The sequence below is a fragment of the Protopterus annectens genome, chromosome 5.part1 (genome assembly GCF_019279795.1).
Source record: "Protopterus annectens isolate FY-2018-M chromosome 5.part1, PAN1.0, whole genome shotgun sequence".
In the NCBI taxonomy this organism is placed as follows: domain Eukaryota; kingdom Metazoa; phylum Chordata; order Ceratodontiformes; family Protopteridae; genus Protopterus; species Protopterus annectens.
This window is the reverse complement of record NC_056736.1, coordinates 386,431,103-386,503,191: the sequence shown is the minus strand read 5'-3', so window position 1 is coordinate 386,503,191 and position 72,089 is coordinate 386,431,103.

Here is a 72,089-nt window from a genome sequence, read left to right as displayed (position 1 = left end):
AAGGAGGCACCTCTACATACCAGTACAATACAACACAATACAATACATTACAATACAATACAATACAATATGCTATTGCCCCTGGGACTACAGCAGCATACTGTTCTGCTACCCTGACCATTGTGACACATGTGCTGTGATGGTACCTGCTGCTGTCAAACAGTTATACAGGGTGACTCATATGGCATATTACCTATCTGACTAACATTCAGCAGGGGTATGTGTGACATGTACTCATGGGGAGTCTTGCTTCAGCTGTGTGGTTTATTGCAGGGTATGTCTTATCTGTTGGTAGGAACCTGTACCTCCACCATGTGCTCTCTATTGCAGTGTCATGGACGACACACAGCAGTCATTTAGGTTGTGGATGGTGTGAGGTGTTACTATGGGTGTTGGACATCTGTCATGGGTGTGACTTAAGTATGTAAATCCAGGAGTTGTAACCTCTATGTGGGTAGTATGTGTGTACTCTGTGGTGTTGTCAGTCACTGTGCATTGGTAATGTGTTTGAGTGCATTGTCACAGTGTTGTACATGTCACTGTGTCCTTCTCCATATCTGTAGCTGTCATGTGAGGTACATACCGTGGCAGCCATTATGTGGTGTGGAGTGGTACACTGACCTACATGTCCATAGCTGACACACCATGTCTGCTGACACATACCATGTGCAGGTATTCCAGGAATAGTGTGCCACTGTGAATATCATTGGGGGGACTATTGTACACATTTATGACCCTGTTCACCCCTGACACATGCAGTGGTGGGCAGCCAATCACATATCTGGTCGTTACTGGTGTAGGTGATTTGAAATGGGGTATCATGCCATAGACACTTTGTGGAGACCCATGCATGGGATAAAGCATTTAGAAGCTGCTTCTGTCCATTAGTAGTATGGGGGCAGTCCTGGGGTAATACATCTTCTCCAGTTTCTCTCAATATATCCACGAGTTGCTATATATATATATTTATGTGGATGGGAGTCTGTTCAGAACAGCAGTATCCTCTGCAAGATAAACCTGTCCCTCCAAACTTGACACTGGTGCTCACTCCATGCCTTTGTCACCAGGCACCTGTTGCAATACATCTGTACACATGTGCCTCACTCAGAATATATATATATATATACATCTCTCTCTCTCTCTCTCTCTTTATATATATATATATATATATATATGTATATAGATATATCTATATGTATGTATACATATACACATATTTATATTGATGTACATATATTGCTATAGATATGGAGAGGGTGTGTGTGTGTGACAGAGAGGGGGTGAGTGTGACAGAGGGGTGGGACAGGGGGAGTGTGAGATCGTCATATACAGTCATACCTGTAGATAGTCAGATCTGTCTGTCTATGTATATTTATCTACATATATCTATATCTGTATGTGTGTATTACATATATATGTTTGTACATATTCTATCTATCTACATCTGTCTATGTATTCCTACATCTCTCCCTATGTATGTATACATATATGCATATTATATATATATTTTTATATATATATATATATATATATATATATATATATATATATATATATGCATACATACATATATTGACATACATACGTATCCATATGATAGATAGGTATATCAACATGTTTGTTTACAAAACTGCATACACACACTAACATTCTGCTAAACATACATAACTGTGAAACCTACTTTGTACATTGCACTACAACCTACATTCAACTTACATTGATATGTGCACATAGATGCTCTCACATATATATGTATGTACAGCCTTCACTGATAGTTGCTGTATGTCACCTGCCCTTTGCACATCTTCATAAATATATGGATACAGACCAATGACACATATGGAGGGTTCACAGTATGTAGACTTTTATAGTATTACTTTACATTACCTGTGTTTGTCACAGCTGCTTGTGTTGCCATCTGGTTTTGTGTCCTGCTGCTCCACTTGCCAGTTATCTGCTTTCAAGTGGTTGTTGCTGACCGGTTTTGTTTGTGTATGTTTATTTTTTTTCTCTGTCTCTCTCTCTCTCTCTCTCTCTGTCTCTCCCTACCTCCACAGGGCAATGAAAGTATTGCATGTGTGGACTGGGAGTACAGCATGCTTTGTAGGTATCTGCATATGTCCATGTCATGGCCTCTGCACCAATTGTTAGCCAGCATTTGCTAATTGCATGCAGCCAGTTGTGTACTGATTGCAGTTCTCACTGTGATTTCAGGACAGTGCTATAAAGAGGTATGTGAGATAGGCGTAGCCCTTTCAGATTTTAAGGGCAGGGACCATGCTGGTATGCTGTGGACACTGTTCTGTGAGTGTAAAGGTTAGTATCTCTCTCATATTTCCGGCTGTGTTGTAGATTAACATTTCTCCATTCATTTCTCCAGTTTCCTGTACTAAGTGTGTATGTACACTGACACCTAAGACTACTACTACTGTTAATGTGGGTGTGTGTGCTTTCCTGTGGGACATGTGGTGTAACTGGTGTATAGCAGTGGCTCTTGCACTTTGTTGCTATGGCTTCAATATTTGCCCTTTACATTCACTACTTGTATGCCTGTTAGGTGTCTTGACTGTAGTGTGTTGCTGTGGCTTTCCTATTTTCCATGTACATTCACACCTTGGAATGCTTGCTATATCTGCTAGGGTGTTACTGCATGCAGTGTGGTCTGGCCATGGTGTGGGCCTTGACATCTATTAGGGTATTTGAGTATGTTGCTGAGCAGGCCGCAGAGACTCTCAGGTGCATCTTTTATCTGCCTCATGGACTGGTACATATCAGTGGGGTACACCCATTAAATTGTCTGGTATTCTGCAGTTGTGACTGTGGGATAGCATGAGCATATGTATTACTACACTATTTCTGTCGTGCAAGTGGTGCATACTTTCAGGACTTCATAGTTACCATTGCATGTGTTGTAACACCTTTCTGCCTACTGTTTGTACATTTCACATGGAGTCTGTGGGGCATCCCTGTAACTCAGTCACTGTTGCTATGTCTAGGCCTTTAACTATTCAAATATGGCAGTGTCAGACCTCTCAAGTGTACAGATATTTGCAGGTTGTCCACATTTCTGCCTAATATTTTGGTCAATATCTCATGAACAGCTCTTTCTGGCAAATCACTTTGGGCTCAAGTCAGACTATAGTGACAAACATTTAAGTTTCAGACTTCATACCCTTCCAAACATCCAACAAAATGCAGAACATGTTACTCTCTGAGCTGTCTAAGTTTGTTATAACATTATTTGGAATGTGTCCCTGTTTTTGGCCCTTTGCCCCACATATTTTATTACCTGGTCTGGATGTGTTCCTGTAAGAGGTTGTGGGGTATGGGCAGTGATTATCCTGCTGTGAGTATGTGTGTGGCTTGCAATGTGCTACAGTGACATTATTACCTACTAGCTACCAACTAGCATGACTGTTTCTGTTCGCACACTACTATTATAGAAATCCACTAGATTTGACAGTAAATATACATGACATGCTTTGTGTACTACACATCCTATATTCCCTTTACATTCATTCCTACTATTACATGATATATTTATTGTAGCACAATGTTCTTATATAACAGTCATGGCTTAGTGGTAAGTCATACAGACTACTGTTTCCAAGGTCCTGGGTTTGGGACTAACAGTGGGATTTTATTTTGCTTTTGAACAGACTACAGGACCTGTCATTCAGAGTGACTAAGGCACTTTTAAGCAGTTGTAACCGGGTTAGCGCTGGTTTGTGCGGAACTCCCGCATGCGCAATGGCATTCAGCTCCGCACACACCTGCTTACAACCGCTTAAAAGTGCTTACTCTTGCCCTTAAGCTATTTTCTTTGAAAGAAATGAAAATGGGGAGACAGGAAAGTGGTGAAAAAGGGGTCACAAAGAGGGTAAGACAGTAGGGAAATAAGCTTGGGTTTTGCAGGAGGGATGTAGGTAAGGCCCATAGCTGCCCATTTCTTCATCAGCAACAGCTGTGCATATGTTTGTAATTTGGTGTGACATTTGAAACCTTCCACCCCTGAGAGAGGTGTAAGGACAACAATAATACTTGTTGTGCAGCCAGTTGTAATTGACATTTTCCATGTCAGGCAGACATGTGTGCGAAATGGGCAGCTATGTATGGGGCGTAATTTTTTTGTGGGTACAGAGTGCCCTTTTTTTTCAGGTGAGAGTGGTATGTCAGGTAAAGGAAGTCGGTATAGCTGGGGAGGTAGGTTGGGTAGGTCAACAGACAAGACAAACAAGACGCATACAGGGGCGGTGTATGACACGTGTGGGGGGGTTACACAATTGACGGGGATGGATGTTTGGATATCTAGAGCCCATGAGCCCACAGATGGCAACAGTGGAACTGATATCCCCACCCATGGGCAGTTGCCACTGTGCCTTCACTGCCCAGGATTGGGCTGTGCTGGAGGCTGTGTAGGCCGAGCAGCAGGCATGCCCATTAGTTGTGCCACCTGTGCCTCAAGCTGGTGTAGGGGCCCAAAAACAGCTTCCTGGATCTCCCTACGCACCACAGTCTGGACACTACGGAGGGTGAGTGGTGGTTCTCCTCCGGCCACACTTGCAGAGGGGGGGGGGTGAGCCCCATCCCCTGCAGCGCTTCCACCCGCAGGTGGCACAGGGCCACCGGAGGAGGGTCCGGACTGGGCACTACTGCCAGGTGCACTCGCCAGCTGAGGTGGGAGAGGTGGGTCCGCTGGAACCCGCCTTCCCTGTCATCCTATGTTTTGTATTATGTCATGACAGTTTGGGTTAGTGGGAGAGGTGGGTCCGCTGGAACCCGCCTTCCCTGTCATCCTATGTTTTGTATTATGTCATGACAGTTTGGGTTAGTAACATACAATACCATTCACAATTAGTTGTAACAGCATGCATTAGTATTCCCATTAACCAAACACCCAGATATTCAAACCATTGAACAGCAAGCATAACACATGCATAATTTGAACAGCAATACACAGTCCAACAACATGCAGGGTTGATTGATGGCAACAGGCCATCAGGTTTGGATGTATGAACAGGGCAGATGCATCAACGTACATGCAAATATGTATGACCCAACAGGACAAATGTCCAGGGGTGTTAATTGTGATTGCACATACCAATTTCATGTGGAATGGATTATATGTGGTTATAGGGTAGGGTGAAGAAAATTTAATTAACACCTTCAAATACCAATAAATATGCTGTACATTTCTAATAGCTGCAGATATATACACACTACAGTTATACCTACAGTTTCCTATGTGATAACTAGTTCAAGTTGGTGATAGGACTGTTACTGCTACATCAATATACATTTTCATTTTTATTCATACACGCTCATATCTGGCTCTGTTCAGCTACATCATCTTGCTACATTTGCTTTATATAGCTATAGACAACTGTGGATGTTTGGTATTTCAGACAACCGTACTATCTGCATATTGCAGACTGAGAGCAACATATCCAGATTTTGGGATACACATTCCAGCTGCAGGAACATTTTGAACACATTTTGCAGTTTGGTTCTGCTTGTCACATTCATTTCATTCTGTACTGACTGCAGTATACTTTATTCAGGAGTTATTACTACTTTATTGGTGGATTCATAACTCTTTCTCACACTCTCTCACTTGTTTTATTTTTACAATTCAGGATGGTACTTACTTCTAGGCTTTATTGACATGTTTTACCTGTAGTTATTACAATCCTTTCCAACAGTCTCACTTCTGTCATGTTTCAGTATTTGAACAGGGATATATTTCACACGTGTGTTTTGCTCATCTTCTGCAGCTGTACTTTTCAGCCTGCTGCAGGTTGTGTACTATTATATTACAGATGGGACATCTGTATTTCAGACTTATTTCAGACATTTTCATTTTTCTGTTTGGATTACAGACTGCAACACACTTTTGTAATCAAGCAATACTTGCAAACCCTCTTACACTGTTACTTGCACATTTTATTACTTAGTGACTACACTGCACTCTTTTGCTAACTGTCATACTTTTATATTTATTTACAGTTACAGGGAGAGGATTACTGACCTGCCTGGTGGCGCAACCGCACCAGCCTATCGCCATAGGCTCTACGATTCGCAGAACGGACACCTGTAGCTGTAATATAAATAAAGTAATATTGGAATACACATCTCCATAATATCAGCTAGGTTAATTTCTTACATAAATAATTAGATGTAACTTACTCAGTAGTGGGGCGTTGGGCATTTGCCGGGCCTCCTGGATCCAACGGTTCAGTTGGTCCTGCTTCCATCTCTTCAGGTCCGCATGGTGGTGACGGACCTGCTCACCAGTCCTTGGTATCCCTGTGGCACTGGTAAGATCATGAGCCAACCGGTCCCATGCCACAGCCCTATATGCTCCCCACAGGACCTGGCCCTGCATGAGTTGGGCCTCATGATTGTGGACAAGGAGCCAAACCATATATTTGGACTCCTCAATGCCCCACCTCTGTGCTCGAAAGCAACCACCCTCACCTACACCTGACATTCTGACTGCAAGTCAGTTCTACAATTGGTTATGCTGTGTATTCCCGCCTATGGGGCTTATATATGCCGTTTTTCCCACACTTATCTGTGATTGGCCATTTTGGAATTGTATCAGCTTCACAAAACCTGCTTTGTCATGCTCCTCTTTCTATTCATTCCTATATATTTGCTATTACTGCATGTCTAAATACAGCTGTCATGGCTTAGTGGTTCAGTACCTTGACTATGGTGCATGGTATCCTGGGTTTGAACCTGGCCACTGCTTTTTATATTTTATGACTGTCTACACAGGCTAGGAGGTGAGCCTGTGTAAAGGCAGCTTTGTTACAGCTTGCTCAACGTTGTCCGTCAGTTAGCTTGGCGCGGTGTGCAGCTCCGCGCAAACGGGTTACGCTGGTTTACGCTTCATTTGGCTGTCAGCACGCATCTTACACTCAGCTCAGCTAGGGGCACACAGTTTCAGCGTGTTAAACCACTGCTCACCTACGGGCACTCATTTTGCTCCTGTTGAACCACTGCTCACCTACGGGCACTCATTTTGCACCTGTTAAATCACTGCTCACCTTCGGGCACTCATTTTACACCTGTTAAACCACTGCTCACCTACGGGCAGATGCACTCAACTTGTTAAACTGTAGCTCAGCTATAGGCACATCTGGCATTTATTATTATTTTGTTATCTCACATTTCTTCAAAATAAATGGCCCATTTCATTACATTTTACATAAAATATAATTTTATATGTGTACATATATGTCAGGGACTGGTTTAGTGCTTATTTCACTAAAAATAAAAATGTATGTTGTGGGGGCTCGAACCATGACGGCCTGTTCTTCAGCCGACGTCTCTACCACTACACTATTGCTTTTTGGCTTACTTTGCATATTTAGTTCTTATATGCTTTTCCACTGACTTCTAACTGTGGCTAAGCTACGGGCACGCCAGCGCAAATGAGCGCACTCATGGGCAAACATCTTTACAATTTAAAAAAAATATAACATGTTCATTTATATATTTTATGTTCATACTCTGTGGGGGCATGTGTTGTGTTGTGTTTATTCACATTTCCATGGACTCTGTCGTGGGGGTTTACTTTCGGGACTTTTACTCTTCTGGGGGCGTGTCCGTTTGCAGGGCTCGGCCTACGGACACGCCCCCCTACTGTCTTCCACGGACCGTGTAAGCCTTAGGTGTGATTCAGCATGCCCTCATGCATATGCATGACATGCTGACGTCACACCATTTAACTGCAGCCTCCGTGTAAGCCTTGTAACTCTTACACGGAGGCTTCGTGAATCCTGCTCACTGTTTAACCATAATAAATAATATAGTTGACAGGCATGATTATGATTGTTTTGGGAACATTTGCCACAGGTGCTCAGACAGACATTCTATTTCTATATGAAAATAAATTAAAGTGTATACATAAAAGAATAGTTGACAATTTTTGAGATTTTTGATATGATTGCAGATACTCAGTAAATAATTATCAACAACTAAGCCACATTTCCTGATGAGTTGTAGTGTATTTTCTGTTCCCTTTTACAGCATTCATTTGTTGTGACATATCTACAGTATATTGCATGTGTAGTCTGTTCAGGTAAGAAAACATTTATTGAAGGTAGTTAGAATGGTCATGTCTGTAATGCAAGGAGGGAGCATATTCCAGGTATAGTCAACTGAGTTCCTGAACAGGGAATATTCACTGGAATGGGTACCCATAGTTTCTTTAATGACACCCTGCATTCCAGGTCACTGTGGTCTAGAATGGGTGTGTAGATGTGAGAAACAAAAAGATGGGGAGTATAATTTGGGGAGCAGAAAGTTAAGAGCATGATTTAAGGAATTCCATTCCTGTGGAAAAGAAAATATGTGCTTTATTAGGGGCATGGAAGTGGGATGGAGTGAGGCGGGGAAGATGAGAATGAGTAGCCATTGTTGGCTCACCCACGTTAAGGGGAAAGAAACGGTTCTGTCTCACCACTTGGTGTGACACCTATCGGGAGTACTCAGTATTGCACCTACAAAACTCAAACCTGAAGACTATATGTTGCCTAGAGGTCAGGGATTAACCTATGTCTGGAGGCATGCATGGTCTCCATGGTCAACAGCACTAATGGAACTGTAGTGAGACACCGTGGGGATTAGAAGCTCCAAGGGGAGGGAAGTCCACTGGGTCCAAGAGACTGACCTATTCCTTACTACTCAGCTCTTGCCTCTCCTAGGATAAGAATGGAATGTTTTGAACTCCAGCTAGGGAATGACTGGCCATAAGGCTGTCACCATGGTTGGAGAGTGTCTGGTTCTTGCCCCTGTGAGGAATGAATGGGCAAATTAAGTAAAGGAAGGGGACACATTGGGTAACAACTAATGAATGGAGGAAAAAGGAAAGATTTAACGAGCAATAGCTGAGCTTGTATGTCACTGATGACCAGTTTAAGTATTTGCTTAGGTTGATATTCCAAGTTGTAGATGATGAGTTACAGAAGAAGTTGATTGCTTTATATTAGATACAGGCCAGTTCACTTAATGCCCCAGATGGCTCTTATTAAAAAATGCAGTGAAATAATAATAATAATAAAAATGATAAAAAAATAAGAGAGAGATGTTTAGTTTGGTAAAGGGTGGCCACAGTGGTGCAGTGGTTAGCAATGTCACCTCACAGCAAGAGGCTTTCTGGTTCAATTCTCAGCTGGGATGCCTTCTGTGTGGAGTCTGCATGTCCTCCCTGTGGTCATGTAGGTTTCCTCCTACATTCCAAAGACATGCAGTAGGTTGATTGGATACACTAAATTGGCCATAGGTGAGAGTGTGTGCATGAGTGAGTGGTGTGAGTGAACTACTATGGCAGGGCTAGCCACTTGGCAGTGTAAACCTTGGCTCAAGATGATTGTCACTGTGGAAGTGATACCTCATCCCCGTGTGCAAAATAGGAACAGGGGTTGAGGATGTATGGATAGGTCTAGTTTGGTAAAGGAGAAACTCAGGAAGTAAATAACCCTGTACAGAGTAAATAGAAGCTGATTGCCTTTTATTGTTAGGGTAATCTATTCATCAAGAGAGAAAGCCTGATGTAGTAATATCCCTAAGTATACAATTGCTGAAGTACAGAGAATATCTTTATCACTGATGTTTTAAATGACAGAGTGGGGGGAGTAGGGCTTTTGTTAATAGCTACTGCGAAAGTAGAATTGTTCCACTTTTAAGTTTTAAAAATGAGTCATTGAGTCATTTTTTTCTTGTGCTTGATGTTTCCTGTGAACTGTTGACTATTTTCCATCAGAACATAAAGTGGTTGTGTCATCTGCTGAGTTAAAAAATTGAGGTCACAGGAGTTGTCAGATAAGAAGCTAGCATAAAGTGGAAAGACACATGCCCAAGGACAGAGCCTTGGGGTACCCTTTGTCAGTTTTACATTTAAAGGAGACCTCACATACCTAGCTAATCCTGAAAATTTTCAGATTACTAGCTTTCAAGCCAACTGACAGTTTAATGCAAGTCAATTGTGTGTATTACACCATAGTGGCTTATAGTGTTAAAGGACTTAAAGTGATCTAAAAACGCAGAATATTCCTGACACTACTTGTCCATTGTTTAATTATTCTAATACAGGTAATAGTGAAACTATTGCTGCAAAGCCATTGCATAAGTATTGTTGGGAGAGGCTTAGGATATTTTAGACATCAGCAAATGTAGGTTATCAGCTGATGCTGAATATTATAGTCAAGGACTTCTGCCATGAAGTTCATGATGGTGAGAGATATGTAGACGCTAGGTTCTAATGATATGCCTCCTTTGTAAAAAGGCGTGATTGGTGAGACCATCCATAATATAGGAACCAGATCCTTCTTAATACTCCTGCTTAGTATGATGGTCAAATAAATGGCAAACAAGAATGTTGACAGTTTTAAAAAGTTGGGAGATAAGCCATCTGATCTCAGTGAGCCATGTCCTTTCATTTTGTTTGTGACTAAGTCCAGCTAGCCCACTTCCTTTCCAAATACCACATTCAGAAAAATCCAGCCTCAGTAGACTGGCAGTTTCCAATCATTTCTCCTGCCAGCTTGATTGATATGGGCATCTTGAGGCAATAGACCTCGCTGCTTTGCTAGAGATGGTCTGCACCTTTCCCCCCTAGGTTTTGGATACTGGCAATGGCCCTTGCCTCCTCCATAGTGCCTTTTTTAGGCAATGTCAAAACAACAAATTTTCCAACATAACAAAATCTAATCAAGACAAGCTCAGGGCCATGCTGCTTAATGATAGGAGTTTAAACATGAAATTTCACTCCCTGGAAAGACTTCTCACCTTGGAAGATGCTGATGTCTGTGCAGTTGCTGAGACATGGTTCAAGGCCGCTGACAGCACCCCAGCCTTGCAAGGCTACGATGCCTTCCACATGTTGAGACCTCAAAATTAGCATGAAGGAACCAAAGATTGAGGGATATCCATTTTCATTAAAACCAAATACACTTCGAGACTGGTCAAACAGCATGACTCTCTTAAACTACTCCCTGTCCAATGAACTATTGGGAAAGTACCCTACTACATCATTGCCAGCTATAGATCCCCCAACATGAACCAGGATAAGCACATCACCTACCTCACTTTACTGGAGTCCCTCACCATACAGCCCAGCACCTTAGTCATGGGAGATTTCAACTGGAGCATAACACTCAACACAGGTGTGAGTTCTCAGCACCCTATTGTTTACTATTCTAACCCATGACTGCACAGCAAGCTTCAGTACAAATCATGTCATCAAGTTAGCTGATGACACCACAGTCATGGGTCTCATCAGGAGAGAGGATTAGAGTGCATACAGAGAAGAGATTAACACACTGATTGCCTGGTGTGCAAGAAACAACCTTGACCTGAATGTAAGTAAAACAAAAGAGATCATCTTAGACTACAAGAAGCAGTTTGTGGACATCATTTGGAAATGTTCACAGGGGTATATATGTGTCCATATAAGCTACTGTGTAATGTCATAGAAGAGCCTACGTGTATGACTATTTATGTAGTATGCCACTAACTAATGGTGCATACCTGTTTCTTTGGCAGTCATACAGGTCATTGGATGATACCACATAACATGTTTCTTGCATACTAATCCATGTTAACCATTAGTGTTCATGTTCTCCTAGGATACTGTATATCCTATGACACACACAGTACTATTGTTTCAAACTGTAGTCACAAAATGTAGGTCGCTCATGCAGACAAACTCTGAGTCAGAACTAAACCATACAAGATGGTAAAAACAAAAACAAGCTCAAGAAGAAAGAAAATAATGCTTTTATTAAAACAATAACAGATAGAAGACTTCACACAAAGTGCTTTCTTGGGTGTGAGCCAGAATATGTCTCTAAAAACTTCTTAAAATAAGAATGAGTAGGTCACATAAGCATTAAAATTATCCACACAGATTGATGACATAATCATATCATTAATTGTCTCACTTTCAGAGCTGGCTTTGTATTAGTGGACCTATTCAAATTATAGGCTTCATCTATTTTCAGTAAATTAATCCATTTATGCTTACAGTGAATATATTCATGCTCTCCCCCTTTTACTTGGATATGTTTATACAAGGCTTTTTTTATGCACCTTCCTTCTAATGTCAGACAGATGTTCACTAATATGCTCTTTAAATGGTCTACTATTGAAACCGTGAAAATGCATCTGTCGATTGACCTTAATGTTGAACCAATATCTTGAAAATTGCAAGAGAGAACAGGCAGGAGACTTGAAAGTGTATACATTGACTCCCGTAGTTTGATTTATTCGACACAGTAGGAGGTGATGTCAGTCACCCAAGTTATGCACCGTAATGTACCGGACACTCTGGAGTCAATGGTACATCAGTTTTACCATTTTTCAGAGGGAAAGCCCCCCTACACCCCCACACCTCTGCAAATTATATATACCAACCCGAGATCGCACTACAATGAGAAACTGCTAATTCCCTGTTCCTTATTGAACCACAGTCTCCACTCGAAATTCTAAACTCAAATACTCAAACTACATTACCCATGCGATGTAGTGCAGTCGATGCATTTGGGTTCGCAAACTGTTTCTTGAAAACTGCAAGTCGACATTGTCACTCTCGACTGCAGTTTGCAAATCTAATTATAAACCCTTTAAACTACATAAAAGGTTGAATATGTTATATGTATGCCAAATACATTATTCTTAAAATCATAACTAGCAAATACTTTCAGTACAAATATTTTATTAGTGACTGGACGTACAAAATAATTACTTCTGTACAAATATTTACATTCCTAACCATGTACTGTGTATCTTCTTTGGCTAAACATATTATTCTTGAATACCTTTTGTTCCTTTTATAATTAAGCCTAGGCAGTTCTAATATCACTTTTTTAAGTGACTCATGACAACAAAGAATGCACCAGTATTTTTATATGATGTTGTGTGGTGGTCATGCCTGCCTATAATAAGTTAAAGTTAGCTTACTCGGCTTTCTATGCTGTATTGCAGTCTGCTGCAAAGTGTGATCCCTTGAAAATATAGATTTGATAGTGCTAGCATAATTTGTTATAACTGCAGCTTTGTTATTTTCCAGTAATTCTTTATTGCATCCTCTTGAATTAAAATCATTTATCACCTTGTTTGCTGTAGCATAGACTAGATCCAGGCCTGCTGAATCTAGCTTTGTTTGTATAACTTGAGCACTAATCCAGGCATTCTTTAAAGTATTCAATTGTATTTATTACTGCTTGGTAGTAACTTGATTAAAGTGTAGCTATCATTCTAAGTCTTTTGGATTAAGCACTTGGGCTTCAGACCAGTTGTTTTACATTAGGAAGGTTTGTGGCCTGCACTGTGGTGGCAGGACAGGTAGCTTACATCCTTCTAAGTTGGGAACTGCTGATTGAGGGCTCAGTGTCTATTATTCTAAAAGTGTATTAGTTCTGGTTTAAGCACTTGGGCTTCAGGCCAGTTATTTTACATTAAGAAGGTTCGTGGTCTGCACTCTTGTGGGAGGAGAGGCTGGAGTCTGCCCTTCTGAGCTGGGAATTTCTGGTTAAAGGCTTATAGTGCCTGCATATTTGAACTGTTTCTTACTGAAATTGGTATACCTTGTTTGCTGTAGCATAGACTAGATCCAGGCCTGCTGAATCTAGATTTGTTTGTATGCTTGTTTGTTTGCTTGTTATTTCCCTGAAATGCTAATTCCACCTAAAACGCGGCTTTTCAGCGCTTCTATGGATCCCTAGTGATATCTGCATTGCTTACTGTACTTATTTCTTTGTTTCACTTGAATGAAAGTTACTGTTTGTCGTTTTTGCATTTAAGTTACCTGTAGCACATTGCATTTAAGTTACCTGGCACTTGCTCACTAAAGCAATTGTATAGAACAGCGCTAAAAAATTAAAAGCACTACACCCTCACAAACTCCCCTTGAGTACCTTGTTCCCCATTGGCCCTTTTTTTTCAATTATAAAGGAATTCCCAGTACTATTCCAGCATGTCCAAATGTCAGTTGTCAATCTCCTCTCCGGTCCAGCTGGTGAATCTGGGAATCTTGAGGCAATGTTACAACTGCCTCATGTACACAGACAACCCTCTCCTCCTCCCAACAAATTCCAACACATGTAAAAGATGCAACCATATAGCCAAACTGGAGGCTAAGCTCTCAACTAAGTACTGGCAGAATCCAGTCAGGAGGAAAAGGAAACCACACTCACTACAATTCCAGTCTCACATAGACCTACCACAACAGCAAACCAAACACATAAACACACAAAAACATACTCGGAGGCTTTAAATAAAAATCTGCCTAAGCAGCAGAGACCTCCAAAGCAGACACCCAAGCAACCGCTACCCCAAAACAAAACACGTGCAACACATAGCTCACAAAGCCAGTGTGCCAACAGTCACAGCCCTTAAGGCTAAACAACACACCTGATACACTTGTAATAGGTGACTCTATCATCAGGCACACTGACGCCCCGCTCACCAGGCTGAACAAGGAGAAGGTCATGGTGAGCTGCCTGTCTGGCACTAGGATCCGCCACATAACACAAGCACTCAGGTCACCCAAGGCAAGTACAAATATGACTCAGTCATTGTCCATGCTGGTGTGAATGACCTGAGATGTACCTCCCTGACTACATGAAAAGAGACATAGCGAGCTCTCTGAGCATGTAGCCCAGGCCGGTATGACCCTGACCTTGAGTAGCATCTTACCTTCACCAAGAATGATGCCACAATATGAAGACAAGATGATCAATTTCAACAATTGGCTTAAGTATTGGTGTCATTCAAAGGGATCCAATGCCTGGCAGCCCGGGATGACATGCTCGACAAGCCACGAAGTTTCACTAGGGACGGCTTGCACCTATCACCCCTGGGCTTTCGGATATTGGCAAAGGCTCTTGCTAACCCTATAGTGCCTTTTTAGGCAAGGCTCAAAAAGACAAACCCACCTCCATAGGTATCACAAGGATAAGAAACTAAGAGTAATGCTACTCAATGCCAGAAGTCTAAACCTCAAGATGCATGCACTTGAAACTCTCCTTAGCATGGAGAACATCGACATCTGTGCAGTAACAGAAACCTGGTTCAAGGCTCCCGAGAGCACCCCAGCACTACCAGGTTATACCTCATACCATGCTTTTCGGCCCCAAAACTTGGACTCCAACCATAAAAGGAGGGAGTATCAATATTCGCCAAAGATACCCACACCTCCAGGTTGGTGGCACAGCACTAAGCATCAGAGACTATCCATGTGCAACTAACAGTGGGTAAAACTAAATGCAACAAAAAATATATTATTATTCCCTTTGGCAAAATGGAATTCCATACAAATTACAATATTGACAGCACTCCCCTGAGTTCCAACCCAGTGGTATGAGACTTGGGAACACAGGTTGATGGCAATCTGAACTTTGACTACCAAGTTTCCACAGTGGTAAGGAAAGCCTTCTATGTAGCTCACCACATAAGCAAGGGCACAGCATCCAGGTTAAGAGATGTTATAACTCCACTGTACTTGACTTTCATCAGACCACTAATAGAGTATAATGCATCCTTTTGCATGTACCTCACCAGACACCTGCAGCAGTTGGAGAGACCTCAGAGGTTTCCTCACTAAGAAAATACAGGGACTCTACATGACCTACATGGACAGGCTGAAAGCCTTGTCACTTTACTCTTTATCTTATAGGCTGCTGAGAGGTGACTTGTGCCTGACCTATAGGGCAAGATTCAACCCTGCCCTAATGGAAATTCTGCACATCTGCAAGTCAAATGGCTCAAGAGTCACTTGCTCTAGGGATCTCAACCTAGCTTGTGACATTAACAAATCATGCTAGAGAGACATATAAGTCTCCCAGAGGCTGACGTTTCTCTGGAATAGACTCCCTATTCACATAAAAAACAATTCCTCACTAACCCTATTCAGATGCAATCTAGGTAATTGGATGGGGACCAGAAATTCACCTGTGGGGTGGCACTCATGTCCCTTATGGACAGGGGTAGCCAGTGTTGATCACAGACACACTCTGTTCATAAATTTGTTCTGTGAAGTACCAAAAAAATAACAAATTGGGATACTTGGGAATAACGTGGCTAGAACGGTAAAGGCTCCAGGGCCACTAGCCTAGTAAGCTCCTATGAACCGATGAACCTTTATTTGCAAGACATTTCGTAGTGCAAAGATGCCCACTTAAAGTTTATGTGTGTCTAGGTGGCTTACAGTGAGTGTGAACTGTGATGTGTGGGATAATTTTTCAAGAAGGAGTTCCTGAATTGCTCTGCATTTCCTTGTCACTGCCTAATGAGCTTGGAGTTGAGCTAGAGCTATCACCTGGGTGAAGTAGTTTGTTGACATCATTTGGAAATGTTCACAGGGGTATATATGTGTCCATATAAGCTACTGTGTAATGTCATAGAAGAGCCTACGTGTATGACTATTTATGTAGTATGCCACTAACTAATTGTGCATACCTGTTTCTTTGGCAGTCATACAGGTCATTGGATGATACCACATAACATGTTTCTTGCATATTAATCCATGTTAACCATTAGTGTTCATGTTCTCCTAGGATACTGTATATCCTATGACACACACAGTACTATTGTTTCAAACTGTAGTCACAAAATGTAGGTAGCTCATGCATACAAACTCTGAGTCAGAACAAAACCATACAAGATGGTAAAAACAAAAACAAGCTCAAGAAGAAAGAAAATAATGCTTTTATTAAAACAATAACAGATAGAAGACTTCACACAAGGTGCTTTCTTGGGTGTGAGCCAGAATATGTCTCTAAAAACTTCTTAAAAAAAAATGAGTAGGTCACATAAGCATTAAAATTATCCACACAGATTGATGACATAATCATATCGTTAATGGTCTCACTTTCAGAGCTGGCTTTGTATTAGTGGACCTATTCAAATTATAGGCTTCATCTACTTTCAGTAAATTAATCCATTTATGCTCACAGTGAATATATTCATGCTCTCCCCCTTTTACTTGGATATGTTTATACAAGGCTTTTTTTATGCACCTTCCTTCTAATGTCAGACAGATGTTCACTAATATGCTCTTTAAATGGTTTACTATTGAAACCTTGAAAATGCATCTGTCGATTGACCTTAATGTTGAACCAATATCTTGAAAATTGCAAGAGAGAACAGGCAGGAGACTTGAAAGTGTATACATTGACTCCCGTAGTTTGATTTATTCGACACAGTAGGAGGTGATGTCAGTCACCCAAGCTATGCACCGTAATGTACCGTGACACTTTGGAGTCAATGGTACATCAGTTTTACCATTTTTCAGAGGGGAAAGCCCCCCCCTACACCCCCCACACCCTCTGCAAATTATATATACCAATTCCGAGATCGCACTACAATGAGAAACTGGGTTAATTCCCTGTTCCTTATTGAACCACAGTCTCCACTCGAAATTCTAAACTCAAATACTCAAACTACATTACCCATGCGATGTAGTGCAGTCGATGCATTTGGGTTCGCAAAACTGCCTCTTGGAAAACTGCAAGTCGACATTGTCACTCTCGATCGACTGCAGTTTGCAAATCTAATTATAAACCCTTTAAACTACATAAAAGGTTGAATATTTTATATGTATGCCAAATACATTATTCTTAAAATCATAACTAGCAAATACTTTCAGTACGAATATTTTATTAGTGACTGGACGTACAAAATAATTACTTCTGTACAAATATTTACATTCCTAACCATGTACTGTGTATCTTCTTTGGCTAAACATATTATTCTTGAATACCTTTTGTTCCTTTTATAATTAAGCCTAGGCAGTTCTAATATCACTTTTTTAAGTGACTCATGACAACAAAGAATGCACCAGTATTTTTATATGTTGTTTTGTGGTGGTCATGCCTGCCTATAATAAGTTAAAGTTAGCTTACTCGGCTTTCTATGCTGTATTGCAGTCTGCTGCAAAGTGTGATCCCGTGAAAATATAGATTTGATAGTGCTAGCATAATTTTTTATAACTGCAGCTTTGTTATTTTCCAGTAATTCTTTATTGCATCCTCTTGAATTAAAATCATTTATCACCTTGTTTGCTGTAGCATAGACTAGATCCAGACCTGCTGAATCTAGCTTTGTTTGTATAACTTGAGCACTAATCCAGGCATTCTTTAAAGTATTCAATTGTATTTATTACTGCTTGGTAGTAACTTGATTAAAGTGTAGCTATCATTCTAAGTCTTTTGGATTAAGCACTTGGGCTTCAGACCAGTTGTTTTACATTAGGAAGGTTTGTGGCCTGCACTGTGGTGGCAGGACAGGTAGCTTACATCCTTCTAAGTTGGGAACTGCTGATTGAGGGCTCAGTGTCTATTATTCTAAAAGTGTATTAGTTCTGGTTTAAGCACTTGGGCTTCAGGCCAGTTATTTTACATTAAGAAGGTTCGTGGTCTGCACTCTTGTGGGAGGAGAGGCTGGAGTCTGCCCTTCTGAGCTGGGAATTTCTGGTTAAAGGCTTATAGTGCCTGCATATTTGAACTGTTTCTTACTGAAATTGGTATACCTTGTTTGCTGTAGCATAGACTAGATCCAGGCCTGCTGAATCTAGATTTGTTTGTATGCTTGTTTGTTTGCTTGTTACTTCCCTGAAAAGCTAATTCCACCTAAATGCGGCTTTTCAGTGCTTCTGTGGATCCCTAGTGATATCTGCATTGCTTACTGTACTTATTTCCTTGTTTCACTAGAATGAAAGTTACTGTTTGTCGTTTTGCATTTAAGTTACCTGTAGCACATTGCATTTAAGTTACCTGGCACTTGCTCACTAAAGCAATTATATAGTCAGCTAAAAATTAAAAACACTACACCCTCACAAACTCCCATTGAGTACCTTGTTCCCCATTGACCCTTTTTTTTCAATTATAAAGGAATTCCCAATACTATTCCAGCATGTCCAAATGTCAGTTGTCAATCTCCTCTCCGGTCCAGCTGGTGAATCTGGGAATCTTGAGGCAATGTTACAACTGCCTCATGTACACAGACAACCCTCTCCTCCTCCCAACAAATTCCAACACATGTGAAAGATGCAACCATATAGCCAAACTGGAGGCTAAGCTCTCTCAACTCAGTACTGGCATAACCAGTCAGGAGGAAAAGGAAACCACACTCACTACAATTCCAGTCTCACATAGACCTACCACAACAGCAAACCAAACACATAAACACACAAAAACATACTCGCAAGCTATAAATAAAAATCTGCCTAAGCAGCAGAGACCTCCAAAGCAGACACCCAAGCAACCACTACCCCAAAACAAAACACATGCAACACATAGCTCACAAAGCCAGTGTGCCGAACAGTCACAGCCCTTAAGGCTAAACAACACACCTGATACACTTGTAATAGGTGACTCTATCATCAGGCACACTGACGTCCCGCTCACCAGGCTGAACAAGGAGAAGGTCATGGTGAGCTGCCTGTCTGGCACTAGGATCCACCACATAACACAAGCACTCAGGTCACTCCAAGGCAAGTACAAATATGACTCAGTCATTGTCCATGCTGGTGTGAATGACATGAGATGTACCTCCCTGGACTACATGAAAAGAGACATAGCGGAGCTCTCTGAGCATGTAGCCCAGGCCGGTATGACCCTGACCTTGAGTAGCATCTTACCTTCACCAAGAATGATGCCACAATATGAAGACAAGATGATCAATTTCAACAATTGGCTTAAGTATTGGTGTCATTCAAAGGGGATCCAATGCCTGGCAGCCTGGGATGACATGCTCGACAAGCCACGATGTTTCACTAGGGACGGCTTGCACCTATCACCCCTGGGCTTTTGGATATTGGCAAAGGCTCTTGCTAACCCCATAGTGCCTTTTTTAGGCAAGGCTCAAAAGACAAACCCACCTCCATAGGTATCACAAGGGATAAGAAACTAAGAGTAATGCTACTCAATGCCAGAAGTCTAAACCTCAAGATGCATGCACTTGAAACTCTCCTTAGCATGGAGAACATCGACATCTGTGCAGTAACAGAAACCTGGTTCAAGGCTCCCGAGAGCACCCCAGCACTACCAGGTTATACCTCATACCATGTTTTTCAGCCCCAAAACTTGGACCCAACCATAAAAGGAGGGGGAGTATCAATATTCGTCAAAGATACCCACACCTCCAGGTTGGTGGCACAGCACGAAGCATCAGAGACTATCCATGTGCAACTAACAGTGGGTAAAACTGCCTTCCAGTTTATAGCCTGCTACAGACCACCCTCCCAAACACAGGAACTCCACTCGGCCTTCCTGAGAACACTGGAAAATATGAAGGTCTCTCCAAACACCATTATATTGGTCGACTTCAACTACCCAAACATAGACTGGGAGCATTACTCTAGCTCCAACACCCTAGCCCAAAGGTTCCTAGAATTTATAAACTCAAATGCTATGGAACAACTTGTTACCACTCCCACAAGAGTGGAAAACATACTGGACCTGATCATCACCAACATGGGACTCTATGTTCCAGACCAGATGTGTATCCCTCACTGGTAAGATCAGACCATAAACTAATCTCACTGGATATTCACATCCCAACCCCAACCCCTGCCCAGAAAACCACAGTGAAGACCTTCTCTAAAGCAAATTCACACTCCTCAAAACCGAGGTGGAATCCTTCAAAGCTCCTGGACCTGTGGAAAATACGGCCCAGACTGCAGAATCCTCTATAAATGCATTCTATGAACACCTTCAGGAATGCATGGATCATGCGATCCCAAATAAAACCAAGACCCAATCCTCCAAAGGCAGATGTCCTGTCTGGTGGACCCCAGCTATAAACAAACTATACAATAGAAGGAGGAAGCTACTAAATGATAGAGCAAAATCCCAAAAAGGGAAGGCATCACTGATCAGTATTAGCAAAAAACTACGGGCACTCATAAAATCATCTAAGGCCAGCTTTGAGAGAAAAATTGCACAGGACACTAAGGATAATCACAAGGCTTTCTTTAGTTATGTTAGGAACCTGGGTGGGAATTCCCAGATATGCTCAGAATTAGTCCAAAATGACAAAAAATACACCGAACCCACAGACATTGCCAACATCCTAGCTGACAGGTTCAGTGCAAACTTCTCCCCCCCCACCAAAAGGGCAAATATCTATCCCAGCAGAGTGCTGCCCCCCTGACATCTCAGATGCTCAGGTAAGAGCCACCCTCTCCAAAGCAAAAAACACAGCATCAATGGGACCAGATGGTGTACCGGGCTGCATCCTACATGAACTCTAAGAAGAGCTAAACCCAAACATAAAACTACTGTTCAATCTCAGCCTTACTACAGGATATGTACCCAAAGAGTGGTGTACAGCAATGGTGGTCCCTCTCCACAAAGGTGGTGCCTCAACGGATCCCAGAAACTATCGCCCCATAAGCCTGACTAGCTTGGTCTGCAAAGCTATGGAAAGGATCATCATGGACCTTATAAATAAAGATATTGGGGACCTACAGACACTGGATCCTACCCAGTTCGGCTTTGTTAAGGGCAGATCCTGCCTCTTAAACCTGGCTGATTTCTTTGAAACAGTCACCAAGGCCATTGACGAGGGGAAGGTGGTCCACACAGCCTACCTGGACCTCGCAAAAGCCTTCGATACAATACCCCACTCGGGCATTATAGATAAGCTCACCAGCTTAGATATAAACCCCTATGTCACTAGATGGGTTGCAAACTGGCTCAAGGACAGAACCCACATGGTTAGAATTGCTGGAGCCATGTCAGACTCCAAACCAGTTACAAGTGGTGTCCCACAAGGCTCAGTCCTGGGACCTCTCTTGTTCGGTATATATTTCTCAGAGATACAGGCCAACACGGAAGGACTGTGGCTGACCAAGTTCGCAGATGACTGCAAACTGGGTGGCATAATCGACTCTCTAGCTGACACAAGCATCCTCCAAAAGGGCCTCATAGAAACAGACAACTAGTGCCAGAGCCATGGCCTCAAGCTAAACATCAAAAAGTGTATAGTCATCCCCTTTGGCAAAAACAAAGTGCCTACAAATTACCACATAAGTGGTAATCCATTAAGTATGGAAGAAGTAATTAGGGACCTGGGGACCCAAGTTGATAGTAATCTCTCATTTGACAACCACGTGGCCAAAGTGGTTAGAAAAACATTTTATATAGCCCACCTAATCATGAAGGGATTCACATCTAGATCAGCGGAGGTCATCGTGCCTCTTTACTCATCCCTCATCAGGCCCATAATTGAGTACAATGCCCCTTTTGGGATGTACCTTATCAGACACCTGCAGCAACTGGAAAGACCCCAAAAGTACCTCATCAAGAGGATCAAAGGGCTCAAACAGCTGCCATATGCTGCCCAGTTAAAGAAACTCCAGCTCTACTCAGTGGCATACCGCCTGCTCAGAGGCGATCTGTGCCTGACGTATAAAGCCATGTCCAACCCGGAATTAATGGACATGCTGCACCTCAGAAAATCCAAATCCCATCGAGCTACGCGCTCGAGAGACTTGAACCTCAGCACTGAAATAAATAGGACATGCTGGAGGGACAGATTCATAACCCAGAGGCTCCCTTCACTCTGGAATAAAATCCCAGTCCAGGTTAGGCAGAGTCCCTCATTGACTCTCTTCAAGAGGAATCTTAATGAGTGGATGGGGGTTCGTAGGTTTATCCTAGGTATCACTTCTGTGTCACTGTTAGACAGAGGCACAGTATACTAACCTCAAAAAAGGGCATAGCAAAATTAATTTAAAATGGGTGGCAAAAGCCAAACACACTTTGGCTAGGTTTATAAATGCCCTAAGGCAGATAGCCTAGTATGAACCTATGAACCTATGAACCTATCAAACCATCCTCTTGCTCTTCTAACACTTCCATATTCGTGCTGATCTTAGATAAGCAAAACATTTGCCTCTTGACCATATTATTAATCATAAATGTTGGGTGCATATTCATTATGAGTAAATAAGCGTTCCTTTTAATTTTTAGATGTATGTTCTACTTTACGAGGATGCGCTTTGTGCGAACACTTGTACTTTTTATTGCTTTAATTTATTTTTTCCCCTTTAGCTGATTATTGCTTACGATTGTATCCATGCTGTACATGTGTGTCTAGTAGTCCATCAGGCACTGCAGTCATACATGTGTTTGTTGGGTATATGCATGTACAGTAGTTGTAGATTACTCATACCTTTTGTGAGGTGCATGTCTATAGCAAAGATGTGTGAATGCTGTTGTATAATTACATTCACAGGACTGTATTGTACCTGCATCTGGTATATGTTTATTTGCTGTTTGGGCAGTTTTTCCATCTCTTTCAACTTTCTGGTTTAAAAGCCCGCATTTGCACTTGTTTCCTGCCTTTCCTGCAACTAGTCTAGTCCAGGTACAGATTTGCTGTATCCAGGACTATTTGTAAGTTTCTGAGCCCCCCCAAACCTTTCTGTGTTGAAGGGAAGCCTCCTAACTTGTCAGTGGGAGTGGTAAGCACTGGGTAGCCTATCTACCACAAGAGGAGTGGTTTCTGGCTCAGAAATTGTAGTTTATTGGCCGTTTGCGCAATTTTTCCATCTCTTTCAACTTTCTTGTTTAAATGCCCATGTTTGCACTTTTCCCGTCTTTCCTGTAACTAGTCTAGTCCAAATACAGATTTTCTGTATCCAGTACTGTTTGTAAGCTCTGAGTGATGCCAAAGTCTGGTCTTCAATTTTTCCCTTAGATCTGTTAATTCTCTCCTCTCCTGCCCCTTTACTAGCTTATTAGTTTAGCACTCTACCAGACTTCTTGTAGCAATTATTGTAGCATACAAAAGTGGTACCAGCACTAAACATTTTACAAAGAAACAGCTCCAGTACTTATTATTAATGCCCACCCCTCCAGGCATGTCTAAAGGTCAGGTCCCTGTGATTTCTCCTATTAACCTGGTGAACTTGGGCATCCTGAGGCAATGTAGCAACTGCCTCATGTACACTGACAACCCTCTCCTCTTACCTCCCAACACTCAGACTTGCAAGAGATGCACTTATATTTCCAAATTTCAAGCCATGCACTCTCCAACCAAGACCGGAATAGCTGGTCAAGAGGAGAAGATCAACACTTGCACCACACCACATGGAACACATAGCCTTCTAGAACACACACCAGCACTGTCTTCACTTAAAAACACAAACCACACCCACCTTCACTGAGACTCTCAATAAAAATCTACCCAAACAGCAGAGACCTCCAAGGCAGAAACGCACTCGACCACCACAATTCAATACTAATCATGAGACACATAACTCTCCTAAACAGTGTGCCACTCAAGCAAAGCCCCTAAGGCAAAATAGCATGCCCAACACACTAGTCATAGGTGACTCGATAATGAGGCACACTGATGTCCCACTCACTAGGTTGAATAAGGAGAAAGTAACAGTTAGCTGCCTGTCAGGCGCCAAGATCCGCCACATAACGCATGCACTCAGGTCCCTCAACAACAGGTAGAAATATGACTTTGTTATTGTACATGTGGGTGTGAATGGCCTAAGACGTACCTCCCTGGACTACATGAAAAGAGACATGGAGGAGCTCTCGGATTATGTAGCCCAGGTGGGTATGACCCTAGCCCTGAGCAGCATCCTACCATCACCCAGAATGATACCACAGTACAAGCAGAAAAGGATTTATTTCAACAATTGGCTAAGTTTCTGGTGTCATTCTAAGGGGATCCAGTATCTGTCTGCCTGGGATGACATGATTGACAGACCTCGATGCTTTGCCAGAAATGGCCTGCATCTGTCACCCCTAGGCTTCTGGATAGTGGCCAAGGCTCTTGCCACCCCTGTAGTGCCTTTTTTAGGAGGTGCTCCATAGACCAAATTACCACAATAACAGCTACAAACAAATGCAGTCTGAAGGTCATGCTGCTCAACGCTAGAAATCTAAATCTCAAAATATACTTACTCGAAGCACTCCTTAAAATGGAGAATATCGACATTTGTGCTGTAACAGAGACCTGGTTCAAGGCAGCAGAAAGCACTCATGCACCACCAGGCTATAACTCATTCCACACCTTTAAGCCCCAGAACTTGGACTGAAGCTCCAAAGGTGGTGGTGTTTCCATATTCATAAAAGATGCATACACTGCCAGACTGGTAGCCCAACATAACGCATCTGAGATACTTCAGGTGCAGCTAACATTGGGTAAGACAGAGATTCAGGTCGTAGTCTGCTATAGGTCTCCAACCATGTCCCAAGACTCACACTCCATGTTCCTAAGCACTCTGGAGAATATTAGGGTACAACCTAACACTTACATACTGGGTGACTTCATCTACCCCTCCATTAACTGGGAAAACTACTCATGTACCAATACACTTGCCCAACACTTTCTGGAATTTATTAATTCCAATGCTCTGGACCAGCTCCTTCTTACCCCACTAGAGATAGCAACATCCTTGACCTGGTCATTACTAACATGGGCAACCATTGCTCTACACCACTAGTCAACCCCTCCCTGGTTAGATCCGACCACAAACTAATCACCTTGGAAATCCACATCTCTCCCACACCCCCTCTCCCACAAAGGTAACCACCATGAAAAACTTCTCCAAAGCTAACTTTGGGCTCCTAAAAACAGAGGTGGCTAACTTCACAGCACCCATGCCAATGAAGAATAGTTGCATGACTGCCAAATCATGCACCAATGCACTGTACGAACATGTACACAAATGCATAGATCTTGCCATACCCAATAGAACCAAGACGCTCTCCTGAAAAAAAAAGGAAGCAAATCGGTGGTCCCCTGCCATAAACAAACTCTACAAGAGAAGGAGAAAACTGATGTGGAATAAGGTGAAGTCCCAGGACTGGGAAAACTCCCTTATCAGCCTCAACAAAAGGTTGAGAACCCTCATCAAAACCTCTAAAGCTAGCTATGAAAACAGAATTGCAGCAGATAGTAAAGACAACCACAAGGCCTTCTATAGTTATGTAAAAAATCTCCACGGCAATACCCAGATTTTCTCTGAGCTACTGTCAATGATACCTCCTATACTGAGCCAGCAGATATTGCCAATATACTGGCTGACAGATTCAGTGCCAACTTTACCCCTCTACCCCCCCCTCCAAAGGACCAATCACAATACCAGTAGATTGCCAGGCACCCAGTATTACTGTTGCACAGGTTAAAACAGCACTGTCCAAGGCCAAGAATACAGCTTCTATGGGACTTGACAATATCCCCAGCTGTGTTCTACATGAACTACAGAGTGAACTGGCACCTCACCTGTGTGCCCTGTTCAGTCACAGCCTTACCTCAGGCTTTGCCCCTACTGAATGGCCAATGTTACAGTCATCCCTCTGCACAAGGGAGGAGCAACTACAGACCCCAGGAGCTATTACCCCATTAGCATGATGAGTCTGATATGCAAAGCTATGGAACGTATCATCATGGACCTAATAAACAAGGATATATGGAATCTCCAAACTCTGGATCCTACACAGTTTGATTTTTTGAAGGGTAGATCATGCCTGCTCAACTTGGTCGACGTATTTGGGTCAGTCACCAAAGCTGTGGATGAAGGCAAGGTAGTTCATACAGCCTACCTTGATCTGGCCAAGGCCTTTGATACCATTCCCCACTCAGGAATCATAGAAAAACTCACTAAGCTAGGCATCAACCCCTATATCACTAGGTGGGTTGCAAACTGGCTCACAGATAGAACCCACAGTGTGAAAGTAGCTGACTCCAAGTCAGACTGTCAACCAGTCACTAATGGAGTCCCACAGGGTTCGGTCCTGGGTCCTCTCCTGTTTGGTATCTACATCTCTGATGTCTAGGACAACATGAAGGGACTCTGGCTGACAAAGTTCACAGACGATTGGAAGTTGGGTGCTATTATTAACTCCCCAAGTGATGTTGACATCCTACAGAAAGGCCTCAATGAGAGACCAAGCCTTAAGCTCAATGCCAAAAAATGTGTCGTCATCCCTCTTGGGAAAAACCCAGTTCCCTTGAATTACAATATCGATGATAGTCCACTGAACACAGAAGGTATTATAAGAGATCTAGGAACACAGGTTGACAGTAAATTCTCTTTTGCCCACCACATTGCCACTGTGGTCAGAAAGTCCTTCTATGTGGCACATCTCATTACTAAGGGCTTTGCATCCAGGAATAAAGAGGTCATTGTCTTCCCTCATTAGTCCAATCATCGAGTACAATGCCCCATTTGGCATGTACCTCACTAGACACCTGCAACAACTGGACAGGCCACAAAAGTACCTCACAAAGAGGATCCTAGGCCTTAAGCACTTGTCCTATATAGACAGACACAAAAAAACTTCAACTAGTCTCTGTCGCATATTGCCTGCTTAGAGGTGATCTCTGTTTGACTTACAAAGCCATATCTGACCCAGCTCTGTTAGAAATGCTACATCTAAAGAAATCTCAATCCCTCCACACCACATGCTCCAGAGACCTTAACCTCATTACCACAATCAACAGAATGTGCTGGAGGGACAGGTTCATAGCCCAGAAACTGCCCATGCTATGGAATAGACTTCCCATGCATGTCAAGCAGAGCACCTCACTGGCCTTCTTCAAGAGAAATCTTGATGAGTGGATGGAAAATAGAAAATTTGTCCTGGGGATCACTCCAGTGGTTCTACTCAACAGAAGCACTAAGAACTAAGGTCGAGTGGAACGATGCCAGGTTAATCCTATGGTCTAGGCTTGTAAAGGCTCCAAGGCTATTAGCCTAGTATATACATATGCACCTATGTTGCACCTGTATTGTTTTTTTCAGAACAAAAGGAGTAAAAGGTAGACATGAGTTGACATGAAACTGCCCAGCACCAAAAGGTTAGTGCGGGTATGGTAAGAAATAGAATAGCCAGTGGAGGATGCAATGTGGTCTCTTCTGCAAGTTACTGACACTTTACAACAGCAAGTTCAGCATGAAGGAGATATAGCCAATGTGAATTAGAAAATGCAAGCCAACAAACTAAAGAAAACAAAACCATAGCATGCCCGCAGGAGATCATAAACTTGAGCTGAACAGTCCAAAATGTTAAAAACAGAATCTTTTAATAAGCCAAATAGTTAAAAAATAAACCAAAGATAAATGCTTTCATCTTAGAATTATAGCAAAACTTCATCAGATGCCGGTACAGGTACAATATGTGATTTAAATAACCCACCTCTGTTAGTCACATGAACAAAAACACACCCCCTAACAACAAATAAAAAACACTCCCTTGTAAAAACTATCCACGTAAGGCTGCAAACTTAAAAAGACTCTAGATGGAATTATTTTCATATATATATGTACATCTTTATGACATCCATACAAAAAAACTTAGCAATGCTTTGGCAAGACATGTAAATGATTTCCCTGAGCACTCTTAAATTTGTTGTCTTGGAGCAACAATCTCAAATCCCAAGAGGTGGACCTTGGCATCATTTTCTCGAGAAAGGGGAGTATACTGGCCATTAGCTGGTAAAGTGGAACACTGGCCAGCCTTAAATAAAAATACTTCCATCTCAAGTCTTTTAAAGTTGAAAGCCTTATGTAGATAGTTTTTACAAAGTGTTTTTTATTTGTTGTTAGGGGGCACGTTTCTGTTCATGTGAGTAACAGGAACAGGTTATTTAAATCATGTGTATTACCTGTACTGGCATCTGATGGAGTCTTGCTATAATTCCAAGATGAAAGCACTTATCCTTAGTTTATTTTTTAACTATTTGACTTATTAAAAGATTCTGTTTTTAACATTTTGGACTATTCAGCTCAAGTTCGTGATCCCCAATGTGAATTACCAGGAGATCACTGAGATGTGGCAAGAATTTTACAGATATGACTTGTATCAAGCAAACTGTTCTTCAGACCAGCAGTGATGTGTGATGTACATGACCTCTCTGTGGCAGTAGCGGATGCAGCCAACTTTTACCAAGTACATTAACCACACTGATGCAGTCTAGAAGGTACTGGATGAGACAGTGTCTGGCAGCTTGCCAATAGGTACCACTGACTGGAAGGTTATAATGACTATAGCTAACACCTTCAAAGTCCACTAAAGGCCAAGGGAAGACCATTCCACCACTGTTGTCTAGTTAATTGGGTCAGTCAGCATTTAACAGACCCTGTATTGCTTTGCCTACTCCTGGCACAGTGGCCTGATTGCCAGTATTTCATCATCTGATGCCAGCAGGTACTGTATCTCCCATTAAAGGCACCAACCACAAGTCTTTGTTTGCAAAGTTCTATTTAACAGACTGCTGCATGGGCATGGAAGCAGGCTTGTCAACATATAGTATGCAGAGATGACTAAAGGAAGGGCACAGTCACATAGCATCCCTACAGAAGACATCATCAAATAAGAGTAAATGCTATTAGAGACATGGACCTATTCACATTACTGCATTTTAGAAAAAAAATGACTTGCCTGCCTCAAGTATTTCTCTCAGTGATGTCATACACCTTGAATGAAATGCTGAGGCAGATTTTAAAGTTATCATTTATATTTGCTTACTAGTGCAATGTATGTACATAGTTTGGGCACTATTCAGCTTACTGTAGCCATGAAATGTGTCACAGTATTTGCCCCTACACAGATGTGTTTATCTCAGTGTCAGTGCCATGGCAGTTGGTCCAGCTGGACAGGCCATGTTGCATTTGCTCCTGGACTCTACCTTCATTTTCTTCTCATGAGATGCATGGTTTCTCCTTGCATTATTCTGCTCAATGGATACTTCATCAACCCTCTGTAGATGATTATCTCTGTACCACAGCTGTGTTCCAGCTCTGCTTTCTCACCCCTTGGTGCTTGTGCTGGGAGCAATACATTTTATATTACATGCCTGTACTCATGAGTATTTCTTCAAACCACTTTCCTGCTACCCTGCACTTGATCAGAGATGTACATAGTAAAGTGGTACTATGACAGATCACCTTATGACATGAGGTACATGATCCAATACATTGTTTAATCCATCTCATTTGTTCTGGGCACTGTGATCTCCTGTGCAAAGTTCAGGAAATGCTTCTTGTGAATCATGCATATCTTGTATAAAGTAATGTGTTGATGTCATTTCCTGCTACACACTACATACCATTATCTCTGATTACTGCCCATAGACAAGAGAACAATTCCTTTCCCATCAGCGCATATGCATTTTTTTACATTAATGTTAAAGTGCCATTAGCAGCTACCACATCTAGCATATATAACCTCAGTACAAGTCTTATATGGAAGAAAACATCTCCAACACACATACCCTACAGCATGCTGCACTGGAAGGTAATCAGTATTAGATATAAAGGGTACATTCTTACTGTATTGATTGATCAGTGTTAGATCAGAAATACCCTTACTGTTTCCTCCCTGTTGGTAGTAGATTCCTCCCACTGGATTTGTTTGTTGGAAGCCGTGAGGGTACTCTTTGGTAGCAGAGGGGAAAATGGACAGGTGAGGGAGATGAGCACTCTTCTATACCTAATGCATGACATCATGGCATGCATCATTATGGACTGCATCCACCTCCAAGTCTATAAACTTCAGGGGCAAAAAAGATGTTGGCTATTTAGGCTTTATCTTGAAAAGTTTGCCAGCATTTTTATCACAGTCTATAGAAGCCATTTTACTTTAATTTAAATTTATATTAAACTGTTTTTAAATGACTGCATAGCATTATTTCCTAGTCTGCAAGGCAAAATAACATTTGATTTTATAACAAGACTAGATGGGACTCATCACAATATCTTCGTGTCTACTTTTGTCTCCCAAATGGTCAATAGATACCAAACCTTGCTTTTTGATTTTTAACATTGACCAGTCTGAAATTGGTACTTCCAGCTGCTCTATCTTACCACACATACAAGTCTGCTCCTTTCTCTACCTACCTTCACTAAATCTGCCCTTTGCATAATCACAGTATCTAACAAATAGAAAATGTATTCCTTAATGCACTATAAAACTTTATACAGTGATACTGAATTATGTTGTAAAGGTACTGTTTTCAGTCCTACTTTTGATTTCTCATGTTATCACCTAGACTTGCTGCTGTAACATATATGATTGTATTCACAATGCTAATGTAATTTTCATGTAATTCGTAGCTTTTCTCCCAGGGCCTCTGCTGGAAAGGGGTTTCTTCTTGGTCAGACAATTTCAGTAATCGAATACTAATAAATAAATAATACTGAAACAGACAGTACGATGTGTATCTGTGTACCATCATCATCACCATTAACCCCCCTTTTCCCATTTTCAATATGGGGTCAGGGTGTCATGTTAACTGTCACCAACTTTCTCAATTCAATGTCACACTCCTGCATTCTTCGACACTCATGCCTGACCTCCAGATTGTCTTCTGCTTTTCTGCACATGTGTCTGAATCACCGTAATCTGTTATCTTTGATCTTTTCTGCAATTGGAGCTACTTTCGCTTTTGCTCTTTTGCCCTCATTTCTTTGTCTGCCTCACAGTATTCATCCTACCACCCTTCTCAGGCACTTCATTTCCATCACCTTTAGCTTCCTCATCTGTTCTGCCTTTACTGGCCTGGTTTCTGTACCATACAGTAGTACTGGTTGCAACTCTGTCTTGTACACCTTACTTTTCACCTTCTTTGGCATTCTTCTATCATTCACTACACCTGAGACTCTATGCCAGTTGGCTGCAACCCCTCTGAGTTTAGCTTTGTCCTCTTCCTTCAGACTTCCCTTCTCCTCAGCCACTCCTCCCAGATACGTGAAGCTATTAACCTGTTCCACTATCTTCCCTTCTATCTCATTTCTCGGCTTCTTCTGATTTCCCCAATTTGCTGCCATTACTACTGTCTTATCTGTGTTTAGTTTCATCCCATGTGCCTTCAGTTTTGCATTCCATTCCCCTATCCTTTGCTGAAGTTCTAGCTCAGAGTCTGCCTGTAATGCCACATCATCTGCACACAGCAACTTTGTTGATCTGTCTCCTCTGACCTGTTTGCTAATGTAGTCCATCTCCAGTATGAACAGTAGAATGACTCAGAGCTGAACCCTGGTGCATACGCACTCCCACTGAGAACCCCTATGTGAGACCGAAAACTGTTTGCACTTGAGTCATTGGGTCCTTGTACATAGCATGCACTAATTCTACCAATGTTTCTTGGACTTCAAACCACCACAGTACTTCCCAAATCAGCCTTCTTGGGACCTTGTCATATACTTTTTCCAAGCCAAGAATGCTCAGTTGGACTCTTTTCTCATCTCTAGCTTCTTCTCAACTATCTGTCTCACTGCAAACATCAGGTCAGTTGTGCTGCATCCTGATCTGAATCAAGAAGGGTGTCTGTCTTCTTTATCTTTCTGTCTTTGCCTTGCAACTTGATATAGTTTCTTTGTGCCACTTACTGAGTCACTTTCCAGAAGCTGGGGAGTCTTTTCTATCGCTCACTTTTTCCTGCATTCCTTCTTTCGATTATTTCCTGGACTTCGGCATGCCACCATCAGCTTTCCTTATATTTCCATACCTGGCTCAGCCACATACCTGTTCTGTAGTCCTCACATGTGTTGTTTTGAGGTGCTGCCATTCTTCTCCAACTCCACCTCTTCTTGGGCAGCTAGAGTCCTGAGTAATTCATTGAACTGTTGTACTTTCTCTACAGTCAACCTCCAGGTCTTTAGCCTGGTCTCTGTTGACCTTAGAGCTGTCTCTGGCCACTGCTTGCAGCTGTCTGTGGCAACCAGTGGTTTATACTGTGGGCCGACTGTTTCACTAGGGATGACTTTGCAATCATTGATTCGACCGCAGTGCCATTTCCTTACTAGGAGGAAGACTACCTGGGTTGCATGTTGGCCACTTTTGTATGTAATTTTATGTTGTATCTGTGTACCCTAAACCATAATTCTGGTATTGCATGATTTTGAAATGTGTCACTTTTTGGACATGGTCAAGTTATTCAGTGCAGGAAATTGAAGGATCTGAGACTACAATAATAGAATTGAAGTTCTGAGGTAAGCAGACTCACATTTAGATGGACTACCTATGTAACAATTAAGGGTAACTATTAGGAAGTATTACTATATGTAAGGGTTAGTCAGCAGTAGATGTTACTTTACTGGTGACAGAGCTCAAGATGAGTTTTGTAGAAATGAATACTGAGAGGAACATATTTCATTTGAGGGGTAACAGTCAGAATGATGGGTTTAAAGTTGGTTCACAATGACTGAAGCAGCTAGAAGAACAGACATGACATTTTAAGAGCCATCTGCCACCTCAGTACTATATAACTGTGTACACATAGTCTATGCTATATTGCATAATTAGATATCCTGTGCCCTAGTAAACACCCTATGTAAAGGCTGATAACTTACAAAAAGTTTTTAAAGTACCACATGTTGCATCACTTTTGAAATACAGTGGTTTACTATTTTGATTTAATTATCAATATTTTATACTGAGAAGTATGGAATTCTAGTGTGACTGTGTTCAGCAATTAATGCAATTTAGCTTTAAAATCTGTACTCTGACCTTCACAGTTTCAGGCATTTTATCTCTAGACAGCATATACTGCTTTGCCGGATTTTATGTTGCCATTACTTAATGAAGACTGTGCTATCTCTTAATAGTACTGTAACATGTGTTAGATCAATACTTAATGGGTTCATCCAAATTTGCAGACTGCAAGTTCAGTTTATCTTTATTAAAGTGAAGTCTGGCAGGTTTCACTGTCTTCTCATATATGAAAACATACTGGAGAAGGTAAAAAAAGCCATTTATGCGGGTTATAAATCATTGCTATTGGTTCCTAACTTAAATCGGCTTCTGTACTGAGTTTTTACATACAATGCGAACTCCAGCAACGAAATAAAAATTAGAACATGAATCCTATTGTAACGATATAGGTGAAGCAACAGCAGGGGAATTATACGTGATTTGGTATGACATCACTTCCAGCTAAGATTAAGGACAAAGACAAAAATCAATATGCATGTGGAAAGATAAAAGCTAATTGGAGAAAGTTAGCACTGGTTTTATGCCAAGAGGTCCTAACTGATCAGCTTTATGGATTTCTTTTAGCAAGTGATTAAGAGGATGGACAGCTGGGAAGCAGTGGTCTTTATAGAACCTGTCTTTGGCAAATCATTTTCCTTAATAATAGAGGATAGGTCTTAGCATACATGATAACAAGGAAAGAAAAAACAAAAAAACAAATAAAAATGTAACACAGATAGAGCTGCATGGGATACTGAAATAGAAAATTGTCTTCAGACACTAGTAGTATCATGGGGTGTAGGATATACACCCGAGTAATTAAAGTTAAATTATGATGCTCTAATAATGTAAATTATTGTGAAAGTATTGCTGTTTATTCTGGTATAAACTTACTTATGCAGCAAGACTGATTCATTACATAATTTATTTTAGTAGATTCCGAATGCTGTTTGAAACCTTGTAAATATGTACTTCTACAGTACCGTATTGCTGGAGTATATTACTCGTACAGCTTGTCTTCATAACCTTTAAAAGCTCATCTGCTTGCATGCTGATAACAGTTAATTAAATATCTGTTTGCATGGCATTATAAATTTCAGAAGACAACATGAAATAATTGAAGAAAATTTGCTGTGGTTATTTTCCACTGGAAATTATCATCACTGTATGGGTGTTTCCCTGCTTTTCACATCACTTCATTTAAACAGTTAATGTAGCAATGTCATGTGTAAGTAGCAAGGTGTAAGGATTTCTGTCAGGAGAGATACTCACTGAAACTTGTGAAATGTTGACCTGATGCAGCAAATGAGCCCTGTGGACTACCATATATAGATTATACTTCCCAGGGTGTTGTCAAACATTGCTTACTTAGCAAACATTTGATGAGTAAACATTGTGCTGGACAACAAGTGCCAGTTTTCAGATTTTACCCTAGAGGTTATCTTAAATTAAACTTTTACTTACTAAAATAACTGCCCAGTGTAGACACAGAAAGCCCAGGGAAAGGGAACGATTTGGTGTGTTTTCTCATTAGCACACATGGACAGCATGCTCCTTTAATGTGTTCAGAATGTTTGGGGGGAGTTCTAAAATTTGTTATAGATTTATATTGCTTGTGAGATAACTAAAAGAGAGCTTTTGGATACAGAGCCATACACAGTGACTTGTGAGTCTTTGTGTTAACTGCAACATGTTGACTGTTATATTACATGCAGAATCTGACTATCTAGCTGTGCCACTGGCAGAAAAAGTTCACAATGTTTGTTATGCCCACAGAATGCCACACATAGCCTGGTATAATGCAGATGTCTCTTGTTAACTTTAAGATGCTGATACAGGAGAGTTTAAAGGAGAGATTGACATTGTGATGCGTATTGTAGCCGTTTATGCTAAATTCCTGTCTCAGCTTCAAAGGGGAATAGTGTGAGAACCTAGAGTCAGGTGACCAGATGAGGTCATTCTGCAAGCCATCTTGGATATTATATTTTACAGGGAGTAATCTCTAAGTAGAAAGTATTCTGTTTTGGGAAACCAGAGAAGAAAGAATGCTCACATATTTCACTGTGCCTTGCTCTATCAAATTAGTTATTAGGGAGTAGCAATTCTCCTAGATTCAGTCAGGAATATAGTGAAGCTAAGTTTAGAGATTGTTTTTCGTTACTTGTATGAGTTTGTCCATAAATGTTCTTTTCAATATTTCCTGTGAGCTTAACTCTGTGGTTTATTGTGAATACATATTCATAGGTTCATAGGTTCATAAGTGTGTGCTAGGCTAATGGCCCTGGAGCCTATATAAGCCTAGCCCAAGAAGACTCCCTGGCATCATGCCACCCAAAGTTAGTTCCCAGTGCCCCTGTCAAGCAATGCCACTTAAGTGATCCCCAGAGTGAACTTCCTATTGCCCATCCACTCATCAAGATTTATCTTAAAGAGTTCCAGTGAAGTGCTCTGCTTGACGTGAATGGGAAGCCTGTTCCAGAGTATGGGAAGTCTTTGGGTTAGGAACCTGTCCCTCCAGCATGTTCTGTTTATTGTGGTAATGAGGTTTAGGTCCCTGGAGCATGTGGCATGGAGGGATTGGGATTTCTTTAGGAGTAGCATATCTAGCAGCTCTGGGTCAGATATGGCTTTGTAGGTCAAGCAGAGATCGCCTCTAAGTAGGTGATAAGAGAGAGAGTATAGCTGGAGTTGTTTGGGTCTGTCCATATAGGCCATGTGTCTAAGGCCTAAGATCCTTTTTGTGTGGTATTTTTGTGGCCTTTCCAGTTATTGTAGGTGTCTAGTGAGGTTCATACCAAATGGAGCATTGTATTTTACAATAGGTCTAATGAGGGATGAGTAGAGAGGGATTATGACCTCTTTCTTCCTGGATGAGAAACCTTTTGTAATGAGATGTGCCACATAGAAGGACTTTCTGACTACAGTGGCAATGTGGCGATCAAAGGAGAGGTTGCTGTTAACCTGTGTCCCCAGGTCTCTTATCACACCTTTGGTGTTTAGTGGACTACTGCCTATGTGGTATTTTCATACTCTTTTATTATTTATTATTAAATATATTTAAAACTTTTATTGAGTCTGGTCCTTGTAGAAAGTATTTAACCTTTGAGAGTGCTTATATTTATTTGGTGATACTGTGTGTGTGTGTGTGTGTGTGTGTGTGTGTGTGTGTGTGTGTGTGTGTGTGTGTGTGTGTGTGCGTGTGTGTATGTGGGTCACGAGGCACTGGGTTTACAGAGAGGGTGCTGGAGGACTTGGCATGGACACTCGGCTGAGGACCTAACCCTACAGCTGTACCAGTGGGGAATCTTATTGGGGATCTGGAGGGAAACAGAGATAGAGAAATCCATCCCCCAGGCTTAGTGTGTTCCCTGTGTGCTTATAAGGGAAATTGTGCTTGATGCAGAGGTCTGCATCTGGAAATACTGAGTGCATCCATTTGTATTCCAAGTGTATGTCCCTCTCCAGTGTCAGTTGTGAGGATTAAGTCTTCTTGATTACTGGCCCACTGAGGGGTCATCACAAGTGGTTTTCATGGTTCACCATAAGGGTCAGCAGGCAGTGTTAGATATTGCCAGCGATGCTGAACCATTTATTGAAGCCATTGCTATTGAGAAAGCACTGTTATAATCCTGGATATCAGCTCAACTAATAGAAATGGAAAATTCAGTGTTCTGTTACTCTTATGATTCCAAGTGAATGTCTGAAAGGGAAGTGACCTACAGCAAGTATTTTTGAGAGACCATCTACTTTTTTGAAGTTCCAAAACATAGCAACCACTGTCCCAAATTGAGATTCCAACTTCTAATATGTTTTGCTCCATTTCTGGATGAAGAAGAGGGCAAACATCTTAATTTCATAGGATCATAGGAGGTTACTAGGGTAATGGTCCTAGAACCTTTTCAGCCTAGCCATTCATCCCACAATTTTCCCAATTATCAATGCCCACAGGCTAGAACAGCTTTGGTATATGCTTGTGCCTTAGGGCAGCTACAAACTTTTCCTGTCCATAAGGGGTGAATTTGCAATTTCCCATCCATTGGTCCAAACTGCATTTGAATAGGCTTAGGAAAGAGCTCTGTTTCATAAGAATGGGAGTCTGTTCCAGGGAAGGTGTGATCTCTGAGACACACGCCTGTTCCTGCAACATGTTTTGTTTATGTAAAAGATGTGGTTTAGATCCTTAAACATTCTGTACATTTTTATCCCTCTTGGATGTTTTTTGGAACTCTGTGCATGTATGATAGCATGCATGGAGTTCCAGGCTTAGCTACAAAATTGCTGAGTGGGCTGCTGTTGCCCAGCAGCCAGGACCATGAGCCACCAGTGGAGGCTTGCATGTGGTGAGCTGCTTACAAAGAAGCAAAAGGGGGCTATTATCTTAGTGCATCAGTCTCTAAGGTGGGCAATGGATGACTAACTCACAGACAAGGAAGTTAGGTGGGTGGCTGCCAGGGTATTTTCTTCTAATGGCAAGCTGGTTTTAGGGAATTTTTATGATCCCAATGAGGATATTACATCTTCCTTGGAAAACTTTTATATGACTGTGGTTAAGCTGTGGGAGTACTTTACTCTTGCTTTTGGAAGGAGGTTTTAATATTTAATTAGCTATGGGTTGGAGTGCCACCCTGTCGATAAAACCTGACTTCTGAAAAGTAATGATGTGCTAAGGAATTTCATTAAAGAATTTAATATATCTGATGTTTGGAGAATGCTTCACCTCACAGAGCTTGATTACTGTTACACAGTTCCCCCACTGGGCAATGCTAGTAAGCTGTACTATTGCTTTTGCAGTCCTTCCTTGGTTGGCGTTAACTATCCCAGCTGTCACTAATCATTCCTTGGTGAGGATGGTTATTCATAACATGGGCTTCTCTTTACTGAGCCTTGTAATAAGGCCAGATCCCTCATGCTGCTTATTGAGAGACTGGGAGACTGCCTATTTCTACAGAGAGCAGTTGAAACTTTTTTTTTTTTTTTTGTAGAATAGAAACACAGTGTATACAAGATACAAATGTCTTGTGGGATATTTTAAACTCCTGGTAAAAGCACAGGTAGGAAATTCCAGAGAACAATGCATTGTGTGATTTAAATGAAAGCTATATCATTGGAGGCATAAATCTTTTTCCTACAGAAGGAACATTTAAATGACTAGTGGGAGAACTCCTTACTTGATAATAAAATCAAGGAAGACATACGGGAATGTAGGATTTTTCAATACCCTCCATTTATGAAAGACAGGATAGGTGGCAAATAATTTGCATGACTTGGGATAAGGAGAGAAATGCATATAGATGGGATTATTGACTCGGGGGGGGGGGGTCTGACTACAGACCACTTCTGGCAATAGCTTAGCTATTTACTGTAATTTGTATAGCTCAGATTATTGCACACTTGAGTGGGAACAGGAACAGGATGATGTTTTAGCATATCCTTACTTAAAGTGAGTGCAGCCTATTTGATTACTCTTAATTATCTCATTAAGATGGATACAATTTTAAACACAGTTAGGGATATGCTGAATGGGGAAGTGTCAGGACATGATAGCCACTGGTTTCTATAAGCACTGTTAAGAACATATGGTCTCCCCCACTCTGCTCTTTAGACTCTTTAAGTTCTCTGTGAATGTAAGGCAGTTCCCTGATTCTACTGTTTTAGCCTTAGTTACAACATTACTTCTTAAGGTGAGGAAAGATTCCACAGATTCTGCCTACTATGGGCCTATTTCTCTTACTTAAATAGAAGTAAAGATATTTATGATAATCCCAGATAAAAGAATGTAACCCCTTGCTGATAGAGTCCACGCAGCAGGGGTTTAAAAAAGGGAGGATTGGTTAAGCATGTTTTAGGCTTGCCAGGAGAGGGACTTCTTGAGTAAAGGTTTGTTTGAAGAGTTTTGGATGCATTTGATATAGAGGATCCATATCTGACACGTGTCACAAGTTGTATGATAATGCACGTGTCCATGTTTTCTGTAATGGTCTGACTTCCTCCTGTTCACCCTTTCAAATGATACTAGGTACGGATGCCCCGTTTCTACTTCTTTTCACACTGTCAGTAGAAGCTCTTATGTGCCCCTTCAGGCAAACAGGAGAGGGATGTGAGATCAAGCTGACTCCAGAAGTCAAGATTTCCTCAAGCTAGTTTGTTGATAATGGGGCCATCTGGACAGCTAATCTAACAACCCATTTACCTAGGATTCTTCAGCTGCTGGACAGGTTTGGTTTGGTCACTTGTCAGAGCTTATAGTGAAGAGGATGAAGTCTATCCTCTTGCCTTTGAATGATGGGCTATGAAATAGCTGGCCATACCGTATCAAGTGAGGTTCAAAATAAGAGAATAATGCATGCTCTTGAGCATTGGGGTAATCAGGAGACACTGATCAATTATTAAACGAAAAAAAAAACCTTCCTAGAGAATTAAATATGCTGCTTACCTAAATTATTACAATACCTTTTTCCTCATGCTGATTCAAAGAGTTTGTGCAGATTTTCTATGGAAGCACAACATGGTTTCAGTGTACACTATGACACTGCTTTCAGTAATAGGTGGTTTAGCTGTTCTGGATTTTAAGCTGCATGTTTTCACCAGTCCACTGTATTAGCAGTGCAGGCAGGCCAGGGCTGTACTGAGATTAATTTGGGTCATCTCTGAATTCATAAACTTTCAGACACTTTATCACAGAATGAGGGTGAAATGTATTGGAAGAGTGTTAGATACACGTGGCATAGAAGCCTGAATGTGGAAGGAGCTAAATAGATACAAAGATCTGGGCAGGATCTGGGCTTCCAAGTGCTGCAAACTCTGCTGCTATTTGTTGGCTAGGATGGAATGCTCAAAGTATCATATTTTTTTGACAGACCTCCTATTGGCATAAGTTTCCTTCCGTTTGAAGACTGTGATTCTTTGTTTCCTGATGTTAAGTTGACCTTCTGGTAATATCTGCAGATGGAGTCTGTTTTGCACTAACAGTACATGGGTTGAAGTTTGAGCATGAGATGACTTCCAAGAGTTTGAATAGGACCAACCTACTTCAAAGGCATTGCCTCTAAGTGGTGTACAGACTTCTTTTAGATAGGGCTCAGATTAACTGGGACAAGTGGAAAGAAGAATGGAAAAATGCAGTGTGAATGTCTGTTAATACAGCCTAATAAAAAAACGAAGGTAATCCAGAAGGCGGAGTCAAGTCTGGTATCCCACCTGTGACCCAAAGGGTGACAGGACTAACATGAAACAGAGTCTAGAGGATTATTCCAGATAAAAATCACTTTATCTAGGAGATCTAGGAGACTCTATTTCACTCTCTCTCTCTCTCATTGCTACCATCACTGTGGGAGGCATATAAGGACACCTTGTTGAAGTTTCAAACAGTTTATTCAGTTAAGCAGGTAGATGGATGAGTGTTCTTGCTCTAATCAGATGTAGCAGATGGATTGGATGTTGTAAATCATTTTTCACTTGTGAAGCCAAAAGAAAGGGGCATTATTTAAGCTGAATCCTGTTGATGATGTTCAAATAACAAAGCAGACTAGTACCACTTAATTTAGTAAAGTCCAGAGGCACGCCAGATCTCTGGTAGGATAACTGAAGTGGCTTCTTCACCATTAAGGTTCATACACTCTCCATATAAGACAAGGGTTTTTGAATTCCACAATTTGATAGTGTAGAGCTTAAAACCATTATAGCAGGGAGATAATTGCTGAAAATGTTAGATACAATTGTCTGCGCCATTATTTTCTAATTGTAGAAATCTGGTCCTAAGGAGATTAATAAGCAATAGCTTGCTCATGTTTAAAGAAGCACCAAAACTGTGGATGGTTTACTGTTATGGGTGTATTTCTTTCTTTTGTAACTTTTTATGATTGAGTATACAGTGATGCAGTGGATAACATTGTCGCCTCATGGCAAGAGGTTTTCCAATATGATGCGTGATTGGAATGCCTTCTGTATGGAATCTGCATGTCCTCACTTTGTTTATGTGAGTTTTCTCTGGGTGCTCCAATTTCCTCCTGAACTAGAAAGACATGTAGTAGATGGACTGGATGCTGTAAATAGCCCATAGATGTGAGTATGCATGTGAGTGGCATAAAAGAACAATGAGGCAGGGCTAGTAACCCAGTGGTGTGAACCTTTGCTCTAGATGATTGTCACTGTTGAAGTGACACCCTGACTCCATGTGGAAAAATGGGTTGTGGATGGATGGATATGGATTTTGGAAATCACCCCTTTTGTGTTTTACTGGATGTGATATGTAATACTTAATAAAAGCGTGTTAAAATGAGGAACGATTCATAATAGCCTAAGTATAAACATTAATTGTTTTTTACTGCTACACTGCTGATCCTTTTTTAAGTGAATGTTCCTGTCCTTTGCATTTTTAAGCCCCTAGTGTATATGCTATACTATGCCTTCTTTTGAGCCATCCAGCTGCTTTCTTTCCTTGGGAAGAAATGGAGAAAAGTAGAACTTACTTATTAAAGGAAAGGGTCTGTTTGCAGATGCAAACATGGAGTACAAGCATGCAAAATAAGTAAATTAAATTAACAAGTCATCCATCACTGACTTACATATAAAACGGAGGATAAAACAAAGACCAATACTCAGGGAGAGAATTAACGACATCATTAGCTACTCTATTTGACATCTTGGGTGGATGGCAAGTTACCCAATGAACAGAAAGAGTAGTAGGTTAGAGTAGTTTCATGACAAGTAGAAAAACAGAGACAGATTGCTATCAACTCAAAGGAAGTGACAATCAAGGAAACACTTGTAGGGTAATGAATTGTGCGTTGTTTCTTTGCAGGATTAGTATGGCTGAGCCAAAGGCAAGTTACAAGGAAAACCCATGGAAGAAGCACCACACTGTCAAGATACTACTGGAAATCAGGGCCTAAAGGAGCTGGGAATCATGGTAGACACATGCTTAGGCAATGGTGGAATTCTTTGTGACCAAGCCAACACAACAAACAGGGGAAGTGAATGGTACCTGGTTAGACTTCAGGTGACTAAACAGTTTGGCAGATGAATCGGCATGCTTAGCTCCAAACTTTTTAAGAAGAGACAAAAAAGCAGCACCGTAACAGGCAAATAATCTTTGCTCTAGTAAAAGGCAGCATGCAAAGAATTTCATTTTATGCCATTTGCAATATCTACTTCTTCCAGCTTCACTTTTGAAACCAGTACTCTGATAACACTCACATTTTTTTTTACAAGCAGCCAATTTTTCATCATTACTAGCGTTATTTAAGAACCTAGTTGTAAAACCGTTTTAAAGAATGTTTAGAATAAAATGAAGAATTAGGAATGCAGTTCTGCATAACAGTGTTGAGTTAATTCAAATCACATATTTTACTTAGTTAAAATGTTGCTAACTTATTGATTTTATACATTTCAGATCTAATACTGAAGTCATGGAGAAGAATTACATGAGCATGCTGATTTTGTATTTTAATTTAAATAAACATTATTCAACAGTTTATAGTTAGTTTGCTATCCTGAGGCATTTGACTAAGTTCCACAGATGATTAATAAACTGATTAGAGAATTTTTGGATAAGTGTTAGGAAGACAGCATGAGCATAGCATTTGCTTGATAACAGATTATAACAGTATCAGTAAATTAAACACAGTCTGAAGCAAACTTAACTAGTACTGGGTACTCCAGGGATCTACCAGCTATTTTTTAAATTCTTCATATGCTGGTATGCAGGATGTCTGGAGAAAAACAAGCATTGCTTATTGTAAATGATTCAAAGAACTGCCAGCTGTCTAGTTCAGGTCCCTATACAATCTCCAACAGTTATCATTTTAATAAGTGGCATTTCATAAGTTCCAGAAAGAAAAGTGTGTGTTTTTTGTAAATATCATATCTGTTAGTATCACCTGGAGCTCTATGAACATTCAGTTAGAATGAAGGCCTGTGAGAAAAGTATTTCTTACTTTTCATTTTAAAATGATGCAGTGATCTTCAGTAAGGCTAATACTTGGTAAATATTGTAAAAAAGATGAAGTAAGAAAAAATAAACAGGATGAAATAATTGTAAGGAATATGTCAGCTTTTAATTAAAGGAGATTATCATTTCATTGATAGGACTGAAAGTGGAAGCCATCATACTTAACCTGATTGCTACTGACTGTTTTCAAGAGGTCTGTCATCAAACTACTGACCTTTTTAGGCTATTTCTTTATTCAAATTAGCTTGATTTTGTCCCAGGAAAATTTTAGGGAGTAATAATGGGACAATTACATGTAAAATGTCTTGTTTTTGGCTTCAAAGGTAAAAAAGAAGAAACATCTTTAATGTACTTTAACCACTACACTCTGCCGCACTAACCATGTTCTCTTTTAGATAAACATTTTTGACCCCATGCCAACCACTAGCTATCAGTCGGTATTCTCAATTTATTTGTGTGTGCCCTCTTGTAAGAGCAGGTAGAACCTGTCATATTTATCTTAATTAACAGTTGGAACCTCCCTTCCCAGTGAGAGATAGCCTTTTGACACCTCCACTTTTTGCACTTCCTAGGATGAGTTCAATAACCATACCTCATTGGCACAGATCAAAGGGAAATCATTGGTACAGTCTTTATCAATTTGACCCAATTGTTTTAAGTGAAATAACCCCTTCATCTAATTGAATTACACATCATCAGCTATCACTTACTTGTCTTTAATGGATACAGAGTTATCAAACAGAAAACCCATTCAATACTAATGTAGGGATTTTCTATCCTGTAGTTGGCAGGTTAGTGTAGGAGTTCACCAGGACTTCATCCTTGGTCCCTTGATGTTTACTGTTTTCATTAACACTTTCAGAATTATACTCTCTGACATTCCCACATTATTTTATGCTGATGATACATATGGTCATTTGGACTTCAGATTCATCTGACTCCTGCATTAATACCACACATGTTAATGCTCTTTTGCCTCATTTCCTTAGGTTTAACTCTAAATGTCTAGAAAACTGATGCCATGCTGTTTGTTACAGCAGTATACCTATCCATACATCTCATCCTCTTAGTGGTAGAAATCTGGACAAAGCCTGACAAAATGGAGGACAAAGGCCCAGAAATAGGGGCAGATTTTAAATATTGCTTTTATAAACTTAAAAAGTTGCTAGAATAATAGGCTTTGTGTTAACATACATTTTTCTGAAGGTTTTGAAGCCTGAAACTCAAATGTATGCCTTTATTTAGTGACTTCAACCACCAAATCATCATAGTGATTTGCCAGAAAAATCACACATTTTATGAGGAACAGACCAAAAACATGAGGCAAAAATATGGACATTATGTGAAAATTATGGACAGTTGAGAGGTATGTGCCTATCTAAATTTCCCCAGAACTGTTGGGTTATCTCACCATTATGGAATACCTTCCAGCCTCTGCAATGGCAGTACTTAGGTTTCTATCTTGATCTACACCTTGACTTCTCATATCTCTGTTATGCAACTACTAGACTAAAGAGATGCCTAATTACCAGCTATAATCTCTCTAACATGAGAACACCTAAGTCAAAAGGCACCAACCCATAAAGTGTAATTCTGCTAGCACCAGAATCGAACCTCCCCACATGACTGCTGGATTCTCCAGCAAGTGTAACAGATGTCATATCCTACTAAACAAAGTTTTATAGATTTTAAGACTAACTCATCCTGCACCTTCCTCACTAAGGTAAACTTTTTTACTAGACATGGCAGCAGTCAGATTATCTTCCTGCTTGCTCATAGTTAAAATGTATTTATTTATTTATTTATTCAATACATTTGTTAACCGAGAAATAGTCTGACTGGGCCAGTGGCCCATTTTCAGTGGAAGCCCAGGAAAAAAGCTCCAGAAAACTGTATATCATTTACATTTAATATTTGACTCAAGTAGAAATATAAAAATATAACAAACAGTGCACTTAGTGGCAAATAAGCACAGATTCATGTAAAGGTTTGAACTACAAACAATAGAGTTACTAAAATGTATATTATACAGTTAAAGTTAAAGAGAAGAATTTTCAAGGATTGTACAGACTTGAGCTTGCAGTGTCCAACAGTGTAATTAGTGTATTCAAAGTATTCTTTGAGAACATTCTTTCAGGTAACGGAGGCTTGAATATTACAGTTTCCAGCAGAGAACAATTGTCACAATGGTGAACTTTGAATGGTGCCATACAGTAGCAGGTTAGTATGAACAACAGAAGATAATAGGAAAGAGAGAAGATGTAGAAGTGGGTGTAGAGCAAATGAAACAGAGAGAGGTGAGGAGTTTAGAATAGTAGATAGTGGGGTTAGAAGTCAGCCTGGGGGAATGACAGGAGCAAAGCTAGTGAATAGTCAGATAGCTGTGTAGTAATTGTTTGAAATCATGGTAGTGTGGATTATTAGCTATATTTTGAGTCAGGTTATTCCATAGTTTAGAAATTTTGTTAGAATAGAGGCAGACACCGTGATAGCTGTGGGAGAGGGAGACCCTTAACATCAGTTTGTTGGAGGATCTAAGGGACCTGGAGTTATGATTTGGTTGGACCTGACTGGATAGAGCAGGGCAGGCGCTAGATTGGTGAAGTAGTTTGTGGACCATGGTGAGTTGGTTAAAAGTAAGAAGGTTAGGGAAGTCTAGCCAATTGAGCTGAGAGATGACAGTACAGTGATGAGTCCTGTGAGGGCCATTAGTGGCAGACTTAGCAATCTTGTTGTAGCAGAATTCTAGATTATTTACGTCAGTTTTACGAAGATTGGTGAGAATATGAGATCTATAGATGAGGATAAAAAGTAGGTGAGACCGAGCGGTAGCTAGTCTGGCATTGTAAGTAAGATATGGTCTGGTCCAATATAGTGTGCCAAGCTTGAAGTGAACTTTTTTGATAGTTGAGGCAACATGTTTGTCAAAAGTTACAGTCTCATCAATAGAAGTTTTGTGTGAGTTGTTGGTTCAATTATGGTGCCATTAGAAGAGAGGATAGAAAGAGGGCTGGCATGGTTTGGGCTTTTTGGATATGAATATAATAAATTTTGTTTTATTTGGGTTTAGAATTAGTTGATTCTCAGATAAGTATTTTTCTATGTCTTTGAAAGCAGATTGCAATTTTACTTGAAGTTCTAGTGGGGAGCGGGCAGAGCATATAAGGGTAGCATCTTCAGTGTATTGGACAATAGAGGCTTGGCCAGTAGATGAGCTGAGGTCATTGGTGAATAGAATAAAAAGGAGTGGCCCAAGAATAGAACCTTGGAGAACTCCAACAGAGATGGGTAGTAGAGGGGGGACAGTGTTTTCCCATTTAGTTGCTTGCTGATGATTGAAGAGATAACTGTGGAACCAGGACAGGGAAGATGAGCTGAGGCTTAACCTTATCCTTAACCGTAGTCACTGCCTCCCCATATAGGGTTCACTTAATACAGTCAATCATCAGATGACAACTTCCACAGTCTCCCCATTCGTCACAAAAGCATTCTCTGACTGGTAACCTACACTAAGGAATTGAATTCTTCTGAACATCAGTCTCATATTAACATATGTCTTCATTAATCATTCATATGCAGCTGTCAGGAGAAATAAATATTTTCTGTGGTCCAGTTTAAGTGTGAACTCAAGGTTGTTTGTTAAATAAATAGTTAGCTATATAAATATGCACCATATTTTTTGAATTGCCATTTGTATTGTGACTGTACTGTTGCATTGTATTACTTCACTGTATTATTTGTACATGAGTTGCTACTTTTGTTTTGTACTTAGGACATAACTAAAATGGGCCCTTGACTCAGGGCAATCTGTTTGCCTTAGGGACAAAAAATAAGTAAATGAAAAAAGCTTTAAATGTAAATTTTCTAGCATTTTAAATGCCATGTTTTATTCTATAGCATTTAGAAGGGTAAAAATTTTACTTTTAGGGTGTTATTCATAGTCCCGAGGTTTGCACATTTGTAGCAGTTATTGTGAAGAATGTGGCTATGCCTATATGCAAAAATAGTGATTGATTGTTATTTGCAATGACTATGGCATAACTTCGGCAATGTGAAAGCTTTTGGATGGAAATGCCCACTTTTATGGAATGCTTAAGCTTGGTGAATTATGCTTTAAGCATGTGCTTAGTACTACATGGAAACGTAAATGCTTATATATTTCTGAAGTAGTCAGATATTATGGACAAACCCTCTAGAATATGATATCACTATACCCAAACCATGTAGCTATGTAGAAATTTCATCCATGGAAGAGATTGCTTTTGTTAAGTTATGTTTACCAATTGGATTGTAAAAGTGACATGCATTTTATTATCTTGTTAGTGGCATATATATTTGTACTTCATTAAGCAGAGTAATGTTTTCACCTATATTCAACATTTTTCATTAACATCATACATTGAAGTGATATGGAAACATGACATACTGATTTGTTTTTAAATGCTATGGCATAGTTGAGTTTCACTGAGACATGCTAAGAGCTTTTGCTTCTTCCTGCAGCGATAACTGGTGAGGCTGGCCCACTCATGATAACCTGAAAATTATTTACACCTATACAATGAGATACATACATGTGAATTACTGGGATTCATAGAAAATGATATGGCCGATCTTCATTTGTATACAAAGAGTATACATCAGCTGGAATTTATGCCAATAATTATATAATCTGCCATTATTATCTGTGATTAGTTGAGTTCAGCAGCAATTAATCACTGTAGGAAAGCTCAAAATTTTAAAGTAAGCTAAATACAGTTTTACACTTATAAATATTAGCATGCTATGGAAATTCAACTTAATAACTAAATACTTTCATGGAAATGCATTTTTTACAAAGAAAAGTCAATATTATATGCAATTGTTGCATGTTGTTGGAAATTACATTAGTGGTAATTGCAGGAGTTGGGAATTTTAAATGTCTTTCATAAAGCTGAGCATGCATGACAGTGTTATTTGCATATTGCATGTGTGGGGAGAGATTACTGAATATTTCATTGTGTGCAGATCTAATGACATAACATAATTTGATAAGGGAACTAATAAAAGCTTATGATTTTTTGTTATAATTTCTTGATATTGCTGTACAGATTATCAGTACAAAAGCTGTGCAGGACATTTCTCAGTTGATTTGTGCTTTATTGTATTGATATGATGAAATTATTAGTTATGTTATAAGCACACTGTCAGTGATTTTAAGATTTTATGATTTCTTTGCTTATGGTACTGCAATCATGGTTTAAAAAGTGATGTATGTGTAAGGAATTCAAGTGTGTTTTCATGTTATTTGTTGTGGGGGTGATGTTAGTCAGTTTTGTTACATCAGGTTTCATTTGGATAACTCATGTTTGTGTTTCCATGTCAAAGCATAATGCAGCAGCAGGGAATACAACAAAGAAAAGACAATATCAGCCCACTGAGAACCATATTCTCATGGGGGCCTTATGGACATATGCCAAGTGTCTTTTTGGAAAAAGCGGGCCAAAACAAGCTGAGAGAGCAAAGGTGTGGAACAAGGTGGTTATGAGTATACATGCTGCTGGGGAGAAGGAACCACACATTGACACAGTGCAAAAAAGGGCCAATGATATGGTAGAATGCGCCAGAGCAAAGGAAAGACAGAATGCAATTGCCTATAGCAGTACTGATGGGGGATCTTTCACACATCACTTTAACACACAATGAGGAATACCTGCTCTGCATATGGAGAGATAACTATGGCACTGGTCAGGGTGGCACAGGCATAATCAGAGGTGGTGTGGACGCTAGCAATTACCCACCTCAGCAGTATCCACAGACATTTGTTCAGAAGGGTTAGTTCATCTGCCATGACATATTCACATTAACAGTATGACTGCAGAGGGTAACTGCTTACATGTAATACATAACATTTACTATCGACAGGTGAACTTTCCATTTTTGCCAGTTGCGAAAGTGAACTGAGTGTGCATGGTAAGTATCATCCACAACTCTCAGCATTCATAGTTTGCTCCATTGACTCACTACAAATGTAATAAATTTAATTCATCACAAGGTCACAGGGTCAGCTGTAGGAGGCAGTAGTACTGCCACTTTGCCAGAGCAGTTGGAAGATGTCAAAAGCAGAATGGCTGTTGATGATGATGACAATGTTATTATATTCATGATTAATTCATCACAAGGTCACAGGGTCAGCTGTAGGAGGCAGTAGTACTGCCACTTTGCCAGAGCTGTTGGAAGATGTCAAAAGCAGAATGGCTGTTGATGATGATGACAATGTTATTATATTCATGAGAGAGACTGATGGCTGTGGTTGCCAAGTTTAATGGCAGGATCATACCCTGCACAGCAGTTACATGACACTGCAGGAAATGGCACTGTATCACAAAGTTAAGTAGATGAAGACATTACATTCTAGGTTATACAAGGAGAGAATCCATGCACTTCAACACCAGTGGCTTCTCAACCACAGAAATACCTTCTGGAGGATAGCACCATCTCAGAGGTAGCAGTATCCACTGTAACACATGTGCAAAGGAGTGCCAAGGACAGGCACATGTCACAGCTACCTTCAGAAACACAAAAAGCATTGGCTGCCCAAATGTGTTGTGAAATTATTCAGGCTAAGTCTACTGCTGCAGAGAGTCAGGTAGAGGTGGTTAGAGTACTGCAAGGCATACATGTGGATTTTTAGCACTACAGTGATATAGAGTAGGGATAATGCCATGGACACACTCATGTGCACTGAGGTGGCACACATAGCAGCCATTTCTGCCTTCATGCAGACACTAGTCAGGACATACCAGATTCCAAAAGGAGTCACTTGTGGATGGGGAAGAGAATGGGGTACTGTGCAGACACATGGGCACTTATCACATTGCCCTACAAGTGCTGTTTAGGAAAGAACTGGTAATGGTAGTGGGGACCTAACACAACAAAACTCAAGTAGGCATCATTAGCATTCATCTGCACATAGCAGAAACTCTTGGTCACACAGCTCTGGGAGATCTATGTCTGTAGGATCACCAACATCCAGCATGTGATGACATCTCAGCAAATCAGCATCAAGCCAACATGGCTGCATTACATAGGTTCATAGGTGTTCACTAGGCTAATGAGCACTTGGACCTTTATAAGTCTAGCCATGAAACACAAACGTGTCCCAGAAGTTATATGTTTTAGACATTTATATGTTGCTGACCTTAATATTACAAGTGCTGTTTCCACACAGGATATTTTACAAAATGGAGCTGTATATATGTACAATAATTTTAAGATTTTCAATTACAGCAACATCAAGTTGGAAACAGTTCACTTTTCCCTTCTTTCCAAAGGGTTGAAATTTATACCCACGAGCCCCTTTAATGTAGTAGACAGCATTAGTGAATTGAAACTATTCACAAGGAAATTAAATTATCTGAACAGTCTAATTTATTTAAGACCAAAAGTAGTTATATACCTATTAGTCATACATATGTAACAAATTATGAGAAAAAATCAACATAGGAAAGTTAAAATCAGAATTTAACATAAATACATTGTTGAGAGAACTTAGATGTGACAGAACTATTAGAATTATGAAAGGGATGGTAATATATGATGCATTATGTTCATCATACATGACATCCTTTATAATTCTGGAAATTATGAACCTATATCTATAAACGAAATAAATCAAGCTTATAGAAGAATTGATATGTTTTTGGAAGACTACTTATTAGAGAATCGAATTAATGAAGAAATGTACAACTACATGTTAGTAGCAGATCCAATATTGGCTACCATAGTAGGGATTCCGAAAACTCATAAAGATACAATAAACCCCAAGTCCAAAACCTTAAGGATAGGAGAAGTAATAGACAAATTACTAAAATCAATGTATTCTCAGATTAAACATCTGACAAAAGATTCATGGGAGTTTTTGAAAAAATACCCAGTTAACATAGATAAACAGAATCTATTATTTACATCAGTAGATGTAGTGGATCTTTTTCTTGTATGGTTACAGGCCCTGACTAATAGTTTGAGAAAACATTCAGGAATGTCTTGGGACAGAATATCACTATTAGTGGAACTCACAAGTATTGTATTAGAAAACAACTTCATATACTATGATTTTGAAAGCTCATTTTCTGTCAATATACAGTATTATTCGCGATTTTTGGATGATATGTACATCTTATGGAAAGGTGACACACAGACATTTGAAGGTTTTATTAATTACCTAAATTTGTCCAGTGATTATCTGAAATTCACCAATGAGAGCAGTACACTTAGACACTTTTGTATATTTAGAGGAAGGACAGTTCATATCCAAAATAAATAGGAAAACTACTTTTTCGAACTCTTATTTAGATTACAGTAGCAATCATCCTCACAAGTTAAAATATAATATAATATATATAAAGGGCAAGTTATAAGAGCAAAGAGAATGACATCTGATAGAAAGGAAACAGAAGTAGAATTGGCTTTCATAAAGAATTTATTTAGGGAGAGAGGTTATGATGAACATATGATGTTAGAACTATACAAGCAAGGAAGGGATGTTAGAACTATACAAGCAAGGAAATCCACCCTATTAGGTACTCCAAGTTTAGTGACAGAAGGAACTATAAGTAAGGAAGTAAAGGACAAAAAAGAAGGAGTGTCATTTAAACAAGCATGTATAGTACAATATGGACCATACTCCAATCAAGTAAAAGAAATTTTGAACAAGAATTGGCAAATATTTTCAATGGATGAAGAAACACACACGATTTTAGGGCCCAAACCACATTTTGTTTATAAGATGGGCAAGAATTTGAAATACCTATTTGAAAATAGCCCTATAAGTGAAATTAATAATATGAAACATACCTGCAAATGTGGGGCTTGTGGCCAATGTAGTTATATATATACAGATAATACAATAGTCTTAGAGAATTATAATAAAACTGTAATTAGACCAGTATATGGTAACTGTCTTACCAGTATGATTATATACATTGCTAAGTGTAATATATGTCCAGTTTATTATATTGGTAGGACTGAAAGACAATTTAAGAAAAGAATATATTCTCATTTATACAGCATTAAAACTAAGGATGGAAGAAACGCTTTATTTAAGCATATAAATGGTGTAGGTATAGAACATACTTTCAAATTTGCCATCCTGGAGAAAATAAAACCTAACCCGAGAGGGGGTAACACAAAGAATTGGTTGGCATTCAAAGAATATTGGTGGCAAATATATACAGATGCCATGACTTGGCCTGGAATTAATGATTACATCTCAGTCAAACCACTATTGATGGTTAAGAATTAATGTTTTCAGGTCATTATAATAACATTTATGGTGATAAAAAGCAATTTACAGTTTTACTGTTAGATATGATATAGTAGTCCTTATGACCTAATTTCTATCATAATATACATATTTAGGACTATGGTAAATTCTCATAAGATTATAGCGCATAGCATTCATGACATTCCATGGAGTTCTAGGCAGAAACTATCCATTTTTATTTATATTAAGGTATATATCTTAATAGGAACATTTTAATAAGAATATTAGTATGTGATATTCTTCATTTTATAAGAACATACAGTGAAATTAGTATTTTTATTATTATTGTAAAGACTTAAGGGACTGTAACACTATTATGCTTTTATAATAAGTTAGTTATTGAATACTGTTGCTTTAATTAGTTAAGAATTTTTGGTGCCATTATATGTATTTAAACAGTGATTGATGAGCATTTTTATTGTTCTGAGCAACGTTTTTGCATTAGAATAAATTACTTTTACTATTTACAGTCCTGGAATATTTTTTGTCAACTTAAAAGTGACTTTTTATTCTTCATTTGTAAACCCACCATTGGGAATTCATCTGCTTCTACTAGCTTTGGATTTTGGTTCCTGTTATCTACGAGTGTGTTCAGTGCTTTGCTCTTACTGTTTTCACATTTATATGGGGGTGATTGGTGGTTATGACATGATTTACTGACGGCCTCTGTCAATCATAAATGTGGACACCAGACCAGGGGTGAATTTTCATTTTCCCATACATTGGTCCAAGTGACACTTATATTACAGTTCCAGAGAAAGGGAATTCTCTGAAATACATTTCTCTTCCGCTTTCTCTCTCTCTCCAACATGTCCTATTTACTTTGCAGCCAAAATTTAGGTCTTTAAATCTAGCAGTTCTGATGCTGTCTGTTTTGCATATGTGGAAAAGGTTCATCAAAGTGGGGTCCAGGGATGTCTTGTATGCCAGACATAGATCAGCTCTCAGTAGTCTGTTGAAAACCGAATACAGAGATAGGCTTTTAGGTGATCTGTACAGGACATTGTGTTTAAGCCGTGTATTCTTTTTGTAAGGAACATTTGTGGACATTCCAGTTGCTGCATGTGTCTGGGTCTGATGAGGGCTGAGTATAGTGATACAATGATATCCCTGAACTTAGAAGCCATGAGTTGATGGATACAAGTTGGCCGAAGGCCAGGTTGCTGTCTACATGTGCTTCCAGATGCCTGACTACTGGGTCAGCTCTTAGGGGTGTTTTATTGATGATGATGTAGTTTTCTGGAGTGGCAGATTTCCCAAAAATTACTAAAATGCATTTATTGGCATTGAAATTTAAGCCATGGCTTTGGCACGAGTCATTTGTTTGTGTTAGACCCTTTTGTAAGATGTTAGTGTCTTGGGGGGATTCCATGATTGTTCCCAGTTTGTGATCATCTGCAAACTTCATCAGCCATAGACCTTTCACATTGGCCTTGATTTCTGAAAAATATATGCCAAAGGGGAGCATGCCTAGCACAAAGCCTTGCGGAACTCCACTAGTGACTGAACTCTTTGAGGAAGTGGTCTCACCAATCCTAACTTCCTGGATCTTATCTGTGAGCCAGCTGGCTCTCCAGCATGTTATATAGGGGTTTATGCCTAATTCCATAAGTTTGTTAACAATGCCCAAGTGGGACATTGTATAAAATGCCTTGTTCGGGCCAAGGTAGGCAATATGCACTGATTTAACTTAATCCATTGCCTTCGTGACCTTGTCAGAGAAGTCTACCAGGTTAAGTAGGCATGACTTTCCTTTGACAATTCTTTCCATAACTTTGTATATACGATTAATTAGACTAATGGGTCTGAAGATTCCTGGATCTATTGATGGTCCTCCCTTATAAAAAGGGACGACAGTTGCAGTCCTCCATTCTCATGGCACAAAGCCTGTTTTAAGACTATAGTCCAATAGCAGCTCCACTGACCCTAATCAGTCATATATTAGACTATTCAGGAGGCATCCTATGATATTATTAGGGCCCATTTGAGCCTGTGTGCTTGACCTTAGCGAGCACAGCCAGGACATGCTATTTATTCATAGTTGGAGGGCTTATGATTGAATGTATTTCTTTGGAGGTGGCTGGGGGTTAGTGGGGGATAAAGTTGCAACTGAATTTATCAGCCTGCAAATTCATTATACCTCCTGGCAGTATTAACCACCAGTTGAGCATACTGCTGTGTGGTATGCTACCTTTGGGGTTTTTGACATAGCTGAAGAAGACCATATGGCTGTCTTTTGCTTGGGAGACTATCTTGACCTCAGCATTTTCTTTATTGGACTCAATTAGCCCTCTTAGCTGCCTACCTATTTTGATGAAAGAGTTACTTCATGATTGCAGACACCATCACTAACCTTATCATTAGAGGACATTGTGTAGGACACATTTGACCTTGACCTACTGTAAATCAGTCAGCACTGCTATTAATACATGCATGACATGTCTTAATTCAACAGCATGCATTTCAGTACTCTGATGTGACTGTTTAAAGAAAAAGTGAGTGCAAGAAAAAAATATGTATAAAACCAATGGTATGGAGGATGGAAGAAAGATGCCAATGTACAATATACTTTAGTACTAAAAGGGTTTTCATCAGAATGCATTTCAGCTAATGCTATTGATTACAATCCAAGAAAAAAATCCAATGTGGAAAGAAAGGTGGAGGTGGGTAAGTTGAGAGTGCTGTATTTAACACCATTAATAGCTCATTCTGTATTGTGAGTATACGTTGAGTAAGATGAGTATTGATAATGCTGACAGTTACACAAATGATAAATAAAAACATGAATCCTTAAAAATAGGGCTGGGAGGTACTAATATACACTATATGATTATATGAGTAACAGTCATCCTGCCATCAACACAAATACTATTGCCACCTCCCCCTCAGCACTGCACAAATGATGATTGCTACTAAATTCTGAAGGCACAATGTTAGTGTTTGTTGCACAATGAATTAATATGATGTGCAGTACTTTACTATAAAAATAATTACTTCATATTTATCTGAATTAAAAGTGAAGAAGCATACTTTATAAAAACGAATAAATGTCATGCATTTTCCTTTCTTATGCCTGGTATCAACACATGAAATGTGCAAGCTGGAACAGAGTAGCAGTACATGTTTAAGAACATACAGTTCTTTCAACACACTTCTGTCTACTACTGCGATAGCTATGCAAATTTTATTACATTACTGAACCTTACAGCAGAAGCAGAATATAAATACATTCCCTAAACAAAACTCATTCACAAAATGGTGGAAAATGTATTTTATCCTTATATGATATCAGTTCTCTTCACTGCACACATCTCACAGGAGTCAGGAATAAATATTATAAACAGTAAATAAACATACTTTATGAGTAACTCAATTGTAGAAGATAAGAAAATAACAAAAATAAAAGGTTATTTAAAGAGGGACTGTCTGATGAACAATGCAGTAGACCATGCACTACACAGCATAATACACATAAAGCACTGTGTGCATAACTTTTACTTTATGTGTTTATTATAATGAGGAAACACTAACCCACATGTTATGGTCTAAAGTTCTGGACTAGATGTCACCTCTTCACCTGCACAGCTCATGGGCTGCCTTACTGTTGCTGCCAGGTGGCCATCAACATTGTGATAGTAACAGTAGTGTTAGCTCTAGTGACATCATGGGGTGTTTCACCACCAAACCAGTGTATGATCATATTGTGCAGGATGTAGCACACAATAAACATCCTGCATGCAGTAGCAGGGTCATACTGAAGGGCACCCATGACTCATCCAAGCAATGGAAACCAGACCTCTCAACCAATCAGGGACAAATTTCAACAGAATCAGGGACAAGTCAAGAAAAAATCAGGGACAATCAGGGACACTTAAAATATTAGTGCTACTAACTTGAAACATTGACAGAATCAGAGCATATGAATTAATACACATTTTCTGAAGTAAAAGAAGTCTATAACTCTTAATTATTGTCATTATTCATTAAGTGTAATTCACCACCTTTCCTCCAAAAGTCACTAGTTTTAGGAGGGATTAAGAGGGACAGAGCTAAAATTTGAGTCAAAATCAGGGATGTCCCTGAAAATCAGGGACAGTTGAGAGGTATGATGGAAACAGATTTTAACCAGGCCAAACACTCACTCAACAGTTTGAGTATGTGACAGGGTGGTACTTTAACATTCCTATGCAACCCTCATTGGAGTTCTCACAGGACTCATCATAGGTTCATAGGTTCATAGGTTGGTACTAGGCTATCGGCCCTAGGGCCTATACAAGCCTAGCCATAACAATTCCCTGGCTATTTCTTCCCACACTATTTACTTCCCTGGACCCCTGTCTAGCAGGATGACTGACATGATCCCTGGGGTGAATTTCCTTTCTCCCATCCAATCGTCAGGGTTCCTTTTGAAGAGGGCCAAAAAGGCGCTCTACTTGACATGTATGGGCAGTCTATTCCAGAGTCGGGGGAGTCTCTGGGTCAGGAACCTATCCCACTAGCATGTTTTGTTTATTGTGTTGACAAGGTTTAGATCCCTGGAGTGTGTGGCTCTGAGGTCATTGGGATTTCTTTAAGTGTAGCATGTCCAACAGCTCTGGGTTTGACATGGCCTTGCATGTTAAGCAGAGATCGCCTCTGAGTAGATGATATGCGACAGAGTATAGCTGGAGTTTTTTAAGGCGATCAGCGTAGGGCATCTGCTTTAGGCCTGTGATTCTTTTAGTGAGGTATTTCTGTGGCCTTTCCAGTTGTTGCAGATGTCTTGAGAGGTACATACCAAACAGAGCATTGTATTCTATAATGGGTCTAATGAGGGATAAATACAGTGGGACAATGACCTCCTTTGTCTGGATGAAAAGCCCTTAGTGATGAGGTGTGTCACATAAAAGGATTTCATGACTGTTGTGGGATTCTAGGGGATAGTCTGCATCACCTGGAACACACAAGGAAAGGAAAGAAGAGAAAATAAAAGAAAAAGGGTGAGGAAAGAGCAAAACAAAAGAAAGGTTAATTTATTAATAAGCAATTCATTTTACAAACACTAAGTATATGACTAAAATTAAAACGTGACCATGCAGCATCCTGACATGCAAGAAGAAGTGGTAAAGTGATCTTTGTGTTCCAGATAATGGAATCATAGGCACTGCCGGGCTGCTGGGCTGACACATTGGTAATGCACCCCCATGCATCATACACTGCCTGACAGTTGATGGAATGGTAGCCTTTCCTATTGCAGTACTTCGTCCTCCCCCTCACCTCCCATGAAACTGATGCCATATTGGCAATGTGATAGCAATCTATCACACCAAAGACCTCAGGGAAATATGCCACCCTATAAAAGGCACTCATTTCCAGCTCAGTCCTGAAGTGACATAGGAAAATAGATCCACATCTTGCAAGAATCTAATGAAGTTTCCTTGAGGCAGAAGCCTGAGAGATACCCAAAGTGTCATCAGTCTATCAGTGGAAGATCCCCATGGCATATATAGTGAAGGGGGCAGTAGCAGTAGGGTAGGGCTAAGGAGGTGCAAAGGATAGGGGTGCAAACCGACCATCGGTTCCATCACCCCATCACTCTTTATTGCATATCAGTTTTTTAAAGCCAGTATTGCATTTGCGGTAAAACCTGAATCCTATAGTGGTCAGTGTGTGGTCTAAACTGGAGCAACTGCTTACTAATATTTAAAAGTAAAACAAACATTTTTTCTTTCTTTTTTTTTTTTAAGGAAAACCAGAGCACTGTAGCACTCCCTGTGTAGTCTAAATTGTAACAAGTTACAATTGCTCGCTATATTTGTAGCAAGCAATTTGATACAGTTTAAAAGTAAAACAAATTTATTTTCCTTCCATTACTTCTTTCCTTTTTTCCTAGGTAAAACAGCATGTTAGATTATTTATCTATCTGCAAACTAAGCCACTTCACTAAGCTGGCTATTGCATAGACAAAAATAATGTATGCACTCCAAGAATCAGACAGACTTTACAAACAATAGATTCAAGTTCCCTGCCAGCAGTAAAAACAATCTTTCCACAAATGAGGGCCATGAACAGGAAGATGTCTTCTTTTTGCATAAATGCTTGTCTGTCATGTTCATGTAAGAATAACAGTCCCCATGAGAAAAATGCATATTTCCTTATCAACAGAATGATCCTAGAAAAGGCAGTTACATAAATATAACTTTGTTCAGTTGCCTTGATAGCAATGTATATAATGAGGAAATTGAATTCTACTGCAGCTAGTCTTTTAATAATGCACATATTCAATGCAGATTGTGTATTACCTCCCCTGATTAACTCAGAAGATAAAGTCTTGATCATACTAAAAATGACAAAGCTTTGTCAAATTTATACATTGTGCCTCTAAAAACTATTACAGTTCTGTCATCAGTCTGAATTAGGCAGCTTGAGAGCCTCTAGTGCTCTGTGTGAGGTATAAGCTGTAGCAACTGCTTGTACATTTGTAGCAGGTGATTTGCTACAGTTCAAAAGTAAAAACGTTTTCTTTCTTCTTCTTTTTTTTTTTTAAGTATAAAACCTGAGTGCTGTAGAGCTTCATGTGTGGTATAAACTATAGCAGCTGCTTGCAAAATATGAAGAAAACAGCATTCTCATTTTTAAAAGTTAAAAAAAAAAAAGTTTGTTTCCTTTCTTTTTAAGCATAAGACCTGAGTGTTCTAATGCTGTATGTGGGGTATAAACTGTAGCAATTGCTACTATTTAAAAGTAAAAAAAAGATTTGTTTCTTCTTTTTTTGTAAGTATAAAACTTGAATGCTATAGCGCTCCATGCAGGGTATAAACTGTAGGAACTCCTTGTTACATTTGTAGGAAGCAGTTTGCTACAGTATTTCTTTTTCTTTTTTTACTAAAATGTAAAGGAGTGTCAGGGTCAGCATGCAGAAACAGATACTAATTGGCTGCTGCATTTCTGGAACCCCAGGTACCTGATTATGGACTATTTTTTTTTGTTCTTCCTTTGAAAACCTGTGGCAGGTGGGATGGGGTTTATATTTGGCCACTTGGTTGGTGTGCCAGTAGAAGGAGTGGACTTTTTTATTTTCTCTTCAAACAAAGAGCTGAGGAGACAGGTTGCATTAAAGCCAGCTACAGCTCTCTTGAGGGCAATTTATACCTTAGTATCCACAGCGATATTAAATCAACACATCCTCCCAATTCCTGTGTGTGGGGCATACATGTTAAGTAAAGCTTGTAAAATGTCTGTGTCAACCCTAAATCTATAAAGAATTTCCTGATTATTAAAATTGTAATGTGTTACTCTTTATCTGCATCTTCACCTTCTTAGCTGGGGAGCATCACTGGCCTCCTGCGGTTTTGGCTCAGCCAAGACAAGTGTCTGATCCTAGGAAACAGACATGTTAACAACAAAAGAAAGTATCTTCCCAAAATATAAAGTGGACAGAAAAGGTGCAGTTTCTTTTGTATCATGTATGATAATGGTTAATGGGGTTGGGAGGGTGGCCTAATGGTTAAGGTGTCTGCTTTGCAAGCACAAGGTGCAGGGCTTGAGTCTCAAAAGGGATAATTGGCTAGGCTTAAAATGGTTCGCAAGGGCAGTTAGCTTAGTACTAATCTATAAACCTATATATAAACCTATAATGGTATGAAATGCATCAAAAAGCAACTATGAATCACAAACAGCCTGGAAGGGGCTACAGTAGCATAAGATGTTCTACCTCAGATCTCATTAGCATCTTATTAACTCATCATTTATATAACTTTATTTGAAGCTAAAACACGTTAGTGTAAATAACCTTTCTGAGCTGCACCAAAGTGCAGACAGTGCAGACTGTTATTACTCTTACATGCAATAACTGTGAATACCACCCTTACACTGAAGTAGTCTGGAATCATAACAATACTATACATTTATGTTCTTGATGTTTTTATATTTGTTACTTAAAAGAAAAAGACAACCACACTTTTATTTTAAACTAATTGTCTGGGCTGCATAGACAGGCGCTGAATGCCCATACAGTGCTAATTTTCTAGTGGGTTGATGTTTGGTGACCTACATAGCTAATCAGATGTATTAGGCCTTATGTAGGTCCAGTAGTTAGACTTAGGGACTGCATAAATAAAGAGAAGCATAACAAAAAAGGGGAGAAGCTGTACTAGGCTTCTTGCCAGCTAGAGCAGTGTTGCAGTAGGGTGCATTACCAGCTTGATATATGTCACAAGGAAGGCATGCTAGTGTGGCTAGCATGGCTGAGTCAATGCATGCTAACTCGCATAATGTAGCTTCACATAGCTGCATCATATACTCTCCTGGGACAGAAGGGCAGTATAGCCTCAGAGGACAATAAACCAAGGTATCCCTTGCCTGGGTGGTTGATGATAATGTACTGTTGTTCCTCTTATGACCATGCCAGAAGGTGGTCCACCTTGCCAAATCAGCCATCCAGTTCCTGCTGAATTTCAGCTGGCACTACCCTCCACAACTGATGCCAGGAGACAGGCAGAATCTTCCAAACCATTTTCAGAAGAAACATCTTCACCTCCCCTCCTATGGAGTTCTCCCAGTCTCCCAGTGAACTCTCCAAGTCACTTCCAGCAAGGAAGTCATGCTGGCCACTGGCAACCCAGCACCAGAAGTGCCAGTACAGAATGAGGTCAGTAGAGCTTTACATCTTTCACCATAAGTGGACATGCAGAAGGTTAAGAAAATATGGAAATAATTGCAGATACATGTTAGCAACACAACTGCAGTTGTACAATAGACTGGCACAGATGTCATATATACCACACTGCCAGGACAGTTGCTCCTGCCTTCTGTGACACCCAGTCCTGTTCACTTCTTGATCCTCCACTGGCACTGGTAGTAGTGAAAAAATATGCTTAAACACATCTTTGCCTGTCTCTTCCTAACCCATGCCTCTCACAGGTCACTGTAGTGATACCAACCATGCTTGCCAGTATGAGTAATATCATTTGCATCACTCATCATCCTGGTAAGCTCATGCTGAGCAAACACTTTCCACAAGGAGCCATTATAATTCACTACCAGGTGTTCCTGAATGTCACTGAGTAGGAGGAACAAGGAAATATTACTCTCTTGGTGACACAATCCTGGAATTCTGCATTCCACTGCATTTAAAGTAACCCTGGCCACTCATTCAATTCCACCCAAGGAGCAAAATTGGAATCCCTTGGACATGAATACATATTTGCAGATCACATCTTGTGCAAGGCAGTGGCCCATCATAGTGTTACTGCATGTACTTAGTGCTGTACTACATCACTAAGAAAAGCTGTACTGCTGCACGATAGTGATACAGGGTACAAATGCCATATATGTGAACAAAACTGTCAGATGCCTTGTACCCACTGTAACATGCATGGCTACTGCCAACATATCTAGGTAGTGCAATGAACTGAACTTGTGGTAGACATTCAGAAACATCACTTATAAATAAACTTTCTGACCCTTGTTAATGCAATATAAAGCAGCAGTACTATTTTGCACAATCCCACTGTGGAAAAGATGATTTGCAATAGAAAGATGGTAGATCAGAAACTTTACAAGAAGGGGTTACAATGTTTAGGAAGGAATCCTGGCTGGTAAAATACATAAGCAAGAAAAACAGGTCTTGTAAAGGATGTCAGTCACTTTGAGGCACATATTGTGATGCACATACAGTTGGGATTATGAACCGCTGGCACGGCACTGCACTATCTGCTTCTACTTTTGGTGGCACGCATGTATAAGGGTCCAGGGGATCTATAACCACATGTTAAGACATTGCTACAGTATGTAATGGGCAAGCCTGTACATGGCACTAACTGTGGCTGATACATAGGTGCATAAATGAGGGTGGGAATTTGTTGTCATTGGTACAGTGCAGAAATGGAAAGAGTGGGGAGGTTGTGTAAGCATTACTTATGGCAGATAAACAGGTGCATAAAAGAGAGAGAGAGGTAACCATACATATGTTCATCCCTCAAGCATGCCTACACACATGTGAGCATGCGTGCATGCTCGCCCGCACACACACACACACACACACACACACACACACACACACACACACACACGCACACACACACACACACACACACACACACACACACACACACACACACACACACACACACACACACACACACACACACAAACATTGGAAAGGCTGACACAGATTTACAAGCTATGCCCCTTCTGCCCAAACTATAAGGTAGGTACTGCCTCCAGAAAACTCCAAGCCAGCTACTTTAAGGCTCTTGCAAGAGTACCCAATTATACTGAGTAAAATTAATACTAATACAAATGGTAGTATTTGACCAATGCAGCAAGGCTTTCAGAAGTAGCCACAGTGTCACCAAATCAATATAAGTATTCTCAAAGGTTAAGATATTCTCTAAAAGACTATCCATAATGAAAAGGTTAAATATATTTAATAATAAATAATAAAAGAACATGAAAATACTGAAAATCCATTTACAATAAACACCAGAGTTTCAATCAAATGAAATACTAAAAATAATACAGATGGATAGATTCACACAGATACAAAAAAACTGTAATTAACTAATCTCACTATATTTTCTTGACTGATATAAAGAATTACTGTCCCCAAGTTCACTTACTAGAGTAAGGCAAGATGATGTAGGTGAGTGGTCTGTCTTTGTCAGGTTTTAAAAACAGACTGCTCTGAGACTTCTGTCTCATCTAGTATTAAAACATCATTTCAGTGCTGGATTACAGAATGACATCACATATACCTGGTCATCTGACTCTGGCTCCCACCCTATCCCCTTTGCGGGAAACTGAACCAGAATTTAGCACATATGTGTTACCATACACACAGATAGAGCTTTGCTGAGATGTATTGTAGCATCTGGAAGCTCTAAAACCATTTCAAAATTTCCACTCTTCCAGGGTAGCAATTAGTTCATCCCTAAGGACAATACAGTAGGATTCCTACTCTTGGTTTTCACAGACATTTTGTCTCTGGCTGCAATCAGAACTGTAAAAAACAATCTTTATGGCCTTAACCAGGTAATTTAATGTCAGACTATTTTCAAAGTTAGCTGGACTGAGAGTAACCTCTTCTCTTCCGGTATCCTCTGTTACAATGTATTCATTTCAACAGTTACTATACAGTCCGAGATACAGGTGTATTTATTTTCTGTCCAGCAGGACCCACTTTTGATATATTTTTAACACAAGCAGCTTTACAAATATATTTTCAACACAAGCACCTGTACAAATCTGTTTGATATACAAATGACATATAATTCTTGACAAAACTCCAGCTAGCTATGCTGGCATATGTTACACATCCACTGCCCTACTTCTCCTGGCATAGCTGGCAATACCTCACATCATCACATAGGCAATGACTAGTGTCACTGCTCTGGCTCAGTACCTGGAATGCTTATCAGGGTCCACACGCATATGGTCCATAGTTTTATCCCATCCCTGTCACCTGTGGCCACACAGTTTGCCACCGTTGTTCTTGTTAGTTGACCCCCTCATGGGCAGTGGTGCTAATCAGAATCAGAATGCATGCCTCATGGGCATGTATACTCATGGTTCAATAGTCCTATCATTTCTCTGCTATGAGCTGCATTAAGCCTGGATACCAAAAGCCAATATAGGTGATGATGACAATGGTAAAGTCATGGCAGGCTGACCCCACCACTGGAGAATGTGATCCTGCATGCCTCACAACCTTACAGAGCACATGGCTACTGTGTTGACCTCCCATGAATCTACTCTACCTCATAATGTTTTAGTCGCCTTTAAAGTCACCCCTGAACTATTCCTATGACCCTACCATCTCTCTTAGTGTTGCAGTCTCCTCTCAGTGTGTCCCCTAACAACCCATGTAAGCAATGTTGACTGTGTTCTTCCAATTACCTAATCTATGTAGGCAGGGCAATGCCTGATTTACTGCATGACAGGCTCATGCCCTGCCCTGCATAGCCTGGATGTGATAGCATAGGCAAAAGTTTACTCATTGTTGTCTGTGTCATGGTGCACAGTTATAGGCCAGACAGAGTGCTGCAATGTATTGCACATGCATGTGTCTTAGTTGGGGCACTGCTGTTACACCTTCCTCACCTGACTTTTCATCCTGCCTTTATGTTGCTGGCAGGACTTTAACCTGACATTTTAACTGTGTGTGTAATCTCATGCAATGCAGTACTGCATGCAAAGCAAAGATCTGAATGCAGATTTCAAGACTGTACTGGTGTCTTCCACCTTATGTGTCTAAGCAACAGATGCCTTCCTTGATTAGGTCACATACCCACCCTACTAAATTACATGTTTTAGCATGTGCTGTATTATAGACCATTTCCTGCTTAATCTGGAAGATTCAGATGGTGGCACCAACTAGGGCTCTAGGGTATATCTTTTACCACCTGCAACTTACAACAGTAAGATATTATATATATGTGCTATGTTCTTTGTTTTCATGTCACCTGACTGTATAGATTTGTCTCACTACCATGTGTGTGCCCTTACCAGCTTGACAACCCTGTGAAAAATACCCTCACAGGAACAATTGGTATAGTTTAGATGTGTGACACATATGAGAATCATAGGAACTGCCCATGTTGCACATAGTCACATTATAAATAATGTCATGGTGTTACAGACCACATAACACTGAAGGGAGCAGAAGAACATCTTGCTTATGTATTGCAATCCCTCTGAAGCAGATGGGGCCTTGAAGGCAATGTGTATGTAATTAATGGCTCATTGGACTGCAGGAAACTGAATGATGTCATAAAATGGTTCTCTCCTCTGCAGTATTGCAGAATTAGACATGTTCCCTCACATGCAACAGCATAGTGTCAAAGAACTGGTTCAGGATTTGTGAGTTTGATGCCAGCAATATCCCTAATATGTTCCCACACAATTACTGAAAGATCCTTCTAAGATGGATAAAGCTACAATATACCTTAGTATCCACAGGAATGGGCATACCACATTGTGATGCCCGTACACTGGCCCAGTAATCAAGGACCTTCAATCCTCACCACTAGCACCAGTGAGGGGTGTACACATTGGGAAGGATAACAAGTACACACACAATAAAGTACAATTTCCCTTAAGAGCACACAGATATCACAGTCAGTCTGGGGCTGATTTCTCCCTTTATCTCCAGATCCCCGATAAGACTCCCCACTGGCACAGCTATAGGGACCAGGTCCCAGATGAGTAATGAAGCCAAAACCTCCAGTACCCTCTCTGTCAAATGAGTGCTTTGTGTCCCTGATCAAGTAGCACACACACACACACACACACATACACACACACACACACACACACACACACACACACACACACACACACACACACACACACACACACACACACACACACACACACACACACACACACACACACACACACACACACACACACACACACACACACACACACACACACTTGAGATTTGAGTTATATACAAACACACAGACACTCCTGGGAAAGGCTGGCACAGGTTCTCCAGCTATGCCCCTTTATGACCAGGCTATAAGGTAGTAATCCACTGCCACAAACTACTATTAATAGCTACTAATAAGGCCCTTCCCAATGGGTGACCAATTTCACTGTGTAATCTTACTGCTATCCAAATAGTATGTGTGACCCACAGCTAAAGCTACTGGAGTGGCTTGGACAGTATCACCGAATACATGCAATGTATGCTAAGAGCTTAAATTATCTCTACTCAAAACAGCCACAGTTGAAAAGTTTAAAAATATTTAATAATAAATAACAAAACCACAAGACAAATCTTATTACTTTAAAACAATGACATTACTGAGTTCGGTAAGCACAGGAAAATGCTATAAAATAATACTGTAGAATAGTCTGACATAAATATAGAAAACAGCTAGACTAGTCTGGCTATTTCTATCTATATCAAAGAGAAATACTAAGATCTAAGACCCTACTTACAGAGCAAAGGCAGAGTGCTGGTTAGTTGATGTGTTCAGGGTCAGACAAAATCCAAAATGCTCTATATTTCTCTTTGAGAAAGTCTTAAATTGATAATACAGTACTGCTATGTCATTTCAGATTACATCATTCTAAACAGTTCTGATTTAGTTTCCCAGACTAACAGAAACTCAGAATTTACATTTAGTTTTGTAATCTGCACCTGCAGGAAGCCACAGCAATAAAAAAGACGGTTTACATGTAAAATCTAGTAATTAAATATTATCCTAAGACAATAGAAAGAATTCCTTAGTCCAGACATCCTGTCTCCGAGCTTGACATCAAACAGTCATACGATGCTTGACTTATCAGCTTTCTTCCAGCAGAGTGCACTATGGTTACATTTTTGAAGTTCAGAACATATAACATAGTTTTCTTAAATTTAGTTTTCTTGCATTTGTAAAACAGCCTGTGGATTACATTAATATTTGCAATGACATAGAATTATCTACAAAATTGTATCTAGCTAGGCCTTCAACCTTCACATACCTCCCCCCACCAGAGAACTCAAGCTAGTTTTTAAAGTGAACCTTGAGAAATGTTGCTTGAGAGGGTTAGGTCTATCTGAGTATACCTTACCCCATTCCCTGTCTTGAGAGCCCATCTGCGTTGGCATTGCTAACCCCATTGGGGTGCTGCACTGACATATCATATGCTTGCAACCCTCGGCTTCATCTTAGCAACTTGACATTTTGCTGACTGGCTTGATGTAACCATGTTAGGGGATTGTGATCTGTAACTGCAGTGAATTTCCTTCCTTACAGATAAGGCTGAAGTTTCTGCAGTGCCCACACTATGGCTAGACCTTCCTTTTCTACAGCTGCATAGCATTCCTCCCTTGGTTGAAGCTTATGACTGAGATAAAGCACTGGGTTCTCTTCTCCTTCTGAAGAAATCTGGCTAAGTACAGCCCCCACCCCACTGTTTAAAGCTTTCACCAGCACAGCAAATTCCTTGCTATAATCTGGACTGGCTAACACAAGGGGTCCTCCCAAAGCTTCTTTAAGCTTCTGGAATGCCTGCTCACATGCTGGGGTCCACACTACCTTATCTGGCCTGTTTGTCCTTGTCAGGATTGTGAGAGGAGCAGCTATGGTACTCTAACTGGGGACAAAGTTTCTGTAGTACCCTGCTGCCCCTAAAAAATGCCCTCACCTGCTTTTTGGTAACAGGTGCAGGCCATGTCTGAATGGCTTCCACTTTGACTGGTTCTGGCCTGATCTTACCACTTCCCACTCTATGTCCCAGGTTGGAGACTTCTGCCATACCCACCTGATATTTGCTTGGCTTAATGGTCAACCCTGAACTCTGTAGTCTGCCCAGCACCTCCCTGACATGCTGAAGGTGCTCTTGCCAGGAATGGCTGTAGATGGCAATATCAGCTAGGTAAGCAAGGGAAAACTCTCCTGCTCCTGCTAGGATATGATCTACCAACCTCTGGAATGTCACTGGGCCATTTTCCATTCCAAAGGGCATATTTGTGAACTCATACAAGTCAAAAAGATTCACAAAGGCTGACCTAACTCTAGCACTGGGAGTCAAGTGCACCTGCCAGTAACCCTTGGTAAGATCAATTGTTGTAAGATACTTAGCCCCACCAAGCTGCTCTAGGGGCTCATCTGTCCTAGGCATGGGTAAGCATCTGACTCTGCAACTATTTAATTTCCTGTAGTCCATACAGTACCTGATGCCACCATCCTTCTTTGGCACCAGCACCACTGGGGAGGCCCAGAGACTGCTGGACTATTGAATTACCCCTAGTTCCAACATTTCCTGTATCTCCTCCCTCAGAGTCTGTTTGACTCTCTCAGGCACCCTATAAGGTGCCTCCCTAATAGGTCCTTGGGGTCCTGTATCCAACTGGTGCTGCACCAGGTGGGTGTACCCTGGTTTCCCAGTGAACATGTCCCCAAACTCCTGTAACACTGCTCAGATTTCTCGAACCTGGTTAGGAGATAGCTGCCGGGACATTGCTACTCCTTCCACCGAGGTGTCAGTCCAAGCCTCACTGAGGAGATCAGTCAGCAGATCTCCCTCAGACTCCTCCTGCAATCCACTGCAAATACTCAGCACAAGGGCCTCCCTATCACAGTAAGGTTTCATTGTGTTAACATGGTACAATTTGTGCTCTGCCTCCTGCCTAGCAGTTCCACCATGTAGTTACTATCACTGACCCTCCTCATCACCTTGTAGGGTCCCTCCCAGGCTGCATGCAGCTTGTTGTGTCTGACAGGAATGAAAACCATTACTTGCTGCCTTACAGCATACTCTCTAGCTCGAGCATTCCTATCATACCAGACCTTTTTCTGCTGTTGGGCTTCTGCCATGTTCTCCTGGGCCAAGCCTGTGAATTCTCTTTGCCTTCTCCTGAGGTTTAGGACATATGCCACAACAGACTCTTTGTGAGATTCACACTCACCTTCCCACTCATCATGAATTACATCTAGAGGCCCCCTCACCCTATGCCCATACAACAACTCAAAGAATGAAAAACCTGTGGATTCCTGGGGAACCTCTCTGAAGCAAATAACAGATGGGGTCAATATTTGTCCCACTCCCTCTTAAACTGGTCTGCAAATGCCTGTAGCATGGACTTGAGTGTAGAGTTTAATCTCTCAACAAGACCATTAGTCTGGGGATGGGAGGGGGTGGTCTTCAGGTGCTTCACCCCACAGTACTTCCACAGAGAAGCCAACAGGTCTGACATGAAATTGACACCTCTGTCAGTCAGTATTTCTTTTGAGAAACCTACCCTGCTGAAAATCTCTAACAAAGCATTTGGCACTTTTTCTGCCTCAATGGAGGACAATGCCACTGCTTCAGGGTATCTTATAGCATAGTCTACTACCACTAGGCTATACATTTTCCCTGTGGAACTTGGAGTACTCAGAGGCCACACAAAATCCATAGCTACCCTCTGAAATGGCTCCTCAATCACAGGTAAAGGCATCAAAGGTGCTCTCACATTGTCTTCTGCCTTGCCTACCCTTTGACACTGCTCACAGGTCCTGCAGTACCCTGTTACATCTCTGGAAATTCCAGCCCAATAGAAGTTCTGCATAATATGTCTCTTTGTATGTTTTATGCCCATATGACCTGCAAAGGGAATATCATGGGCTATGACTAGAAGCTCCAGATGGTAGGCTCTAGGCACTACCAACTGCTGTATTCTCTCACCTTCTAGCCCTTCCTCAGGGGTCCACTCTACAGTATGTACAGTAGCCCTTTGTCCCAGTATACAGATTCCCCCATTCCTTGAGAATCAGGTGCCTCACTAGCTACCTGCCTTAGGCCTTGCAATGTAGGGCCTGAGAGCTGAGCCTGTCTCAACTCTCTCTTTGTAACCCTTCACAGCTACCCTTCCACAGGAAGCCTGGCATCTTCTGACAACCTCACTGTCAGCCTGGGTACTACTACAGACCTCTACCTTTGCAGTCACTCTGTCCAAGGGAACATCAGTCCCCACAAGCAGCTGTGACTCACCTTCAGTCTCACTGCTACAGAGTAGCTCCCTCCCTGACATAACCACCTTGCTAGTCCTTTCTGCATGTATGCAGTCTGATTCAATCTCCCCCAGGCTACCAGACCCACATGCTTGTCTCCTAGCCTGACTGAGTGCAGCTGCATGAGCACATGGTGCTGCATTATCAAAATCCTTCCCTATTAGGACATCTGCAGGATGGTAGTTTGGTACCCCTGTTGTCTCAAGACAACCTAATATTGGTATTCTGTCCTTCCCACTTACTGGTTCTCTCACCTTTTGTTCCCCACCTTGCCTCCATGGACATCTATATGCCACATGGCCCCACTAGTTGTATTCAAAACATGTAACCCTAGGTCCTGGAGATGTGTCTGGACTAGTGGCTTCTCCTGCTACTGTCAGATTCTGCTGTGGCAGTCTGGGCTGCCCACCATGGGTTCCTTTAGATTCATGAGCAGTAATGTGGGTCCCTTTCCTGTGCAGTGATGCCCTGTTTGCTAGGTATAGGTCTCCCTTCTTCCCTAACTTATCTAAAGTAGCACGTTGTCTATCAGCTAATCAGATCCTCATGTCCTCAGGCAAAGTGCTAAGGTCTTGTTCCCTCACCAAAAGGTCTGCCAGTCCTTCAAAAGTGGTGACCTGACATCCACTCACCCACCTATGAAAATAAATGCTCAGTTCAGCAACATATTCACACACACTTTCATCTGCCTTGTGTCTATCCTCACAAAACATTTTCCTATAAGTTTCAGGTGTTACCTTAAAAAATTCCAACAAACAATTCTTTATAGCATTATAATTAAAACAGTCAATGTCAGATAATTTGGAAAGTACATTTACAGCTTTACCATGGAGTAAGGGGGTCAGGAACCATACCCAGAGCCTTTGGTCAACATCATACTGTTTACATACCCTTTCAAACATATGAATGAAACTATCAAAATTATCCCCCTCTGTAAACTGTGGAAGAAATGTACTGACCTTTTGTGCTTCTGGGGTCCGGTTACTCTCTTCCCCATTACCTGCATGACTCTGGCGAAGAGTCAGCATCTCCTTTTCATGCTGCCTCTGCTTTCCTTATCCACAGCTTCTATTTTCAAAAGCCTGGCCTCCAACTCAAGTGTCTTTAGCTCCGGATGGATTTTTAAGTCTTCTGCAGAAAGGTTGAGCTGTCCTTTCTCTGAGTGTTGTACATCTCCATGGCCAGTCCGATTGTCCTCCCGATTTCTGTTTTCTGATGCAGCTGTGACCAAAGCTGCAATCATGTCTGCCTTAGTCAGGTTTCCATGCACCAGTCCCTTAGCCTGGCACATCTCAGCCAACTGGCTCCTTGTCAGCTTGCCATACTCCTCTGCTGACATGCTTGCCTGCTCTTTCTGACTAACTAAGCTAACGAAAAAATTAAACAATTGTGATTTGAACTCTGAATATTCACTGCATGGCTGATTTAGAGTACAAAAGCACCTTCAGTGATCACTGTACACAAGCTACATGAATTCACTATCCACACCATTACAAGCTAATTAGTATGTGATGTGGCTAACTCACCACAATCAAACAATTCATATTTGATGTGGATATCCCACCACTGCCAAACAATTAAAATGTGATGCCCGTGCACTGGCCCAGTAATCAAGGAACCTCAATCCTCACCACTAGCACCAGTGAGGGCTGTGCACATTGGGAAGGATAACAAGTACACACACAGTAAAGTACAATTTCCCTTAAGAGTACACAAAGATCACAGTCAGTCTGGGGCTGGTATCTCCCTTTCTCTCCAGATCCCCATTAAGACTCTCCACTGGTACAGCTATAGGGATCAGGTCCCAGCTGAGTAGTGAAGCCAAAACCTCCAGTACCCTCTCTGTCCAACCAGTGTTTCATGTCCCTGCCCAAGTAGCTGACACGCACACACTTTGAGATTTGAGTTATTTA